This window comes from Pholis gunnellus, assembly GCF_910591455.1.
Source record: "Pholis gunnellus genome assembly, chromosome: 22".
Classification (NCBI taxonomy): Eukaryota; Metazoa; Chordata; class Actinopteri; order Perciformes; family Pholidae; genus Pholis; species Pholis gunnellus.
In genome coordinates, this window is record NC_136549.1 from 17,551,092 (window position 1) to 17,607,182 (window position 56,091).

At 40.6% G+C, this 56,091-nt stretch overlaps 8 protein-coding genes across 9 annotated transcripts in view; 5 read left to right on the plus strand and 3 right to left on the minus strand.

The window, feature by feature from the left end:
• ptprb (protein tyrosine phosphatase receptor type b) overlaps positions 1-543 on the plus strand; it is a 30,861-nt gene extending 30,318 nt beyond the window's left edge. Inside the window, exon 40 of the mRNA XM_079183627.1 lies at positions 1-543. This exon is cut by the window's left edge and continues 130 nt beyond it. The gene's annotated coding sequence lies outside the window, so the exon portion shown is untranslated.
• A 10,005-nt stretch (positions 544-10,548) lies between these two features.
• On the minus strand, positions 10,549-23,002 carry LOC306713811 (calcium-activated potassium channel subunit beta-4-like; the record flags this gene model as incomplete). The annotated part of the gene is made up of 4 exons (XM_079183643.1): positions 22,797-23,002; positions 19,169-19,339; positions 12,876-13,003; positions 10,549-10,885 (listed from the first exon to the last, which is right to left on the minus strand). The coding sequence occupies exons 1-4, from the start codon at positions 22,959-22,961 to the stop codon at positions 10,549-10,551; spliced, it is 801 nt and encodes a 266-aa protein (XP_079039769.1). The 5' UTR covers positions 22,962-23,002.
• Positions 23,003-28,990: 5,988 nt separating this feature from the next.
• LOC306713799 (CCR4-NOT transcription complex subunit 2-like) lies at positions 28,991-40,784 on the minus strand. 2 transcript variants are annotated; one of them, XM_079183631.1, is made up of 15 exons: positions 40,745-40,784; positions 38,841-38,972; positions 38,305-38,377; positions 38,028-38,175; positions 36,570-36,782; positions 36,381-36,460; positions 35,822-35,947; positions 35,433-35,563; positions 35,109-35,229; positions 34,855-35,011; positions 33,552-33,613; positions 33,414-33,463; positions 33,225-33,325; positions 32,827-32,971; positions 28,991-32,400 (listed from the first exon to the last, which is right to left on the minus strand). In XM_079183631.1, exons 2-15 carry the CDS (start codon positions 38,958-38,960, stop codon positions 32,314-32,316), a joined length of 1,614 nt encoding a protein of 537 aa, XP_079039757.1. In that variant the 5' UTR covers positions 38,961-38,972; positions 40,745-40,784; the 3' UTR covers positions 28,991-32,313. The 2 variants fall into 2 exon arrangements, with proteins under 2 accessions (XP_079039757.1, XP_079039756.1); XM_079183630.1 differs by having other exon boundaries at positions 35,109-35,295.
• A 4,279-nt stretch (positions 40,785-45,063) lies between these two features.
• Positions 45,064-45,719, plus strand: LOC306713805 (histone H2A-like; the record flags this gene model as incomplete). Its single annotated transcript, XM_079183637.1, has 1 exon — positions 45,064-45,719. The coding sequence occupies one exon, from the start codon at positions 45,064-45,066 to the stop codon at positions 45,448-45,450; it is 387 nt and encodes a 128-aa protein (XP_079039763.1). The 3' UTR covers positions 45,451-45,719.
• Positions 45,720-46,383: 664 nt separating this feature from the next.
• On the plus strand, positions 46,384-46,695 carry LOC306713810 (histone H4; the record flags this gene model as incomplete). Its single annotated transcript, XM_079183642.1, has 1 exon — positions 46,384-46,695. The coding sequence occupies one exon, from the start codon at positions 46,384-46,386 to the stop codon at positions 46,693-46,695; it is 312 nt and encodes a 103-aa protein (XP_079039768.1).
• A 651-nt stretch (positions 46,696-47,346) lies between these two features.
• Positions 47,347-47,973, minus strand: LOC306713801 (histone H3.2). The gene has a single exon (XM_079183633.1). It carries the CDS (start codon positions 47,954-47,956, stop codon positions 47,546-47,548), a length of 411 nt encoding a protein of 136 aa, XP_079039759.1. The 5' UTR covers positions 47,957-47,973; the 3' UTR covers positions 47,347-47,545.
• Positions 47,974-52,166: 4,193 nt separating this feature from the next.
• Positions 52,167-52,820, plus strand: LOC306713876 (histone H1-like; the record flags this gene model as incomplete). The annotated part of the gene is made up of 1 exon (XM_079183716.1): positions 52,167-52,820. One exon carries the CDS (start codon positions 52,167-52,169, stop codon positions 52,818-52,820), a length of 654 nt encoding a protein of 217 aa, XP_079039842.1.
• A 1,221-nt stretch (positions 52,821-54,041) lies between these two features.
• On the plus strand, positions 54,042-54,425 carry LOC306713807 (histone H2A-like; the record flags this gene model as incomplete). Its single annotated transcript, XM_079183639.1, has 1 exon — positions 54,042-54,425. One exon carries the CDS (start codon positions 54,042-54,044, stop codon positions 54,423-54,425), a length of 384 nt encoding a protein of 127 aa, XP_079039765.1.
• Positions 54,426-56,091: the final 1,666 nt, after the last annotated feature.

Genomic DNA, 56,091 nt, shown 5'->3' on the forward strand with positions numbered 1-56,091 from the left:
GCTCCATATCAGCTGTTTATTTAAAAGGGACACGTATTGCTGTATGTAAATAAAGATGTAATGCTTTTTTTATATATATGATTATAAACTGTTTATGCTGTAATATTGAGATTTTTCTATTTATCTCATTTATGAAATCAAACAATTGTAAAGTAGCTGCAAGAATGAATAAACGTTCAGACTTAAACATTTAACTGTTTATTCCTAAAAAGCCGTTCTTTTAATCAAAGAATATTTGATTAATTTGTGACTTGATCTCCAGGATGTTTAATGATTTCTGCTCATGAAATCAGTTTTTTGGATTTATTGATCGTTGTTTTTGAACCATACGAGGGGTAACTGTTGGTTTTACGTGATATTAGTGATTAAAGGATTCGATTACTCATTCCTGGTATAATACATAAAACCAGTCGTATTATTTTGTTCATGATTTAATCATCAGAAATATATTTGTACTCCATTGTATCACCAAAACATAAAAGAATGTAAATCATCTTTAAATCAGAGTTTACTGGATTATTGACGCTGATTAAAGGAAAAGCCCGACGATGTGTGTGTTCCTCATGTTGTGTCATTAAGTTGAATAATTGTACAAAACTTTAAACTACTTTCATGTTTGTAATTCATTCTAACCAGCTTTGTTTCAAAATGAGTCGCAGTAGAGCGAGTCCTGAAAAGTCCTGAAAAGTCCTAAAAAGTCTTAAAAAGTTAGTTAACGTCTGAACAGAAGAAGACTTTTGAAGAAAGTCTCTCGTGTGTGAAGCGTCTGATCTGCATCTTCTGGGCGCGCTGAGGCCGCAGCACAACTAACCCAGATACGAGCCTCTATCGGGGTCACGGGGGGTCGAGGAGTCCGAGCTGAGCATCAAACCTCCGGCTCGTCGTCCTCGTTCGTACCGGAGACGCAGTCAGAAATCAGCCAACGTCCCACGAGCTTCACCGGAGGAACAAACGAGTCCAACAGCAGAAGAAGAGTAAGTAAGAGTAAGTAAAACTCCAGTTACAAGCTGCACACTCGCTAAAAACAGAGTGATTATTATAAATAATAAATAAAATGAAATGAAATAAAATAAAATTAAATAAATAAAATTAATTAAAATTAATTAAAATAAATAAAATAAATAAATAAAATAAATAAAATAAATAAAATAAATAAAATAAAATAAAATAAAATAAAATAAAACATATGGGCGAGAAATGTACAATTACAGAGAACGCTTACTGCAAGAAAAGGTTTTAGATAGCGACCCTTTGAGGGGTCCTGATCCTGATCCACAGACAGTTTGATGAATGCGCTCCGTTAGATCGAGGTTCTGCTGCTGCTGGTGATGTTGATGTCATGGCGGTGATGTTGATGTCATGGTGGTGATGTTGATGTCATGGTGGTGATGTTGATGTCATGGCGGTGATGTTGATGTCATGGCGGTGATGTTGATGTCATGGCGGTGATATTGATGTCATGGCGGTGATGTTGATGTCATGGCGGTGATGTTGATGTCATGGCGGTGATGTTGATGTCATGGCGGTGATATTGATGTCATGGCGGTGATGTTGATGTCATGGCGGTGATGTTGATGTCATGGCGGTGATATTGATGTCATGGTGGTGATGTTGATGTCATGGCGGTGATGTTGATGTCATGGCGGTGATGTTGATGTCATGGCGGTGATGTTGATGTCATGGCGGTGATATTGATGTCATGGTGGTGATATTGATGTCATGGCGGTGATGTTGATGTCATGGCGGTGATATTGATGTTGATGTGTCAGAGAGAGAAGAGCTGAGGTGTTGAAACAGGTTTCTGCTCCAGTGACAGCAGAACAGCTGCTCTGCTGTTAAACTGAAGGAGAGAATAACGAGCTGGTGTTGGGAGGAAAATTAAAACAAATCCTGAAACTAAACCCTCATTTTAAGCCGTGACGTAGTGAAATATGTCAATATGTCATAAAAGTCATAAGTAAGATATAAAGTGTGAGGTATATATACTATACTATACTCTATAGTCTATATGGAGGGACTTGATTTTTTACTTATAGCAGTATAGAGTATTTTTACACTGTGTTCTAAACGTTTTTTAGGCAGTTATATTTTATTTTTATATTTCATATTTTATATTTTATAATTAAAATAACGTTTACTTTCTTATGACTGCAGTACCCCGTTTGACCACATTCTGACCCACGTTCACCACACATTACAATCCAGGGGGGCGCTGTTTCACCACTTTAGAGATAAACTGTGAGAAGTGCCTCAATAATAATAAATAAACAATAAACAAATATTTTTCTGTGACAAATACTTTATTTGTTTTAATAAAATTACAAAGAATGACATAAAGCCTAATAATATAATCGTTTTTTGAATATTAAAAAATATATATTGTTAACTTATATTGTTGTACTTTTACTAAAGCACTTTATTGCAGGATTTGAACTTGCATTTGAGTATTTTAACATTTAAAAAGATCTGAACACTAAGTAACTCCAATATCAGTTAAATGTACTGCAGTAAATACAATATCTCCCTCTGAGCTGTAGTGGAGTAGAACTATGAAGGAGCACAAATTGAATATACTTAAGTATAATTTCAAGGTACTTGTACTTTGCTTAAGTGTGTGTGTGTGTGTGTGTGTGTGTGTGTGTGGAGCGGTGGGATATTAACACTGCTGTCAAAGATCAGAGAGGGTCAATGTGAGTGTGAGTCATTCATTGATTATATTGAACGAGTGGCGTGACTCAGACCAGTGTGTGCGTGTGTGTGTGCGTGCGTGTGTGTGTGTGTGTGTGCGTGTGTGTCCTCTGGAGGCCATTCAACTCTCTCCATTTTGATTTGCGAATGAAAGAATGAAGACGAGAGCAGAGAAGTGGGAGGAGAGATGAAAGGAAGGACACGACCAAACGATCGTCATTGAAATATCCACGAAGCGTCTGTCTCTGTCTCTCTCTCTCTCTCTCTGTCTCTCTCTCTCTCTCTCTCTGTCTCTCTCTCTCTCTCTCTCTCTCTCTGTCTCTCTCTCTCTCTCTCTCTGTCTCTCTCTCTCTCTCTCTCTCTGTCTCTCTCTCTGTCTCTCTCTCTCTCTCTCTCTCTCTCTCTCTCTCTCTGTCTCTCTCTCTCTCTCTCTCTCTCTCTCTCTCTCTCTCTCTCTCTCTCTCCCCCCTTCAGTGTGACTGGGCAGTTTTTGGGACTCCTTATTTGATTGTGACGATAAAAAAATATATAAATAAAAATATGTATGATCATATTTTACCTTTTGTATTTTTTACAATATTCATTAAATATTTGTGTGTATATAGATACATGTATATATATAGAGGCATTAAAGAAATAAAGTATTGTTAAATAAAAAATAAAAATACACTGAAATATAATAAGGAAAAACCTTGAGTCAAGACTCGCATATAAAAATATGAAACAAACTAAATGTATATATAAATACATACCTGCTGAATGCGACTCCGTTTTGAAGATAAAATGTGTTTTTATTTAAAGATCTCTATCAGGCACTATAGTTATCATCTTTATCATTAAAACATGGACGAAGCGGCTACCTGGGTCACATGGTACACAGCTGAGGTTCAGAGGAGATGAAGGACGACACAGTGCACGGTACAAAGGTGTGATAGAAAAGAAAACAACAACAACAATGATATTAAAACAGTAAACCAAACAGATACATTTTCTTTACGTCATTAATCAGTTACTGAACTTTACAGCGTGGATTAACTCAGAAAATCAACTAAAGTCTCATTAAAATCTCATTAAATATCAAAACCACGTCTGTAGGAATATAATTAAACATCTTCTGTTTTTGTGGTGAAGCGACAAAATACAGTTTTTAGTTTAGTTGCTACTGCAGTTCACAGCTTAGCATATGGCTTCAGATATAAAATCTAACATCTCGGAGAGAGAGACGACAACAGCTCATAAAAACACACATAAATGCTACAGTGAAGCTACATTTTCTTTGGAGAGTACACGGATGATTCAGTGGAAATCCAGAAAACCCAGCAGAGACAGATCTGATGCATCAACGTTAAGCTTTCTATCACACAATTTTTGTTTTTGTTTTAATTTTTGTTTTGCTGATTTAAAAACAACCCAGTCGCCAGAGAGAATGTTGATGTTGTCTGTTTCTGTAAACCACAGAAAGTGTTGAATATCTGCGTTTCTGGATGAAAAATATGCTTCATGAATACGTTCCGTATCAGCCTCGTGTCACACGTGCAGAAACACACAATACCACGTGGTTAACGTTGTGAAACAATTAGTCAGGTCTCGTCAGCAGCACTTAGTGATTAAAATTGTAACGTAACATAGTAACGTAACAACGTAACGTAACAAAGCAACTTAACAGCCTAATGTAACAATGTAACATTAAAACGCAACTTAATGTAGCAAAAAACTTAACAACGTAAGATAACAACGTAAGGTAACAACACAACGTAACGTAACAACGTACCATGACGCAACGTAATGTAGCAACGTAACATGACACAACATAATGTAGCAATATAAGGTAACAACGTAACGTAACATGACGTAACATGATGTAACAATTTAACATGACATGATGTAACAACGTAACGTAACATGACGTAACAACGTAACATGACACAACGTAACATGACACAACGTAACATGACACAACGTAACATGACACAACGTAACGTAACAAAGCAACTTAACAGCCTAATGTAACAATGTAACATTAAAACGCAACTTAATGTACGTAACAACGTAAGATAACAACGTAAGGTAACAACGCAACGTAACAACGCAACGTAACAACGCAACATGATGTAACAACGTAACAATGTAACATGGCGTAACAACGTACCATGGCGCAACGTAATGTAGCAACGTAATGTAGCAACGTAAGGTAACAACGTAACATAACAACGTAACATAACAAAGTAAGGTAACAACGTAACATAACAACGTAACATAACAAAGTAATGTAACATGACGTAACAACGTAACATGACGTAACAACGTAACATGACGTAACAACGTAACATGACGTAACAATTTAACATGACGCAACAATTTAACATGACATAACAACGTAACAATGTAACGTAACAACGTAAGGTAACAACGTAACATAACAACGTAATGTAACATGATGTAACAACGTAACATGACGTAACAATTTAACATGACATGATGTAACAACGTAACATGACATGATGTAACAACGTAACATGACATGATGTAACAACGTAACAACGTAAGATGACGTAACAACGTAACATGACGTAAAAATTTAACATGATGTAACAATTTAACATGACATAACAACGTAACAGGACATAACAACGTAACAGGACGCAATAACGTAACAATGTAACGTAACAGCGTAAAGTAACAATGTAACATTAAAACGCATCTTAATGTAGCAAAAAATGTAACAACGTAAGGTAACAATATACGGTAACAATGTAACATAACAATGTAACATAACAACGTAACGTAACAACGTAACAGGACGCAACAACGTAACATGATGTAACAACGCAACGTAACAATGCAACGTAACAACGTAAGCCCTAAGCAGACTTTGTTATGTAAGATTATGTAGCAAGCGTAAACTTAACGTTTACTTTTCGTTCCACACAGGACATGAACTGTGGTCTTCTGGGTAAAAGTCAAAAACGTCTGGTCTGACGACTGGGCTGTTACATTTTGTTTCTGTTTTCATAGAGGAAGTTTCTATTCAACAGATTTGCCATTTCAACACAACAAAAACTGAACAAAAGAAAGAAAGATACAATTTAAGGGAGCAAAAAGCATTGAACAGTAAGAAGAAGGGAGGTAGAGAGGAACAACATGGAAAAGATAAGGTAAAGAAAAGGAGGTAAAAATGGAAGACGAGAGAGGAGACCAGGAAGAAAAAGTGAAAACCAGTGGATGCAGTAATAACTTTTGATTTGAAAACTAAAAACCTGCTTTTGTCTCTCTGCAGTCATGGAGTCATTCAACCCTTTTCAAATTGTAAAAGGATCGGTCGTACGATTTCCTGATGCCATTAAATGTCACATCATGTAACAAATCAAACTGAAGAGACAGATTTCAAGACATTTTCTTTGGAAACTGGTGTTTGTGGATCAGAAGGCTGTTTGTAGAACATCGCTGGATATTTGTTTTTATCCTAATGAGGGTATTGATACGTTTTTACATTATATATTAAATATATTATTATCCCGGGTACAAAACAGATTCTCAAGCTAATTTTTAGAAACTACTAACGCAGAAATGACAACATACTGTAATTTACAAAACCTCTAAGACGACGTGAGCCAAAATCTTTTTGTTGGTATATGTTTCTGGTGAGGATCGTTTCTTATGTGTGTGAACGTTTTTCACTTTATTGTCCGCCATTGTTGTTGTTGTTTGTGGAGCATGCTGCTCGTTAAACACAGCAACAATGAGCAATGTGCGGATTGAGGAGATGATGTCATCGTTTCCACATGGACACAAAGTAACCGTGAGTTACTGAACGATTTTAATCCCGATTAAAGACGGATGATAATATTTTTAATTAACAACATTTTTATAAAATCTACATCCATTTGCGATGCACTCTGACATTTTGCATGTTTATCACCGATTTTAAATGCTTTTGAGACAAATTTGTTCTTCTTTCTCACACAGAATGTTCCCTGATGGTCAACGTCTGAAATCTGCATTTAGGAGGCATTTTCTCAAAAGTCACAAGCGTGGGCGAGAGGCCAGAACGAAGAGGAAAATATCAGTTTTAAAAACAATCTCTGTAAGAATAATAAAACCCTGTTTATGCACATCACGCCTCAGGAGACACAAATCAACAATGTTTTACATTCACAGCTTGTTTTCAGTCAAACTCTGCAGAAGACGGGCTGAGAAACAAATCATGAAAATCTGCTTTCTGCTCGACAACACGAGTGTGAGAATGTGCTACAGCAACATTAGAGTTGATCACACAAACATGTGAACCTGAGGAGAGAACTAGGAGAACAGAAGACAACTTCAAGTTTCGTCTGTTTTTACTTTTTACTTTTTTTTTTTATTGGCAGCGGCGTCACTCGGCCTTGTGGCTGTTGCTAAGCAACCTGTAGGTAATTTTTAGACCGGGGGAACGGTGGTGGTGGGAATTTGGAGACTTGAAGATCAAAAACTCCCTCTGATGCAGGATGAATCATGTTTGGCGATAGCAGATCTATTGTTGTCTCTGCTGCGTGGCAGAAAAGTAATTTAGTCTCAGCCTTTGAAAAGTTATCGTACTCACAAACAACAACAACACGGAGACGACGGGTTATTGGATTCATGAAACATAACTGATGATCCGAGCTGCGTCAGGCTGCTGCCTGATACGATGTGGCTTTGAATGTCGCCACTAGTCGGGCTGCAAAAATGTAATCTGAACTTATTAAAGGGAATAAAGTTAAAATGCAGCGGTTATTAGCTCGGGCTGTGTTAACTCTTCACCGTGTCATCACAAGAAGACATGAATCAATTAATCTGCCAAATAAATCCATTTGTTTAAAGTGAATAAAGAATGAATATAAATAGATTATTTTAAACTCCTTAATTAGCATTAGCATGCTCAATCAAGCTACATCCCACATGCTAACAGTTAGCTAGCAACAAATAGTTCTAAACTGTGTACTTTGCTTTCGGCTACGATCTGCTGGTTTAACTGAAATATCATACAAATCTAAAATATATTCAGTCCAGTAATATAATCAAAACCTTTTGTTTGGCAGCAGCACATTTAGTGGGAGGATGCACTTTGCATGCAGAAGGTTGACATTTTACTTCAATGTAATGTGATGCTGCACATGTGATGGAAGAAGGCAGCTGAATGAGGCAAAATCAATTCAATGACCATATATTCAACCAAAACATGCCAGAAGAACGAGCACAAGTTCGTTATCAAATCCCCAAAACTCCAGAGCTCAACTTCTCGTTTAATTTACTGGTTTTACGTCCCTTTGCAACTCGAACCACTACGATCACATCTGCTCCAAACTCAACCTCCAGGCCGTGAAACAAACCTTCTAGAGCCTCTGAGGGACGAAACCAACAGGTCTCCAACACCTAACATTTAGACTCAGGTTTACCAGTTTAACCACCGACAACTAGTCTCAGGTTTACCAGTTTAACCACCGACAACTAGTCTCAGGTTTACCAGTTTAACCACCGACAACTAGACTCAGGTTTACCAGTTTAGCGCCCAACATTGAGACTCAGAGCTCCCAGTTTAGGCCTGTGGTTCGTTCCCAGTTCAAAGAGTTCCCCTATTATGCGGCTCAGAGTTCCAGAAGCAACAGGATCCACTAATGTCTCCTCTGATGAACCAATGATTTAATCTTGTTTACTGGCTCTTTTACATTTTTCAGAGAGAAATATTCGTGTTTTCTCTACTAGCTGGTTGTTTCTCTGCAGAGTCAGATTTTATATTAAAATGAAAAAATATATAATTTGACAACATAAATCAGTTGGAGCGGTCCAACAGTGTGAGACTAAACTACAAGTTTAAAGTAGTATTAGTGAGTATTTGTATTTATTCACTTGTCTTTTTTCTACCTGATATTTCTTCGAAGCTGTTGGATTCTTCTGTTTCTGTGTTTTTCATTCGTTTACTAAATTAATGTGTTTTGAGTATTTTTTCACCACATGATCATGAAAAGAATAAATGAAATAGCAAGTAAAAGATAAATGGGAGAGTAAAATAAATTAAATGCTTATTTATTTGTTGAACTAATTTGAGGTAAAGAAACAGTTTTTTTAAATTTCTGCATATTTAGTTTACATTTACATTTGTAGTTTCATCAGCCAACAGAGAAATAAGTAAATAAATAAAAAAACTTCAAGTTTGAACTCTATCCGTGTGAAAGAGAAACAAACTAATATAAAGTGTATTTCATAGTTCTAGTCAGCAGCTTTTCACAAAATACCATTTTTCCTTATTTTGATTTGCACGTCAGACCGTAGCTTTGATTACAGTCGAGCACCTTAAAGTAAAAAACAATAATAGAACATGACCGTAACAAAAGCAGGACTACAGAGATTACAGCTTAAAAATTGTAAAGATGAAATAGAAAAAGAAACGCTGGTCGAAGAAAATCAAGAAATCAGTTTTTTTTGGGGGGATGCTAAGAAATGAATCATTGTTCGACTTGATAAACTCACATAGTTTCTATCGTATCAAAGTGCTCGTTTATCATTAAATATATATGTAACCCCAAAAAACTTGTTTCTAGTTTACGGCGCGTTTATCGGATCAAAAGTAAATAAATAAATAAAAAAGATTAAAAAAACTATACGGAGCCGCGGGACAAATTTATGAGAAAAATACTTAAATATTCTCTGAGATTTTAAACTCACAAATTTGCGTGAAAATACGTAGAAATTCTGTGAAACTAAAGCAAAAAAATGTAGGAGAAAAAACTCGTGAAAATTGTAGTTTATTCATGCTGGTAAAATACCACAGAAAGAACGTGAAAGAAAACGAGTTTCCGTATCTTTCAAGACCTTCATCTTTTTACCGTAAAAACTCTGCTCAAGGAGCAATGAAATTTCATGGCGCTTGGTGGCTCACGTTGCCTCAGTGTTTAACGGAGGTTTGGTCCAACCTTACAAAGTAAAGTGATGTGGTTCTTTGAAAAAAGATATCACAATATTTTTCACAAGTTATTTCTCGTTAATGTACCGCTTAAATCTCAGAGAATATCCCAGTTTTCTTTCGATGAATATTTCCCCTGGATCTGTATTAACTATTTTTTTTTAACCTAAAATGTCCTCAACACGTACTATTCGCTTCTAAATTGCATTTTTATTTCATAGTTTTCACACACACACTTCCTGCAGATATTTCACAATAAAAGACTATTTTCAAAGGAAGATATTTTGCCCCTCGAGCTGCTGAAAAGGTTTTAATCTCTGTCCTACAAATGTGAGAAGATTAGTAAATCTGGGGATGTAAAAATAAAACTGACTTTAACTGTGATGGAAAAAAACCATCAAAGTAGAAACAGCTGGAGAAAAAACAAGCGACGGCTACATTAGTTTTAGAGTTTGTTCGACACGACTCTGTTGCTGTATTGATAGAATTAGTGCATGATTCCCCCCCACAAGTAAATAAAATAGATTTTAAATAAATGAATTACTTTGTCCATAAAGACCGATGGAAGAATGGAAGATTGCATTGAGTCTTAGAAGCTCGAGGTCGAGTCAGGACTTTGGCTCTCTATTTACATTTTTTACGGCTACTGGGACTCAAAAGGGAAGAAAACAAACAAACTACGTGAACGTAAGCGCTACAGTGAAATGTTTCGTAATTCATCGTAACCATCCAGTCGCAGCTCTGTCGTCGGATTCAACTCCAGTTCCAGAGTCCTGATCCGCTGATCCGGTTTGTCGAGTTAAAACCGGAAGCAAAGCTGTGGAAAATCTATAGGCAACAGGGTGGATTTCCCATGATCCTCTTCTCATACTCGCTGATTCCCAAAAATTGTTGCGTTTAGTCGCCCACCGGCTCGCTAGCACGAACTTCACAAACCCGTCTTAATGTTCCCGGTCGCGGCGTCGCACCGGCACTGCGAACAGCGGCAGGGTCCTCGTCGGCGACGACAACAACTCGGGGTCGGAGTTCGTCCTCGGGTTGAGGTCGTCGGCCTTGTTTACGCGGCGAACCGAGGGCCCGGCGGCGGCGGACAGGTCGTGGCACACCTCGTAGGAGCACTTCCTCTTCTGGAGGGCCTCGGCACGGACGGCCAGGGAGCGAGCGCACACCGTGAGGAGCACGATGAGCGTGCCGAGCAACAGCGACACCATCGGCCAGAGGACGCAGTGCAGCAGGACGCTGGTGTCGTGGGAACGCCGCCACAACACGTCATCCGGCCTGAAAGCACAAGGAAGAAGGAAACATGAACAACGCCATCTTGGTTTTTTTGCAACCAGTGAACAGGAAGTGACCATATATGGACTGAGGAGGAGTGACGTAGAGACGCCGTATACGTCTCTGGTAGAGACCTGTCAATCATTTTCTCATAGACTTCTATACAACCAGAGGAGTCGCCCCCTGGTGGACACTAGAGAGAATGCAGCTTTAACACGTGAAGCTTTGAAGAACTTTAACCGGAGGTTGCTGCTTGGTTTTAATCTGGACATAAAACTTCAGATTTGTAACTGTTCATTTGTAAAGTAAATTTGATGTGAGAGATAAAACTTGTAACTTATTTTTAACTAAATATGTCTGTTTGACTGTGTGTGTGGTAAATATAGAGCAATACAAAAATAAAAAAGGAAGGCCTTACGAAGCACAATAATACTACGTTTATATTTTCTGTAATCAAGCAATCGATCTGGTTTAAATGGTTTTAAACGCTGTTTCAAAAAGAAAATGTATTAGTTTTTTTTTTTTTATTTGATCTCTGTTAATTTACTGCCGATGAAACCCAACACTTCCTGTAGCTATTTCACATTATTTCACACACGTTTAATTTACGGATAAATACAAGAAATAAATCAAACTGACTCTCAAACAAACAAAGTAAGAGCAGCTGGAGAAAAGAAAAAGTCAAATTAAAAGTTTATAAACCAGGTCGTAGAACCTTCATGCCACCTCGGATATTACCTCATAAATCAAAAGTTCTGTTCCTCATCTTTAAAAAAAAACCTTTGAGTGCTCCAGTTCTTTTTTTCCTCTAAAACACAAAATAAAATCGTATCTTATCTCCCACTGCGCTCCTCATCTACGAAGCAGAGCCTCCTCATCGTGCAAAAGATAAAAATAACACAACCGAGGTCACAGGTAGAGCGTCGTCTCTGGAGGATAAGAGGATTAAGCCGACACGATGAAGGAGCTTTCTGTTTCTACGTCTATGATGTTCGGACGCAGCATAAAAAAGAGGCTGAGCTCGTTAAAAGATGTAACCTGAATATAAAAGACAAAGAAAAGGTGATTTAAACATCGGTCAGCCTGTTTTATTTGGTGCTTTCAGTGTTTGTGGAGCATCAGTATCCTCCAGGTTCAGTCTTAATTAAGAGAAGTTACAATCAGACGTGAAATTGTGCATTAATATCATTTAATTTCCATATTTGTTTTGGTGCAAGTTGCAGTCATGACATCATTTCTTTAAAGGAAACCCTTAAAGGAGGAGAAGAAGAACTCAGATCTTTTACTTGAAGAGGAATCCTTATTATTTCATTTCCTGGTTTATTTATTATTTCTATTTGAGTGACAACAATGTATTTGTGCTCTTTGATCTTTTTGTTTATGCATGAGCTGCAAGTCCTCACAATTTTGTGCAATGTTCCTTTTTTTGTGTGAAAAAACTGTAAAACAGCATTTTTTTAAAGACTCAATCATCAATGTGTTTCCTCCTTCAGCTAAAGATACTTAACAGACACTTTAATCTTCAAGATTAAAGAGTCACTAAACTTAAAGACGTTTGGCCTCCAGAACGTGAAACAAGTTTCGTTTAGAGTATCGATCAGAGTATCGATTAGAGTATCGATTAGAGTATCGATTAGAGTATCGATTAGAGTATCGATCAGAGTATCGATTAGAGTACTATAGTATCGATAGAATCCTAACGATACCCGTCCTTACGAGTGAAGACGTTCGTCCAATCAGATTCCTCTCGTGGTCAATCAGGCGTCCAACGAAAATCCATCCCAGTAGTTTGTAACCTTCTGCAGCAGCAACAGCTCTCGGGTGAAAATAAAGGTGATAATGGAGCTACAACGTGTTTAATCCCAGTGTGAGGTTTCACAGGCAGCACATCGACGCTTCAGTCCATGTTTCCAATATCTCACCTGTCTCACACCTTCTGAAGTAGACTGTGAGTGTGTGTGTGTGTGTGTGTGTGTGTGTGTGTGTGTCTCACCTCCTCTGCTGGTTGAAGAAGCAGGTGAAGGACTGGCTGCTGACCTCTTTGGTGAAGTAGTCCTCCCACCACAGGACGCTGTCTTTGTTCTTCTGGTTGTCTCGCTCACATGGAGGGACGTAGGAACACTGAGGGACAGAAGACGGATCAATAATTAGAATATTAAATTATTACTCTCGTTGTTAAGCGGCGACGTTTAAAAAAATGATGACGGGAGAAAAAGGAGAAATGACATTTATTCATCACGTATTTACTCTTTTTAAACATTTTATTTTTCTATTTTAGATGAATTTCTTTACTTTATTTCTTTACTCTTATTGCTATTGTGTTCTATGTTGCTCTGGTGTCAGTATTATTTATTTATTTTACTCTTAATAATTGTTATTCTGTTGTTCATATATGTTTATATTTGTATTATATTGTTTTTTTATTCTTCTGTTGTAATCTTTAATTAAATAATTAAATAATAATAAATCCTATAATAATAATAATAATAATAATAATAATAATTTCCTTCGGGATTAATGAAGTTCTATCTCATCTCATCTTCAAAATGTTTCAGATTAAAAGCAAAAAGCATCGAAACAAAAGTATATTAAACTAAAACATCGTCATAAGGAAGCCGAGAGAATATTAAAACATGTTTCTACTCACTTTAAACCTAAATATATATATAAATAAACACAAGACATTCTTTCAAGTAGAAGTCAAACTCTTAAATGTTAAAGAGTGACAGACGTCTCTTTAAAAGTCGTGATTACCGCCCAGCAGGGGGCGCTGCAGTCACAACGAGGAGACACGTTGATACTGATTGGCTCAGAGGGGGGGGGGGGGGGGGGGGGGGTCTCCATCACTCTCTTCTTCTTCAGTTTAGTTTCAAACATAACCTCACACACACACACACACACACACACCAGGAGGCTGATTGGTGTCTGGCTGGTTACTGTGGATCAACTTGTTGCTATGGTGACTGTGTGATTGGTGGGGGGGTTCAACCTAAACTTCATCTTCAGCTCAACACAACGAACAACTTCACATCAACAAGATGAAAGATGAGACGATAGAAATACACAAACCTCCATCAGAGAAGGATCCGACTACAGGAAGTGAAGCGTCTGACTTCCTGTTCGTATCTTAAATATTTAGAAACATAAATAAAGAGCTTTATGTCTTAAAAAGTCTCAGCAAGAGCTGGAAGTAGAGCGTTCTGTCGGGGACTATTTTCAGCGGTGGATGAATGTCTGTCGCCCCCTGTGGTCTGAAGTGGTAGTGTCTCTGAGCACCAGACTCTTTAGTCTCATGTTGCTGCAGCAGGTCTGACAGTCTGAACCCTCTCAGTCCTGGTTCTGGTTCTCCCGTGCCCCCCTTCCCTCCAGCGGGTCCAGCGATACGTCCCGGGTCTCCAGGGTCTCCTGGGTCTGTCCACGGTGGACCGGTCTCTGGAGACATCGTCTCTGTCTCCGTCTCAGCAGCCAATCAAAAACACCTGGCCCTGTGACATCATAAGTGGGTCGCTCCTGTCTGATGATTGCGTGTTGCTATGCCAACAGGCTGAGGGGTACAATTACGTGTGTGTGTATGTGTGTGTGTGTGTGTGTGTGTGTGTGTGTTTTGGTCCCTAATAAAAGGCCTAAATGAGATCAATCTGGAGTGTGTGTGTGTGTGAGGGTGAGTGTGAGTGTGTGTGTGTGTGAGTGTGTGTGTGTGTGTGTGTGTGTGTGAGTGTGTGTGTGTGTGTGTGTGTGTGTGGAGGGTTTTCTGAGACGACACGACGAACACATCGATCAGGATGATGTTCACAGAGACTCACTGATGTATTTCTTATTTTGGTTTCACATCCTTCTGTTGACATTAAATAAAGTCTGAATAAACTAGACATGTACGGAGGCCTGGAGTGGACAAAAAGAGAACGGGTTTGATTATTTCTTCGGCATTCATTGAGTCAGTGTGGCTCCACTCTGTATATAATCCATCGGGTTTAATCATGATGATATTTATCCGGCAGAGAGTTTGCCGCGCTTCTCCTCACAGCTGCGCATTACGTTTCTCAGAGATTCGTCCAGCGGTTTTCCAGAAAATCGGGAAAAACGGAGCAAAATTTCTCTATTGACTCGAGTGGGGTTTTGGCGTGAAGAGAGCAAAAAAACACTGAACTTTGGGCCCACATTGAGTAGCCGTACTTTAACGTAGAAAAATGATTCGAAGTTTAAAACATAGAACAAACGCTGGACTGTATTGAGCCAAATGGACATTTTGATAGCTAGCACAGTTTTCATGAAGTCACAGATTAAGTTTCAGGAACATCTTGGGTCCGTTTCAGATTTTATAATGGGTGTGTATTGCACGGCGCATTAAGAGCTAGAGTGATGACATCACTGTCAGAGTGGAGCGGAGCAGGAAAATATTCTGTGATTTCTCCAAACAAATTGCTCCCATTCCCACAATTCTTACTGTTTATTCACCATTTTGGGTCAAAACGTAGGAAATGTTGTGCTGGTCGCAGTCATGTGACTGTGGAATCCAACAGATTTACACATTTGGCTCAAAGAGCCGCAGAGCGACATGAACTCAACCAGCTGCTCCATCAGACTCCATGTTAAATATCACTCATTTCTCAAAGAAAGCAGACGGTACCAGGTTTGTTTATTGCTCTGGAGCTCACATTTATAACACCACAAACATAAAAAACACATCAGCGCGTTCGGCAGAGTCTTATCTTTCTCACGGTATCCATATTTTGGCACTCAGACTCCTGCTTCTTGTTAAAAGGAGGCAGGAGCTTTGTTCAAAATCACTGTTTACTGTAACGTTTCTTAATCAGTCTGCCTCGAACACCAGGTGTGTCCTCACCATGGCAACCAGTTACACACACACACACACACACACACACACACACACACACACACACACACACATGACCTGGAGATATTCAGTCAAAGGCATCGTTAGACCTCCTGTCTCTCTCTCTTCAGTTACTTCACATATTCAGATCATTGAAACAAATTAAACGATGACGTATTATTATAGAATAAAGTCATTAAAATGTGTGATACCGATGTTTTTGTACTTTTAATTAAGTGAGTAGTAACAGAGTATTAGTACACTGTGGTATTACTACTTAAAGACACAGTAACGTGTGCTTTAAAGAGTGACTTTAATGGGGAGACAGAGGCTCCTGGCTGGGCAGGGACACACCATCGGCCTCCCACGACGTCCTGGAGCTCCAGAAGATCTACCTCATTACAGTTAATTAGTTTAACACACACACACACACACACACACACACACACACACAGTGATGTCGTCATCCCTCACTGATTGCATTAAGCGTTTTTTTCTTCCACCTTTCAAGCTTTCATAAATGAATAATTCTCTCTCTGACCTTTTCAGCTCATTTGTTGTGTTTTGGTGGCTGAATCTCTGGACGTTCACGAGGAGAATATAGTTTTTTACTTCTTTTAAATGATTAGTTTGGGATCAGAGTTCATCGTTAATATCACATGAAGTGACGGTGTCAGAGAGCCGAGCTGGCGCTGCGCTGCGGTTACATTCATAACATCATTAAGTCATAAACGAGGACATTACTGGGCGAGTAATTGGCTGAGTGAAGCCACCCACCTGCCTCCGTCTCCTGACTTCCTTCCTCTCTCTGGTTCTCTGTTCTCTGGTCAGAACTCGGAGTTTACAGCTGATTCGTTCTTTAGATAAACCGAGAGGGAGATGGCAGATAATGGCTGATAATTCGACCGCTATATTAGGTTAAAACATGATTTATTTCATATAACTTCTAGTTGAGTTTAGAGCTGAAACAATCGATCGATCAGTCGCCTCAGATGAGATCAAACTTTATTGATCTCAGCGTCTACAGACACACAGACGTCACGTATTGGTCTTCTTCTGGTCTTTTTGTGTACATTTGCTGTAGTTTGCTGAGCTCTCACAATGGATTCTGGGAAACGTAGGAGGTCAGTAAAGGCTGTATGAATAATAAATACATGTGTACGTGAGATAATACAAAGAGAAGAACTTACTAACGTCTTATTCAGTTTAACATCAGCAGCAAAGATTTTACGCATAAAACAAACTAAAATAACTAAAAAGTGTGTGTGTGTGTGTGTGTAGTACTGTGTGTGTGTGTGTGTGTGTGGAGATGTCTTAGCATGGCTTTAGTTTGTTGTTAACACATTCAGCTCAAATGTTTCATGTGATGGACTGAAACACACACGAGCCTCAGCATCATTTGGTGCAGGAGAAGAAAAGCACTCTGGGAAAATATAGTGAGAGTCGACCTGTGTGTGTGTGTGTATGTGTGTGTGTGTGTGTGTGTGTGTGTGCCCACATGTATTTTACTTTACCAGCATACACACACACACACACACACACACACACGCACAGCATTCAATCCATTTCTAGTATAATGGAGTCTGCCAAGCCGAGCTGGACTACATTAGTATTGTGTGTGTGTGTGTGTGTGTGTGTTAGTGTGTGTGTTGTGTGTGTGTGTGTGTGTGTGTGTGTTAGTGTGTGTGTTGTGTGTGTGTGTGTGTGTGTGTGTGTTAGTGTGTGTGTGTGTGTGTGTGTGTGTGTGTGTTGTGTCTATATTTGATAGAAAGCCAGCGGAACATTATGAGCTCAGAGTAATAAAGAGCCGACAGAGAACACAACACAACCATTCATTTAATATGCAGACATACAAAAATAAACTTTTATCAAACTTCAGCCTCTGCATTCACTGTGTTTGTATTTAATATAAACATATGTTTATATATATATATGTATATATATATATAAACATATATATATATACATACAGTGTATGTATTAATTTGCTGAGTGCAAAGTTCTCTGTGTTTGCAGTGATTCATGTTTAAAGTCATTCTGAGAGACAAAAGACCAGAAACCGTTTGTCTTCACATCTCCTGAATCCAACAAACACACACACACACACTCACACACACACAGTACTACACACACACACTCACACACACACAGTACTACACACACACACACACACACACTGCAGCAGGTCAGCCGTGTGTAAAACGTGTCTTTTTGTTCGTACAAAAATGAAACGCACTCCTGACCCCAATAACGAAAGATGTTTGTATGTGTGTGTGTGTGTGTGTGTGTGTGTGTGTGTGAGTGAGTGTGTAGTAATGTGTGTGTGAGTGTGTGTTTGTTCGTCACGTTGGTCGGTTATTAAAACTCTTCATCGGTTATTAAAGTTATGATTTAGTAAAATCTCAGCTCGTTGTTTGACGCAGGAACAGAAAACGTTCATCGATGAACTCGAGACGTAGAGACTTCATCAACACACTGATGAGGAGCTAACAGGTTTAAATAGATTGGATCAAATAAAAGAAGCTTTTTAGTACAAAAATACTTTCTCCCTCTCTCTCTCTCTCTCTGTCTCTCTCTCTCTCTCTCTCTCTCTCTGTCTCTCTCTCTGTCTCTCTCTCTCTGTCTCTCTCTCTCTGTCTCTCTCTCTCTCTCTCTCTCTCTGTCTCTCTCTCTCTCTCTCTCTCTCTGTGTCTCTCTCGCTCATCTTTTTCGTTGCCGTTGTCATGGTGACAGAGCAGCATCAATGACACGCCCCCTCTCTCTCCTCTATATTTACTCTGTTGCCGTAGCGACGACCCAGACGTGCACTGAAGAAGAGGAGGATTCAGAGGAAGGAGACGGACAGCGACACCGTGTTTGTGTTGTTGTTGTTGTTGTCGTTTCTCTACATGGACGAGCTGTCTGTAAACTAGACGTTCTGTAAACTCTGTAGACAAGAAGCTCAATTAAAGTGCAGAAGAAACACTGAAATATGGCTGCATTGGCTACATGGTGTCGACCTGTCAATCACCGTGTAGCCCCGCCCCTAAAGCATCCCCTGCTTTATGGTCTGTGTGACTCTAAATGGACCATCATGTACTAAATGAACATCATGCTGTATTGAAGAAGACTTGAAACTAGAGATTGAGACCATAAACTCATGTTTACAATGTTTACTGAGGTAATAAATCAAGAGAGAAGTAGAGTCATTTTCTCATAGACTTCTATACAACCAGAGGAGTCGCCCCCTGGTGGACACTAGAGAGAATGCAGCTTTAACACGTGAAGCTTTGGCTTCACTTAAAGAACCGGAGGTTGACGTCTGATGGAAACGTCATTTTTAAGAGATAGAGATGAAAAGAAGTAGATGCATGAAATTGTATTAAAAGTTCCGATTTGCTTACTTCACCTGTCAGTTCAGCATTATTATAACAATGGAATAATAACAATAGAAAGAGCAGTTTTGTCGTTACCTTTGGGTTGAGGACCAGCTGTTGCTCATCAAAGTGCAGCAGAGCCACCGAGTTTGACTCCGAGTTGTTGACGAAGATCTGCAGACACGGATAAAGAGACGTTCCCTTACAGTCGGCGCCGCACGTGAACACACACTCGAACATCTCCTCCGGACGCAACACCGACACCACCTGCACCGAGAGAGGGCGGAGCGTTTAAATACACTTTCAATGCAACAACACTAATGACAGACAATACAACAGGATGCTGATTGCAGTTTATATGGAAAGGCTTTATTAGAAATAACTCCTTGAAATGTTCATCTCATTTTCAATAAGGGTCGTCTACGACAATTAAGCAACAGAAGCACAATTAGACAAAACACTTCACGAAAAACTAAAATAACAACAAGATAATTAAACGACACCAAATATGACTAAATAAAAATACATTAAATAAATATGAAACGATAAGTCAAAATCAGGAGGTCAAACTCAAACAGACTACTGAATTTATTCTTCATGGACCAGGTGCTGTTAGCTTTAGCTTCAGTCTTTTAGCACAGAATGCTATCATGTATGTCGCATATTCAATTTCTAAAGTGTTCTACTTTTAGAAATAGTTAGTTTAAAACATTAGGGTGAACGGAAGCAGAGTGTTGAACCAACTCATGCAGCTATCGCTAGCTATATTAGCATGTTAGCTAGTCAGCAAAAATGACAGTAGTTGTCTCGGGGAAAAAAAAGCGTCGCTGGATAGAAATCTTCGAGCTAAGATTACGTTACATTTGTGCGCGGAACACAGCTAAGTTAGCGCGCTAGCAAATCAAGCTAACGCCCACGTTAGTGACGTACATTGTGCGACGCGGGAAGAGTCGCGCCCACCCTCCGGTTCCCCCTTCAGGTAAACACTGTTAGCTCCGGCAGCACTGTTAAAACGGTTAGCGCTGTTAGCATCATTAGCAGTCTCCATGTTGAGAGCCGTGTGGAGGCAACAGATATTCTATATTGAGCACCTCTAAAAAAAGAAAAAGACTGAATTGTGATGTCTTGGTGGTGCAGTTTATTTATTATTATTGAACCTTCATTTAACCAGGAAAGTGATGAAGAACAAGTTCTAGTTTACGCTGAGAGTTTGCATGTTTCCCAGCGTGGGTTTTCTTGCTGCTTCTTCTGTTTCCTCCCACCAGCAAAGCACATATAATGCTGCACATTAGGCTTGAATATGTGAGTGATTTAGATTAAAATAAAGAGTGACGGCTGCGTTTCTTCTCCACTCAATGAAAGGACCGGAGCTGCAGGCAGGAGCATAAATATCAATCCATGAAAACACAATCAATCTCAGCAGATTGGATGAACATCTGACTGTTTTCATCACTCATGAGGTCAGAGACATGTAATAAAGTCTAAGTATGTTTGATTCATGTTGCATTAAGCTGAGGACAGAGACTCTCTCGCTGCTTTATAAGTTTGTTTGATTTAAAAGACAAAAAAAAAAAACCAGAACAAAAGGCTCCACTCTCTGTAATGCACGAGCACGATGTCAGGACGACGCAATAAGCTAACAGCGAGATCAATCAAGCCGCCGTGAATCCGTCATCCACGGTTCAGAGCCAGCAGAGGTTTATGATTCATGCCGGCTCTGAGACGCCGTGCAAACAGGTTTTAATCATCCACAGAGGAAAGTGACGCAGCACGAAGGAGCCGAAGGACGAATAAACCCACTTTGTATCGACAGTAAAGAAACAGATTTAAATACACGATGAATGAAATGAAAAGAAGCGGAGAGGATTTAACTAAAGGTCAGGTTTTCTTCTGCAACCAAGGGAAAAGGAGACGATGGTTATGACAGAATAACAGGTTTAATAACAATGACATCACATACATCTAATGTCCACAATGTCATTTTCAACGTCCCAGAACTATAAATAATGTTATTGATGAACTGGACACAGATTCATCAATAACTGTGATTCTGCTGACGTGTCAGAACCAGGTGAACGACACAAATGTCTGAAATCTGACTTCCTGTGTAGCTGCGTGTCTCTCAGCAGCACTCCTATTTTTTATTTTACTTATTTGAATTGTTAAAAAAAGAAGAAATCTTTGAGTATAAATGTAAAAACAGAAACGTGTTGTGCTGACGGACACGAACCAAACTCCACCGATCAGAGAACCTCAGCCTGCAGGTGGCGCTATAGATGAAGCTCAGTTAACCGGATCTACACCTCAAATAAACCACTTTGTCTTTATTGTAGATCTTATAAACACAATAAATGATTTCATACAAAAGTCTGTAAACGTGGTTTTGTTTGAACAACAGTCCAAAATATTCAGTTTGTTGTCGTTAGAATAAAGAAGTAAATAAGCTAAAGTTACTCGTGTCTGATAAACCGATACATCATTCAAACAGTTTGTCATTAATCATCTGTTGATAAATTAACTGTTTCAGCACGAATACTTCTAGTACTTCTAACAATGAGTATCCTAATAAACTACAGATCCTAATATCTGGTAGTCTTAGTACCTCTTCAAGGAAATCCAACACTACTACTACTACTACTACTAGTACTACTACTACTACTACTACTACTGCTACTACTACTACTACTACTACTACTATTACTACTACTACTACTACTACTACTACTACTACTACTACTACTACTACTGCTACTGCTACTACTACTACTACTAGTACTACTACTACTACTACTACTACTACTACTACTACTACTGCTACTACTACTACTACTAGTACTACTACTACTACTACTACTACTACTACTACTACTACTAGTACTACTACTACTACTACTACTACTACTGCTACTACTACTACTACTAGTACTACTACTACTACTACTACTACTACTACTACTGCTACTACTACTACTACTAGTACTACTACTACTACTACTACTACTACTATTACTACTACTACTACTACTACTATTACTACTACTACTACTACTACTACTACTACTACTACTACTACTACTAAGAAAATGAAAGTAATATGAAATGAAAACTTCTATTAGTACAACAATAAGAACAAATACTCCGCTGTAAAAAGTTACAGCGCTATTAATGTCAACAACACTGAAAGAAATACCAACACGAGTTGAGTATTAAGCTCCTGTTCTCACTGCATCAACTACTACTACTAGTACTACTACTAGTACTACTAGTACTACTACTTACATCTTAATATGGTATTAGTTTCGACATAATAAAATAATATTTCTGCAACACCTGATAGTACTAATAACAGCTTAATACTGATAATAACCTCCACAGTCACTTGTTGCTATCACTGCTATTAATTGGGACAGCAGTAATAATACCACCAACGATACTATAAAAAACAGTACTATCAATACCAAAATACATTAAAATCTTGACGAAATACTACTACAAATAAAAAATAAATACTTCTCTCCCATGAGCACAAAACACACAACTATTGATGTCAACAACTCTGCAGAGTAACACGAACACAAGTCGAGTATTGCGCTCCTGCTTTCACTAATACTGCCTCCACTAGCACTACAAGTACTACTACTAGTACTACTACTACTACAGAGTACAGGTCCGAGGCTCCAGCAGCGCGGCAGCGGCTGCTGCTCGGAGCTGTGGCCGGGCTCACCGTGCAGTTGGCCGGCTTGCTCTGCAGACTCTGCAGCGTCGGGCTGAGCCAGCAGAAGCCGAGGATGAAGAGGCTCAGGATCCCGCAGGCGATCAGGAACAAACCCAGCCGGATGCTCTTGTCCTCGGCCTCGGAGTACTCGTACGACACCCGGATCTTCGCCATGGCAGCTCCGCGGAGACCTCTCCGCCGGCATGGGAGAGGAGGAGGACCGGTGGAGGAGGAGGAGGAGGAAGAGGAGGGTGAAGGATGAAGGAGGAGGAGGCGACGCTGCTTGGCTGCTGCTGAGAAACTGTTGAGTTTGAAGACCGGCTGCTTTCTGTCTCTAAATCTGTTTCACCTTCCTCCAGCTTCATTTATCCTCCCTCCTCCTCTTCCTCCTCCTCCTCCTCTTCTCTCTCTATTCTACTGTCTCTATTTATCCTCTATTTTATTCCCAATTTATCTCTGTTCATTTTAATCCAATAAATACTGTAAAAACACATTTTACTTCAGCAAAAGTAGCAATACTTCATAAAGTTATATTTAAAAATCGAATAATGGGAAGTAACTAATATTCAAGTACTCTACTGAAGTACTATTTTGACGAATACTTTTACTTAATTTCAGTATTTCCATGTTATGTTACTTTATAGTTCAACACATTTATTTCATAATTGTAGTTATTAGTTACTTCAGATAAATAATATAAAATATAATCCACAAATAAATGATGAAGTATTATTATAGATTAAACTACCAGCAGTATATAAACCACATTTAACAGCTATAATAATAATACAATGATATAAATTACTTTGCATAACGAGCATTATTGAGCTTTTAATTTGGTACTTTGCCCCCCCCCCCCCCCCGGTCTGATGATGCAATCATCAGACTGGTGTTGTAGACTTGTTGTTCTCTCGGTGCTCCATGCTGGATGAGATAATCCTCTTAGAGAGCCGCTCTCTCATCCTCGGTTCCTCGGGGACAAACACATTATATATCGGTTATATATATATATATATATATGTTATATATATATATCAGGTTATTGGTTAAATGAATATTAGAGGAGATGACGTGAACTTTAACGGTTTATTCCAACAGGATACGACAAATATTGTGCCCGAATTTTGAGTTGATAACTGGAGGAACCTTTCAACACGGACACATTCATTCGTGAAGATGAGTCGGTGAAACAATCTATTTAGTGAACTGGAGCTTTCCATCAGGTCACATGATCTTCTGGAAATTGTAGAAGTTTAAATCTCCATCAGAGGATTTTTAGGCTTCTTGTCCGACTGTCGATGAGACGTAGTTGCGGTGACGTCATCCGTTGGTTTGTGGACTGATGTTTTGAAGCCTCGAGTTTGGCATCTTGGCCGTTAACATCCTGGTTTTTGACTGACGCCATCTTGTATTTTGGCCATGAATATCACCAACTTGTTTTTCTGCAACCAAACGAGGGTGAGAGGGTGAGAGGGTGGAGCTACAACGGATTGCTGAATGAGAGTTTTAGGATCAAAATGTTACAATTAACTTTCATGAACACACACTGTGAAAGGGTTAAAAACACAACAAGCTGTGGTGTCGACCTGTCAATCACTGTGTAGCCCCGCCCCTAAAGCATCCCCTGCTTTATGGTCTGTGTGACTCTAAATGGACCATCATTTACTAAATGAACATCATGCTGTATTGAAGAAGACTTGAAACTAGAGATTGAGACCATAAACTCATGTTTACAATGTTTACTGAGGTAATAAATCAAGAGAGAAGTAGAGTCATTTTCTCATAGACTTCTATACAACCAGAGGAGTCGCCCCCTGGTGGACACTAGAGAGAATGCAGCTTTAACACGTGAAGCTTTGGCTCTTTATTTACCGTCTTGATGATCTAATGAGCTGTTGTCTCATCATGTTTTAAAATCCTCCTCGGTGGCTGTATTCTCATCAACATGATCGATTTTCTTCACTTCATTACCTTCAGCTGTGAGGACACAGTTTCTCCACAGCGATCAATGGAGTTTCATTTCATCCCCTGTGTGTGTGTGTGAGTGTGTGTGTGTGTGTGTGTGTGTGTGTGTGTGTGTGTGTGTGTGTGTGTGTGTGTCTCTGATCGCTCTTAAAGATGCAACCAACCGTTCAAAATGGCTTCCAAGGACTAAATGATCAACAAGCTGATTGATAAGTATTGATTCCTCTCAACCGGCAGTGAAAGTGAAAAAAAGGCAATACAAGTACAAATATGAGGTATTTATACATTACTTGGGTACTTCCTACTTGTACATCAGAGGTACATATTGTACTTTTCACTCTACTACGTTTTAAGGGGAAACAATCCATTTTATAGCTTTTAATCACCAAATATATTTACAAAAACGACTGAATTAAAAGGCCCAGTTATCAGCGTTTTAACTCTTTCACTCTGATATAAAGTCGGTGAGTAAAAAGGTCAAATCCAGGTATTGAAAGACAGAATATGATCAGAGTAAAGATATCTGAATGATGTCCGTCAGGACGATAACGGGTCTCGGCCTGTTGCATAAACGTGAAGCTCTGAATAAAGCCTCAGCATTAAGCATCGTAATCAGGGAGGCATGTGGCCGGATTATTATAGATCAAAAGATTACAGATGAAAACGGACATCAGCGTCTAAACAGACTCACACACAGACAGAGAGAACACTGAGAACAGAAAGTACTAAACTCCTCACGTTAAAACTGATCAAATGTGGGAATAAATCAAACGGAGGAACGTCGTATCTCTGGTGACGACGTGTCGACAGTTGGTTTCTGTGGATTTGGGCTTTCAGGGAAATAAAACAAATAAAGCGGATAGAAGACGAGGCCACCATGTGACGGATCGGGCTGCACTGTGTTCGCTCCGGCTGTCAGCAGAGGACGGCCGACATACGTCACGAAGGAGACGCAAAGCTACACTTTATCACTTTGATCTGCAAACAGCTTCACTTTAGAACAAAACTGCTTTCTTATTGTGAAGTCCTGACATGTGCTCAGAGTTGATTTAAGTTATTTCTTGTTGTGTGATTTCTACCTTCAGCTGCAGAGAAACACAGAACCACTACAAAGAGACACAAAGAGACACAAAGAGACACAGAACGACTACAAAGAGACACAGAACGACAACAAAGAGACACAAAGAGACACGAAGAGACACAGAACGACTACAAAGAGACACGAAGAGACAGAAAGAGACACAAAGAGACACAGAACGACTACAAAGAGACACAAAGAGACACAAAGAGACACAAAGAGACACAGAACGACTACAAAGAGACACGAAGAGACAGAAAGAGACACAAAGAGACACAGAACGACTACAAAGAGACACGAAGAGACACAAAGAGACACTAAGAGACACAAAGAGACAGAACGATTACAAAACGCGTAAAAACAATCTCAAAAAGGCATAAAACTGTTTTAAGACTCATAAAAACTACAAAGAGGCTAAAAAAACTACACAAAGATGAAAAAAAACCCTACAAACACATAAAAGGAGCAGAAAAGACACAACGTGTCTCCGTCCTCTGGAGGTGAGGTCGTCTCACAGGAAGTTAGCTTTCAGACGTTTTAAACCTCAGAAGACGTTCGTCCCCTTCGTTCTCGTCTCGTGAGTCACATCGTGTTGATTACACGAGAAAAGACAAAGAAAGACAAGTTCCACTTTCACACCTTCGCCTCCTCGCTCTGTCTCTCACACCGTGTCACACGTTTCTGTTTTAGATAGTTCAGTCGGTTACATAACTGTTGGTTAACAAAATAAAAGAAGTAAAGAGAAACATCCAGGATAAAGCTGCGTTTACACAACATATGAATACAATGAATTCATTTAATCTGCCGCTCTTTTCTTGGTTTGCTCGATAAAATATAGTAAAACATAAAACAAAGGTCTAGACTGTAATGTAATGTAGGTAATGTAATCTAATCTAATGTAATGTATGTAATGTAATGTAATGAAGGTAATGTAATGTAATGTAATCTAATGTAATGTAGGTAATGTAATGTAATGAAGGTAATGTAATCTAATCTAATGTAATGTATGTAATGTAATGTAATGAAAGTAATGTAATGTAATGTAATGTAATGTATGTAATGTATGTAATGTAATGTAGGTAATGTAATGTAGGTAATGTAATGTAATGTAATGTAATGTAGGTAATGTAATGTAATGTAATCTAATGTAATGTATGTAATGTAATGTATGTAATGTAATGTAATGTAATGTAGGTAATGTATGTAATGTAATGTAATGTAATGTAATGTAGGTAATGTAATGTAATCTAATGTAATCTAATGTAATGTAGGTAATGTAATGTAATGTAATGTAATCTAATGTAATGTATGTAATGTAATGTAGGTAATGTAATGTAATCTAATGTAATCTAATGTAATGTATGTAATGTAATGTAGGTAATGTAATGTAATCTAATGTAATCTAATGTAATGTAGGTAATGTAATGTAATGTAATGTAATGTAATGTAATGTAGGTAATGTAATGTAGGTAATGTAATGTAATCTAATGTAATGTAATGTAATGTAATGTAATCTAATGTAATGTATGTAATGTAATGTAGGTAATGTAATGTAATGTAGGTAAAGCTGCGTTTTATGTGGTCGTTGAACACAACTGATTCAGAGACAGAAAATAACAGATTGTTCCTTTAAGTTCATCCATGTTTTCTTGTTTTATGACCCTAAACATTCAACAACTTAATTAATTAAGTTTATTAATCTGTCTTGTTAAATATGTTCTTCCTCTTGTCGCCACTCTTCCTCCTCTTCATCAATTTAACAGACGGCTTTATTCTCTACTGTGTCTCTACTGCAGCAATAAAACCTGCTTTTATCACCACATTAAGTCTTAATTACTCTCACATTGATGGTGTTCATAGACTGTGTGTGTGTGTGTGTGTGTGTGTGTGTGTGTTTACCTTCAGGCTTTAAACAGACTTCCTGCGGCAGGTTTCTTCCATTTCCTCCGGTTGTCACTCAGCTGTGGCTGTAATTAAATGTCAATTTATTCATGAGAAAAACAAAGAAAAACACAGAATGTTTGATGCAAAAACACTAAACTTACTTCAGTCTTTGCTTCGTATTTATTATCACTCAGCTTTATATGTTGGTCAAACTCACCAATAATAACTTTATTTGTTGGTGTTTCTTTGAGAGGTGGCGCCATCGTGTGGTCAAACTACTGAAGCACAGCTGACAAAATCATTCTCACCACTAAGTCCATTTAGTAGCTGCTCTGGAGCTTTCGATCCTCAGATGGTGGGCTTCTTCAACAGCTGCTAAATGACCTAAAGGTGAGATGAACTTTTAGATTTATCTCACAAACCTCCTCATGCTAATACACAGAACATCATTCACTTATTGAAGCTTATTTGAAGCTCTTGTTTTTATAAGTTATATATTTTACAAAAAAATATAAAAAATATATATTTTATTTTCAAGTCATTAATAATAAAAAAGCTTTTATTCTTATTAATGTTGAACAAAAAAGTAACACTTGATTTGAACTTTTATAAAAGATAATCGTTTAAAAACTACAAATATGAAATAAAATTAAACATTTTAACTCAAATGTAACTTTTCCCATTTAACTTAAAATAGATGAAAAACAACATATTAACAGTTTTAATGTCTTTTAAAAGTTAAAACTAATTTTGTTTGCCTGATGTTTTTTTGGCGTTTTAATCAGTTTTAATAAGTTATCTCAAAACTAACTGGACATTTAAAGCAGCTACAAGAACACGTTCATTATGTTGGTTTTCGCGCCCCCTGTGGACAGAAGTGGTATTGCTTCCATGAGCACAACCACCGTTTTACTATTTTTTTAGTTTGTAGAAAGCGAAGAAGTAAAGTGTCTATTAGCGGCCATGTGACATTAATAATATAACGATGGAGAAACAAAGTTGTATCCACCAACGTAAAGTTAAAATATTGATGTAAAACCACCTCAAAATGTATTTAATAAATAAAATAGACGTATTACTTACCAGTGCAGGATGAACTCCTATAACGTATTAACTAACTTCAACAGAACAAAGTTAAATGAGAGAAGTTGATGTTTTTAGGGTTTACCTGTAGTGAAGATATCAGGTAAAGTGAGAAGAAATCTGAAAAACAGAACTGTAAAAAACTAAAATACAATAAACACCCACGAGTCCTCCTTCAGTTTCATTACCAGAATATTTATTTTATTCTTTTTCCTATTAAAACACTAGCTGCCATATTTAATAAAACAGCCAAACGGCCAAGTGCCTCAAGTCCTCAATCCTCCAATCAAATCGTTTTCCCCCCAAAACAGGGCGTGGCCTGGGGCTCTGTGGGCGTGTCCTTGGCTTTTTGCTGCTGCAATGTGAACGAGCTGGGCCTTGGAGTCAAAAGGCGGGCGATGTCGCCGCGGTGACGTCATCGTTGGTGGTGATGTCATCGTCGAGCGTGGTCCCCTGTAAAAACCGTCTCCGTGGTGGAAGTCTAGTATTGCATCGTTTACCGGCGACCAGCTGAGGGGCGGCGTCCTTGTTCCAGACTATTTTTTTTGTTTATTTTTTACCCTTTTTTCTTAAAAACACTGCCTGGTGTGTATGTGTTTACATATATTATTAAAATATATATATATACATAAACACATAGCTGTACATTGGTGCCTCCTGGAGGAAAAAAATAACAAATAATCTGATATTTAGTGAAATAAATTGGGATTTTTTTTGGTGGAGTGGGAAAGACTTTCGGTTTCTGTCGACACGTATACAGATTTATTTTAAAAATATTTTCTTCTGCGTCCACACGCAAATAAAGCTTAAACGCTGCATTCATGTGGTGTCAGAATAATCTGAAAATTGTGTTCCCGACTCAGAAAACTCACACGAACAAGTGGGCAAAACATTTTTGTAAACAATTTGTTGAGTTGACGTCATATTTAGCCGAAATACGCAAGTAAATGCTGCTTTGATGGTAAGAAACCTTTTCATTAATTCACATGTTGCACGTTGTTTTTTTGCACACGTGTAATTTGTAATATGGTATTAAGTTTCTTACCTTTAGATTTTCAAATTTGTATGAATAAAGAAATAATTAGCTACGATTGTTTAACTATTAGAAAATATTTAAAAAATATCCGTATACGTGTAGACGATGCCTAAAAACAAACATTTTGGGAAACACACTCATTCGCTTCCTTGCAGAGAGTCAGATGTTCAGATTGACGCCACTCTCGTGTCTCTATGCTAAATATGAAGCTAACGCCAGCAGCTGGCTATCTTAGCTTAGCATAAAGACTGGAAACAGGGGGAAACAGCTAGCCTGGCTCTGTCCAAAGGGAACAGAATCCTCCTACCAGCTCATCTAAAAGCTGATTAACTGTTTATCTTATTTGTTCAATCTGTATAAAAACTGAAGTGTAAAAAGACATCTTGATGCTAAGCTAAGCTAATGTTTGCTAGCTGTAGCTTCGTATTTAGTGTACAGACATGAGAGGTAACAATCTGAACATCTGACTCTCCACAAGAAAATTTTATTTATTTCTGATTTTCATATTGATCCTGAGAGGCGGCACTCCTGCAGTCTGATTGGTTTGATCTGTTGCCGGGCAGAACTTAGACAATAAATGTAAATTAAAGTAGAATAACTTAAATATTAAAAAAGGTGAAAGAAAAAAAACAGGGAGCTTCACGGGAAGAGCAATAAATGTTAAAAATAAAGATGAAAAATAATAAAGTGAAAACTGTGAGAGAGATGAGTCAACGTGAAAGAGATGTGTTCACATTATTAATCCACCAAACGTCATCATTTATGGCTACAATGTTGCTGTTTGTTCCGTTTTATTTTGAAGAATAAGTCGTTAAATCTCATCTTCAAACAAGTGAAAGAATCTGCAGATGCAGTGAGAATATGTCTATTTGTCTGAAGTATCTAGTTTCTATCTACGGAGTCGTTTTCTTGTTTGGAAAGATTTTAGAAAATTATTTTAAAACAATTTACAGATTTCTGTTAAAACCAGATTCTCACTTAACCTGCAGATTGTTTTAAGAATGAGGTTTTAAGGTTTATATTAACAATCGATTCATCGTTTAAGTACTTTTTCAAGGATTTGCAGCTTTTCTGTTTTATTTCTCATTAAAGTTCATATTTTTGGGAAGATTTGTTGATGAAACTCGACAGTTGATGTCGTTGACTTTAGGGCTGCAACTACTGATTATTTTTGATTAAATTACCGGTATTTTTTTTAAATTAATCGATAATCGTTTAGTCAATAAAATGTAAACATTTTTTAGAAAACAAACAATTATTTATGACAAAGAAAAGAAGGAAATTCTCTGATTTGAGAAGCTGAAATCTGAGAATATTGAAATTATTTCTGCTTCAGAAACGAAGAATTAATTATCTTTCCTGTCAATCAAAAACTTTAACGGCCTTTTCAAAGTAATAAAAAAATAATCTACAGATTAATTGATAATAAAATAATAAATTGTCGCACAGTGAGATTTAATTACATGAACTAATCGATCAAATGGAACGTTCAAATAAAAAAAGGATTCAAATAAAATAAATATTTTGACATTTATTCAGGTCTGTAAAAACCTAAATAATACGCTTTTTGTGGATTAATCCGCCGCTAAAAATAGTCAAAGAAAAAGCTCTATTTCCTCTTTAGAGTATTTTCGTTTTAAACTGCAGTGACCAGCTGTTTCAGTTTTAAAACATCTGCACAAAAGAATATCACATCACGGCTGAACGGCTCCTTTGAGTGAATAAATAAGTGATTCAAACGCTCTGAGAGACTTTACTGTTTAAACATCTAAACGTGCTTCACGTGTCGCCACATAACATCAACAAACCCCCCAAAAAAGATATTTTTCTTCTTTTATTATGAAATAGTGCTACAATGTACATTGCATTTTCTCTCCTGGCGCTCCGCTGTCTGCTGATGTGTGTGTGTTGTTGTTGTTGTTGTTGTTGTTGTTGTAATGCTGCTGGAAGAAAACAAACCTGGTAAAAATAAAGATAAATATTTTCCTGCGAGCCGTGTGACAGAGTGAAATAATGATCCACCTGACAGGTGATTTGAATTCTGTTTAAAATCTGTTTGTTTTTCTTAAAAGCTTCTGTCGACAAAAACAAAATGAGTCTGAATGTTTGAGACTGAAGAGACATGAACCACCGCATCAGATGGACATTATTTACAGTGCTCGTGTTGCTGTGTGCTGAACTTTAAGTCTGAGCTCCACGTTAACAGATCAAACTCATGGAGGAGGGGTGGGAAATAAAATAAAATAATAATAAACTAAACAGAACGTGAGGTAAAGGACAAACAAATCAGAAAGAAGGTAAAATCATGAAGTCTATTCAGGTTTTTGGGGGAGAAGGAGACGGGACGTCTTCTGTCCGAGTCCTTATTGGCCAGATTAGCTTTTTGAGTGTGTGGGGAGGGGAAGGGGGAGGGGGGAGGGGAGTGATGATTGACAGGCCAGGAGGGCCAATGGCAGGCAGGCAGGAGGAGGTAGAGCCAATCAGAAGGCCTGCTGGGCAGGATTGTAGTTGAACGTGGAGGGAACGTGAGGTCGCTCTTCTAGTTTCTCGTACTCCAGATGAAACTCCTGGAAAACAAGAGTCACATTGACTGAATAAATATATTTATTTATATATATATATATATATATATAAAATCAAATAAAATCGAGGACGTTTATTTGATTTCCTTGTGAACATGACATCTGTTTAACAGAACTCCAAAATGTTTGTTAACTTAATAAAATAAATAAATGAACACATAATGCACCTTTAATTGGCTAAAATCTCCATCAGTCCATCAACAGAAACACTGTTATTCTGATCAGAGATATTTGGTTTAAAACTTCTCAGATGTGAGACTTCACATGAGAGTAAACTGGATTTCTTCAGGTTTGGACAGACGGATGAAACCGTTTTAAAGAGTTAAACTGTTGATGTGTTAATCACAGATTCATTTGTCGTGCTTGTACATCAGGAGTTTGAACGTCTGACGCGTGAACAAAGCGCTTTACCTTCGCCACCTTCCTCCAGTTGAGGCAGTCGAAGAAGTAGTAGGTCCCTCTCTCGTAGGCGTTGGTCTTCAGCGTGGGCTCCATACCCGGAGCTCTGGTGATCCAAACCCGCTCCTCTTTATGGTACCGCCAGTCCCTGTTGAACCTGCACACACACACACACACACACACACACACACACACACACACACACACACACACACACACACACACACACACACACACACACACACACACACACACACACACACCATATTTTAAATCTATGAATCCTTTAATTTAATTTGTGGAGCAGTTTGAGTTTATATGCAACAGAGGAGGAAGAAGAAGAAGAGTCTGAGTGTGTGTGTGTGTGTGTGTGTGTGTGTGTGTGTGTGTGTGTGTGTGTGTGTCCTCACAGCTCTACTGCAGCCAGCAGTTGTAGTAAGTCTCCTCCGTTCATGTAATAAAGATAAAACAGCAGATCTTCTCCATACCGAGACAACTTGATCGCCGCTAACTGGAGACGAGAGAAACACAACCTTCAGTTAATCATCTTCAGCTCAGACGTCTCTCGGCTTCAGAACTCGTCCGTGGTCAGAGCTCACCTTGTCCCTTATGTGGATGTTGGTTAAATACTCTGAGGGGACGTGGAAGTCTGCAGGAAGAGCACAGAAACATGTTTGTCTCCCACAAAACAACGCGTCGCTCCATCCACATCCACAATGAAGCAGAAATAAACTCACCGATGTCCTGCGGTCGACACGGAGCCGACGCCCACGGAGACGCAAACTTAGGGTAGAGGTTCCTGAGAGACAGAAAGCAGGGAGACGATTACCATAATGTCATCATCATCATCAGGGTGTCACTGTGTCTGTGTGTGTGTGTGTCTATGTGTGTGTCTTTATGCGTGTGTCTCTATGTCTGTGTGTGTGTGTCTCTATGTGTGTGTGTGTGTGTGTGTGTGTGTCTCCGTGTGTCTCTATGTGTGTGTGTGTCTCTCTATGTGTGTGTGTGTGTCTCTGTGTGTCTCTATGTGTGTGTGTGTCGCTATGTGTGTGTGTGTGTGTGTCTCTCTCTGTGTGTGTGTGTCTCTATGTGTGTGTGTGGGTGTGTCTCTATGTGTGTGTGTGTCTCTATGTGTGTGTGTGTGTCTCTATGTGTGTGTGTGTGTGTCTCTATGTGTGTGTGTCTCTCTCTGTGTGTGTGTGTCTCTATGTGTGTGTGTGTGTGTGTCTCTCTCTGTGTGTGTGTGTCTCTATGTGTGTGTGTGTGTGTGTGTGTGTGTCTCCGTGTGTCTCTATGTGTGTGTGTGTCTCTCTATGTGTGTGTGTGTGTCTCTGTGTGTCTCTATGTGTGTGTGTGTGTGTGTGTGTGTGTGTCTCCGTGTGTCTCTCTATGTCTGTGTGTGTGTCTCTGTGTGTCGCTATGTGTGTGTGTGTGTGTGTCTCTATGTGTGTGTGTGGGTGTGTCTCTATGTGTGTGTGTGTCTCTATGTGTGTGTGTGTGTGTCTCTATGTGTGTGTGTGTGTGTGTGTCTCTATGTGTGTGTGTCTCTCTCTGTGTGTGTGTGTCTCTATGTGTGTGTGTGTGTGTGTCTCTCTCTCTGTGTGTGTGTGTCTCTATGTCTCTCTCTCTATGTGTGTGTGTCTCTATGTGTGTGTGTGTGTGTGTCTATGTGTGTGTCTCTATGTGTGTGTGTGTGTGTGTCTCTCTCTCTGTGTGTGTGTGTCTCTATGTCTCTCTCTCTATGTGTGTGTCTCTATGTGTGTGTGTGTCTCTATGTGTGTGTGTGTGTGTGTGTGTCTCTATGTGTGTGTCTCTATGTGTGTGTGTGTGTGTCTCTCTCTGTGTGTGTGTGTCTCTATGTGTGTGTGTGTCTCTATGTCTCTCTCTCTATGTGTGTGTGTGTGTGTGTGTGTCTCTATGTGTGTGTGTGTGGGTGTGTCTCTATGTGTGTGTCTCTATGTGTGTGTGTCTCTATGTGTGTGTGTGTGTGTGTGTGTGTGTCTCTATGTGTGTGTGTGTGTGTGTGTGTGTGAGTCGTACTCCGGTGAGTTGAGGTTGAGGCCCAGCGTGGTGAGGTCAGAGCCCAGGGCCAGGTGAACCATCCCCGGGTCCGTCTCCGCCGCTCTGATGAACGTCAGCAGGCCGATCATCCCGAACTGGTCCGTTACCATGCCGATGGGGATGTTGGTCACTCGACCTGCAACGAGAGACGAAGAAGAAGAGCTTCAGACCTCCTCTTCCTCCTCCTCTTCCTCCTACATCTCTACCTGGAGGATCCTACCGAACATACTCACCGTCGGAGAGCACCTGGATCCCTTTCTTCTGCTGGTTGTTGTTGCTAGGGGCGGAGCTCTTGTCGCCGGGGAACTTTGGGCCGTCTGAGTTGGAGGCGGGCTTTCCCGACGAGTTCAGATTCTGATTGGACAAAAACGGAGGGAAAAAACAATCCGAAAAAATGGGACGAGTCAGGACGTGAGAGCGCTGCATAAGTGAGGAAAAAGGACACCGTGATGAAAAAAAAACAACAAACAGCAGGTCAGCATGTTATAAACCGTGACATCAGAGAACAATGAGCAGACAGAACAAAGGACGTCTAAACTTCACAGTAAAGGTCTAACCGTTTTGCTGTCTTCGTTGGTGCTCGTGGGGTCTTTTGATTGGTAGTTCGGACCCGGGAGAGCCGGGAAGTCCTCGTTGTGGATCGAGAAGTCCTGAGACTGCTCATTGGACGGTTTGGTTACCATGCCAACTGGGAAAACAAAATGGAGGCGGGGAGAGAGAGGAGTTAGCGACGCAAACAGCAAATAATTTAATTTTTATTATTTAAATTATTTATTTGGTCAAAAATAATAACATTAAAATAATAATCTTTCAATAGTAATCGAGTATTCTACGAGTTTATTCCTTTGATGTGTTTCATCAGAAATATTTTTGCTTAAAAAAAAAAAAAAAACGTCTCTTTAAATGTGTGTTCACACACACACACACACACTCTGGTCTCTCTTACCGTACGGGGCCCGACCGGCCAGCGGGTTGAGCAGCGGTGTGGGATTCGAACTTCCGTCCCTCCGACTCCTGTCCGCCAACGCCGGGAAGTCCGACAAGTCCAACCCCGTCACATTCTCACTGCCGTCTGGACCAACACAGGACAGTAAACCCACAACCTGTTTGAGCTCTAACAGCCTCTCCTCCTCCTCCTCCTCCTCCCCTCTCCCGCAATTTTAAGCTTTGTTTTGGCTGATTTTTCCTGACTGAAGCGTTTGTCACACATGATGTGTTTAAAGACCGTTGGAAACATGACAATCTGAAGATAATCACAGCTTCTGTCTGTGATGAACGGAGTAGTTTTGGCTACACTTAAACTTATCTATGAAATGTTTAGAAATCACGACAAATTGATAATAACTGAATGAAACACACCCAGAGATGGAGGCCAAACAAGCTAACAAGCACGTCAACTTTTAGCAACAGAACTAAACAATTGAACATTATTCACTGCAGCAATAACAACAGCTCATAAACCACCATCTGCAGGTTTACATGAAGGTTGAAGTGCGTTCTTGTACCTGTGCCGTTGAAGATGTTGTTGGATAAGGAGTTGTTCATGTTGTAGCCTGGATTCCTGTTCACACCAAACCCCGACATGCTGACACACAAACACACACGCTGATTATTAAAAGATCAAACATTAGACGATGAAGGACGGCGAAGGTGACGAGCGGCGGCAGCGTGAAGGCCGGCAGGTGTAACGTTACCTGTTGATGGTGAAAGGCTGCCGTGCTTGCTGCTGTTTGGGCATCCCGATGATGCTGGGTGACGACCGGTTGGGGCTCCCCATGCTGCTCCTCCCCCCTCCTCCCCCCCTCTCTACTCCCACCCCCCCCATCACTCCCCCCGTCTGCCCCGTCGGCCCCCCCACCTGCTGGCTGTGGTTCAGCACGGTCCGGGTGCTCATTGGTAGAATCCCCCTGAAGACACAAACAGACAACGTGACGGAGGTTCAAAGGCTGAAAAGAGAAACGAGCACTTCGGACACACAACCAGCTTAAATATGATGCAGAAACACATTTATGAGTCTATTCATGAGACTCTATGAAGAGGTTTATAACAATAACACGAATTCTTCCTAAACACAGTAATCTAACAGAACTAATGTAAGTTTATGAGAATAATTGGAGTGAAGAACTCAAATCTAGATGCTACATTTACAGACAACATTCTGAAAATGGTGTCAAGTATTTATATAAAGTGTGAATTACTTTAACAATAATAATAACAATCAAAATATTAATAGTGCTTTACAGATTTAAATAGAGAGCAAATAATAGTTTTTTCGCGTCGCGTGAATCGCGTTGCCGGCGACTATTTGTGTTCATTCGCGTTAAACGTGCCGGAGAGGGGGCGTGGCTTATCGCCCTGAAAGCCGTTCAACTGTCCGCCATCAACCGTAGAAAAAATAACCTCGATATCACGGGGAACCAAACGCCGTCATGTCTGGTTCATAACATAGTCCGGAGGAGCTCCGTGGATTTCATTGAGCTCACTGTGTCTAGCGAGCCACACGTCTGTTTACTACAGCTGTATGAACACACAATACACTGACTTGGCTGTGATTTAACGGCAATAAACTGACAAAAAGGGACTCAAATAACTACGTAATGATGCCGATTTGTAAAAAGTCTGAATTCATGTTTTGTTAGTTCTCTCCGCAAGACGACAAGCAAATCACTTTAAAATACTTCTCAATGGAGCTCGGATTGATCGGTGCTAGGCTATGCTAACATTATAGCAGCTCCATCAACACTCAACATAACGTCATCTAGACGTAAATACGGCAGCGTCTAGTCATTGTTTGCACCATATGGTTTACACACACATGTACACACATAGTCTGGTCTCTACTGATATGAGGGGTCGTAGAGCTCTGGGTGAACACAGACGGCTACAGTGTTTGTTTCCTGATTCAACAACAGCAGGACGTCAGTGATGACAGGAGAAACATCTCAACGCTGATAGGCTATCGCGCCACAGCGTCACGGCATTTTTTCGCAGAATTCGAAAAATTTCAACTCACGCGTTTGGGGCGTTTTGCCGTTTGACGCGAATTTGCGATGTCTCATTGTGTCTGTGCATAGACTTTGTATGTAATCTACTCAAATAATTTGCGCGGCGTTACAGTGTGTGTGTGTGTGTGTGCGTGTGTGCGTGTGTACCTGCTCGGTGAGGGAGGCGTGTGCATCGTTCCAGTGTTGGCTGTACTGGCATGACTGGGGAGCTGGTTGGTAGATTGGTTCAAACCACTTCTACTTAACTGAGGCGCTGCACTGCTGTTCATACCTCGCATAGGAAACCCCAATGCACCTAGAGAGAGAGGGGGGGGGGGGGGGGGGTCAGCCTCTGTTTTCTCCTGATGGAGATCCTCTGCCTCACAAAGTAAATTAAATAAAGTAATAAGGTACACATGTATGTGTGTGTGTGTGTTCTACTCACTCTGTGGGCCATATAAACTGGCTCCAAGCTGTGACAGTTGACCCGTCGAGGAAGCAGAGGAAGACGTCAGCATCTGAGGAGACAGGAAGCACAAACACGACGTCATCGCTGGTTTAGCGTGAATACAAAATACACAACTTAAAAAGACCCACATCTGCACCACAAGTATGAACATCTGGAGAAGCTCATCACTGACGGATATGAAGCTACTTTAAGAATGATTTTTAATAAAAATGATAACACTAAAATAACCAAAAACTTGTATTTATTACTTTGAGAAATATAACAGAGAGAGACAAAAAATAAATAATATGATACAAAATAAATGAACTAAAATTGCAGCAGAAAGGTTGAAACGATGATTTCTTAGTCTGTATTTTATTACTTTCTGAAGCTCTGATGTACAAACATGCACCTTTATTTAAATCATAGCATTACTGAGTACAGTGTGCAACAATAACCTCTCTTTGTTTATGTAATCCCAGAAGAGAGACAACGTGAAACATTAAACCCCAGAAGAAGAGTTGAGCACTCACATCTTTGTCAGGGCGGTGTGGAGGGAACATGGACTGTTGGGTGTAGTAGAGGCTGGAGTCGTCCGCGTAGTCGCTCTCTACGCCTCCCTCCATAAACTTCTTCCGGTTAGCACCAAACATACCGCGTGTCACCTGAGAAACAAGACAGGAAACGGTCACGCCGAGTAATCGGCTACTTGCCGTCACACCTGCAGCGTGTCACTAGAGCTGTGGTTCATAACGACGTGGTGAGATGTATTCAAGACGTATCAGCATCAGCAGCTGAACTCCAAGTAATCCAACGAATGTCTTTTCAACATAAACTTGTTATGTAAACCTGAAACATGCAACACAAGCAGGTATTCACTCATGCTATCTCACACAAGCTAAACTTTGCAACCCTCTAAAAACAATCACATACAATCTGTGAATATTTACACATTTGTTTTGTTGCTTTAGTTTCATGTGTCCTTTGTTTGGTGCACGTGTATTAATAACGAGGTGCGCATGAGCCTCCATCAGCTGTGGTTACTACAACCTTTTTAGCATAAAAATAGTGTAATTATGTTGTAAATATACTTAATATGTTTGGAATAACAGACCACAGGTTAACCTGTAACACGTGACTCGTATGAACAAATAAACAACCTTTGTCGTCAATAATAAAACATTTTGGAGGGTTTTGGTTCGTTGTGATAAACAAAACAACGACTGAGTGTCAAACTTTTGGTCTTTATGGGAACTTGTGATGAGCTCTTTCCTGTAGATTTGAACAATAAAAAGTGAAACCAAAAGTCTAAAAAGTAAATAATAAATAAAACCACCAGAGAAGATGTTATTGTTAACGACCCACTGCTTTGATTATGCATGTATTCATAAATGATCTTTATAATAATATAATTAACATTATAATGTGTGAAAGACATTATAAACATAATATCACACCATGTTTAAACCTTGGATACTGCACATGAGGTGGTGTGCAGATATAAACACACATTACACATTTACTTTTGTTTACTACAGTAGATTAGTGATAGCTTTAGCCCACGGTGTAGCATCGACACCCGGTGAAACAACGACTCCTACACGCTTGTACTATTATATTTAAAATGTGCGCATTAGTGGAAACAGTGTGGTTCAGGTTAGAAGTTCCCTTAAACATTGTGCTACCGAAAGAGCAAAGTATAAGCTCCACTGTTCTTGTTTGAAAGCAAACGTTAAATGTGCAGAAGTGTCGCAAAAAGCTAATGCTAAACATGAAGCTAACGCTAGCTCCGATAATCTATTTGACTAATTCCACCAATTAATTAACAAAACCTACTCGTTTGCTTCACGGCACAAATAAACCGGTGTATTTGATACATGTACATTATATGTATATGTACATTGGTTTTTGTACGTGATAGCTATAAGCTAGCATTACCTTGTTAGCTGTAAAGATGTGTCAGGAGCTACGTGCTAGCCGAGTAGTAGCACGTAAGCTACACAGCTAACTCTATAGGAATACATGGGAGACGCTAGAGTGAGAGCTAACGCTTGCTACCAAGCTAGCTGGTCGGCTAACCCAGCACCGCAAGAACAACCGCTACTGGAGACAGTTTTAAGCCGTTTTAACACTATCTGATGAACCGAGAACGGGGGGTTAGATGCAGTTAAGCAGACGAGCCGCCGGTAGAGAGGAGACCGGTACGAAGGTGTGATTTGTTCGGGTTTTGGGCCTAAGAAGCCTCCGTCGATTAGTTCCCCCCAAACAACAACAAAAAGCAGCGGAAGCAGACCGCCGGGTTTAAGATCGTGTTCTCCGCTTCACCTCCGCGGTCTGACTCCGTGATGACTCCCACACGAGTGGAGTTGTATTCAGAGTAGGTTCATGCGGTTGTTTGCGGAGAAAATAAATAAAAGGAATAAAACAAGGAGCTTACCGCATCAATCTTTCTTCCCCGCTACAATCCAAGATGGCCGTCATCTCTTCGCCAATCAGCAAGGATGCTGGGATGTCTGTCGCCTCTGACCTCTGAGGCTCCATCACTCTACTCTACTCTACTCTAATGTCTGATCTCTGAGGCTCCATCACTTTACTCTACTCTACTGTCTGATCTCTGAAGCTCCATCACTCTACTCTACTGTCTGATCTCTGAGGCTCCATCACTCTACTCTACTCTACTCTACTGTCTAACCTCTGAGGCTCCATCACTCTACTCTATTCTACTCTGTCTAACCTCTGAGGCCCCATCACTCTACTCTATTCTACTCTACTGTCTGATCTCTGAGGCTCCATCACTCTACTCTACTCTACTGTCTGATCTCTGAAGCTCCATCACTTTACTCTACTCTACTGTCTAACCTCTGAGACTCCATCACTCTACTCTACTCTACTGTCTAACCTCTGAGACTCCATCACTCTACTCTACTCTACTCTACTGTCTAACCTCTGAGGCTCCATCACTCTACTCTACTGTCTAACCTCTGAGGCTCCATCACTCTACTCTACTCTACTCTACTCTGTCTAACCTCTGAGGCTCCATCACTCTACTCTATTCTACTCTACTGTCTAACCTCTGAGGCTCCATCACTCTACTCTACTCTACTCTGTCTAACCTCTGAGGCTCCATCACTCTACTCTACTCTACTCTGTCTAACCTCTGAGGCTCCATCACTCTACTCTATTCTACTCTACTGTCTAACCTCTGAGACTCCATCACTCTACTCTACTCTACTCTACTGTCTAACCTCTGAGGCTCCATCACTCTACTCTACTCTACTGTCTAACCTCTGAGGCTCCATCACTCTACTCTACTCTGTCTAACCTCTGAGGCTCCATCGCTCTACTCTACTCGACTCTACTGTCTAACCTCTGAGGCTCCATCACTCTACTCTACTCTACTGTCTAACCTCTGAGACTCCATCACTCTACTCTACTCTACTCTACTGTCTGATCTCTGAAGCTCCATCACTCTACTCTACTGTCTGATCTCTGAGGCTCCATCACTCTACTCTACTCTACTCTACTGTCTAACCTCTGAGGCTCCATCACTCTACTCTATTCTACTCTGTCTAACCTCTGAGGCCCCATCACTCTACTCTATTCTACTCTACTGTCTGATCTCTGAGGCTCCATCACTCTACTCTACTCTACTGTCTGATCTCTGAAGCTCCATCACTTTACTCTACTCTACTGTCTAACCTCTGAGACTCCATCACTCTACTCTACTCTACTGTCTAACCTCTGAGACTCCATCACTCTACTCTACTCTACTCTACTGTCTAACCTCTGAGGCTCCATCACTCTACTCTACTGTCTAACCTCTGAGGCTCCATCACTCTACTCTACTCTACTCTACTCTGTCTAACCTCTGAGGCTCCATCACTCTACTCTATTCTACTCTACTGTCTAACCTCTGAGGCTCCATCACTCTACTCTACTCTACTCTGTCTAACCTCTGAGGCTCCATCACTCTACTCTACTCTACTCTGTCTAACCTCTGAGGCTCCATCACTCTACTCTATTCTACTCTACTGTCTAACCTCTGAGACTCCATCACTCTACTCTACTCGACTCTACTGTCTAACCTCTGAGGCTCCATCACTCTACTCTACTCTACTGTCTAACCTCTGAGGCTCCATCACTCTACTCTACTCTACTCTACTGTCTGATCTCCGAGGCTCCATCACTTTACTCTACTCCACTGTCTAACCTCTGAGGCGCCATCACTCTACTCTACTCTACTGTCTAACCTCTGAGGCTCCATCACTTTACTCTACTCTACTGTCTAACCTTTGAGGCGCCATCACTCTACTCTACTCTACTGTCTAACCTCTGAGGCTCCATCACTTTACTCTACTCTACTGTCTAACCTTTGAGGCTCCATCCATCACTCTATTCTACTCTACTCTGTCTAACCTCTGAGGCTCCATCACTCTACTCTACTCTACTGTCTAACCTCTGAGGCTCCATCACTCTACTCTACTCTGTCTAACCTCTGAGGCTCCATCACTTTACTCTACTCTACTCTACTGTCTAACCTTTGAGGCTCCATCCATCACTCTATTCTACTCTACTGTCTAACCTCTGAGGCTCCATCACTCTACTCTGATCTCCTCTGTACTCTACTCTACTCTACGGCCTGACTTCTGAACCTCAATCACTTCACTCTATTCTACTCTAAACTGTATTGTACTCTACTTTATACTCTACTGTCTAACCTCTAAGGCCTCCATTACTGTACTCTATTGTACTCTACATTGTATTGTACCATACTTTACTCTACTCTTCTGTCTGGCCTCACTCTATAAAAATAAAATAAAATAAAATAAAATAAAATGAAATGAAATAAAGTTTTGTAACTTATTTTTGTAATTAATTTAGACAGTTTTCATTATTAAATGGTCTTTTTCAGTTGATCAGTTAAAAAAAATACTTGATACATTGTTACAAGGTATTTTGTTATTTGGTGCAGTAAAATGCAACTGTTAATATGTGGAAAGTGATTAAAAGCTGTTTACTCTCTTTAATGTAAAAACAGGTTTCTAATAAAAGAACTGAAAGTGTCTCAGCATTTAAGAGATATATAACACAATTTAAGACATTAAACATTTAAGAGATATATAACACAATTTAAGACATTAAACATTTAAGAGATATATAACACAATTCAAAGAATCTAAAGCGAACCAAATAACACAAGTTAATATATATATATATATATATATATATATATATATATATATATATTTATATTAGTGCTGGGCAAGCTAACGCGTCATTATCGCATTAATTAATTAACGCCGACAATTTTTGTATTGCGTGTTAATGCAGTTTTTTTTATTATTATTAAGTGGACATTTTTAACAAAAGAACCGGGCAGCGAGCGGTGAACAGCTGTTTGTGTGGCGTCTCTTCCTGTTTCCTTCACCTACATTCCCCTGGGTCCTAAGTCCCTCCATGTACAGCTTCTTATCACCCTCTATGTACCAACGTACATTTATAACAAACACCACACATATTACGGTAATCAGCGTTGCATAGTGTCTGACCAACATACCAAAAAAAGAAATGATTCATTTAAATTATTTTTTGTATAATAATCACATCATTTAGTTATCACTACTGAGAATTTAACAAACATAAAAACATGACGTAGATAGTTTTGCAGTTTTCAAGATGTACATTTAAATTCATCTCTGACACACATGAAGATATATTATCAGAATCATTATAACTGTGTTATAACTGCTGCTGTGTGAAGAGAATCCTGCTGTTAACAATAACCTGATGAGTTTAAAGCATTTAAAACAAATGTTGTTGACCGTTAGTTCATAGAGCAGCACTTTAAAATAAAAGTGCGCAATACACTACTTTTGAATTCATTGTTCTTTGCGCATAATAACGCGATTAACCGCGATTAAAAATGTTAATCGTTGCCCAGCACTAAAATATATATATACACACATACATACACACAAGGGTAATATTTTGACAGTGTGTAGGAACATTTCACCTTCTTATGATGTCCTGAAAAGAATCAATAGAAATGTGAGAAACAGAGGATAAAATGCAGTTTTACAAAAGGTAATTGTTTTAGCCTTTATAGATGCTTAACAACGAGAAGAAAAGAAAATGAACTGTTTTGTGTCAGACTTTAGAAATAAAGTCAATGTCCAGAGTCGGGACACATTCTATTCGCTGAAAATCATTGAAGACATATTTTTGGGGTTATGATTTAAAAAGAGGTGAGTTGGTTGAATCTTTTGTCTTTTTAGAAACCTGAATCCTCATCATCACTTTATTTATTTTTTACAAGAAATAGAAGTCATAAAAATAAAAATAAACACCAGAAACAATTGATGTAAAAACAATTATTTAAAAGTCTTTGGCTATAACATTACCCCAAATTAAAAGCCAGATAGAAAATAAAAAAATTATAAAAATAAGATTTTATTTTCCTTTTAAAAGACTATTAATAATTAATACTACTAATAATAAAAAACAAAAAAAGAATAATGATTTACTTTAACATTTTCAGCTTGCTGTGACGTCTTACTTTATAAACACCATCAACTGCAACCGGAAGCACGTCTGATCTCCAATGTATCTTACATAACCGTTTCTGATTGGACGATCACACTGACGCTCCATCTCACCAATCAATGAGCAGACAAGAGCCGCTACTGTCTATAAATACACGGATTTGTCTCATAGCGGTATTCTACGTCAATCACAACGAAGAAAGCCAAATCAATTATGTCTGGAAGAGGAAAGACTGGAGCCGGAAAGGTTAGAGCGAAGGCCAAGACCAGGTCTTCTCGTGCCGGACTTCAGTTCCCCGTCGGCCGTGTCCACAGACACTTGAGGAAGGGCAACTACGCCCACCGTGTCGGTGCCGGAGCTCCGGTGTACCTGGCGGCGGTGCTGGAGTACCTGACCGCTGAGATCCTTGAGCTGGCTGGGAACGCTGCCCGCGACAACAAGAAGACCAGAATCATCCCCCGTCACCTGCAGCTGGCCGTCCGCAACGACGAGGAGCTCAACAAACTGCTGGGCGGAGTGACCATCGCTCAGGGCGGCGTGCTGCCCAACATCCAGGCGGTGCTGTTGCCCAAGAAGACCGAGAAGACCGCCAAGAAGTAGATCCTTCTAGTCGCCCTCTGAAAACCCAACGGCTCTTTTAAGAGCCACCCACTCCTCTGAAAGAGATCCATCCTCATGAGATATGAATACAAAACTTATGTTATAAAGTTCAGTTACACGAGTATATATTTCACCCAGTTCAGCTAAATACAATAAATCAATGTGACAAATGACCACACATTTTATATAATAATTAAACTATAACTCATCACTTTATTTGGTAAATTTTATTTGAACATGACTGAATGCGTCACAGAAAATAACTTGTTTATACATATTTAAACACCAACTGATTCTTCTGCTCCGTATCTTTGTCATTTTGTGTTACTGTATCCCTAAAACAATTTATAATAAATATTAAATAGACAGGCGCCTCAAATAGTTATTATATATGACTTAAAGGTATTTTGTGTGGTCTTGATATACAAGTGTTTGTATAAAATATAAAATGCATTGTCTTTTGAGTATTAATTGTTAATTATTTGCAATATATTCAGGATCAAAAGTACGTTTGCACAATAAACAATGCAATAGTGTAATTAAAAATGTAGAATAGAATATGATCAACAATATGACTTATGTATTGTATTATTATTACTAAAGATACAGCAGTATCATGTTAAAATAAAACAGCTAATAGTTTATGGTGTATTTTAAGTAAATGATTAAAATGCAAAGTACCAGCTGTGATATTAAGTATTTGACAATTTGACTATGTAAGGAAATGAGAGGCAAGTACAACAAACGGTGTTTATTTTGAAAGGTCTTTCTGTAACCGGAAATGCAGTGGCTTACACACGCTGGCTTGATAAAGTGATCGTGACAAATGGCGGGCGATGTCTTTTCGTCTTCAAATACGTCCGCAAAACGCCTTTAAATACCAACGCTCTCAATTCAGTAGTTCATCTTCAATTCTACCTAGAACCTGACAAGATGAGTGGTCGCGGAAAAGGAGGAAAAGGGCTCGGCAAAGGAGGCGCCAAGCGTCACCGTAAAGTGCTCCGTGATAACATCCAGGGTATCACTAAGCCCGCCATCCGCCGTCTGGCTCGCCGCGGCGGAGTGAAGCGTATCTCCGGTCTGATCTACGAGGAAACCCGTGGTGTGCTGAAGGTTTTCCTGGAGAACGTGATCCGTGACGCCGTCACCTACACCGAGCACGCCAAGAGGAAGACTGTCACCGCCATGGATGTGGTGTACGCTCTGAAGAGACAGGGCCGCACCCTGTACGGCTTCGGAGGCTAGAGACCAACGACTCCTATTTAACATAACACAACGGCTCTTTTAAGAGCCACCCAACTCACTCAAAGAGCTTATTACCTGAGTTAATGACTTCTATGTTAGAAGTGTATACATTTTCCTCTATTACACTTACATGCTGAGATAAGCAATATGTATGTAGTTCAGGGATCATGAGCGGACCTAAATGTGACCTAATCTTGCCTGAAAATCAGTAATAATTATCTTTAATGCAATACATCGCAATTACGTCCGAGTGGTTAATATTGCACAATTTAATCATCTACTCCTGTTATTGTCATTACCGTTGGAACAAAAACATGAGTTGTGCATCATGTGGAATGGAACACCGAACACAGAACAATGGAACACAGAACAAAAAATGTATTAAATAGTGTAATATAAAATTAGATCACATGTAATAAAATAACCTAATACATTGTGTGTGAATATGAAGTATTGTTGATATGAACAGAACGTTTAGAACAGGAAGTACATTCAAATACTAATATTAAAAAAATAGTTTCCTTTTGCAACATCAGTTTGTGGTTCATTGTAAAACATTAAAGTACAGAAACATAATTGATCACATAAAGCAAGTTTATTTATCTCAACGTATAGAATACATACAGAACTAAATCTACTGCAGCTAAGGGCTCATGAAACAGTGTAAATAATAATAATAATGCTGAACTATAGCTCACATAAAACGCAAAAGGAGTAAATATTGCAACCGAATGTGTTTTTCCATGTAGAGTATAATCTGTGCAACACGTGTGTCTCAGGACCACAGCTCTCAGAGGCGGGTAGGTGGCTCTTAAAAGAGCCGTTGGTGGGTGACTAGAGTCGGGTGAGTTTAAGCCCTCTCTCCGCGGATGCGGCGGGCCAGCTGGATGTCTTTGGGCATGATGGTAACCCTCTTGGCGTGGATGGCGCACAGGTTGGTGTCCTCGAACAGACCGACCAGGTAAGCCTCGCTGGACTCCTGCAGAGCCATGACGGCGGAGCTCTGGAAGCGCAGGTCGGTCTTGAAGTCCTGAGCGATCTCCCTCACCAGGCGCTGGAAGGGCAGCTTGCGGATCAGCAGCTCGGTGGACTTCTGGTAGCGACGGATCTCCCTCAGAGCCACGGTACCGGGCCTGTAACGATGGGGCTTCTTCACTCCGCCGGTGGCCGGGGCGCTCTTACGGGCAGCTTTGGTCGCCAGCTGCTTCCTGGGAGCTTTTCCTCCGGTGGACTTACGGGCGGTCTGCTTGGTTCTGGCCATCTTTAGTCTTCTTCTCTTTACTCAAGAAAAGTAGTTGTGTTCTCTAAGCGACAGCGTCTCCTTTATATAGACGGAGCCGGTGCGCCGGAAACGCTGATTGGTCCAATAATATGCGCGTGACACAGCAGCTCAGCTATTGGATAAAAGATGTTTGAAAAACATGTTCAGCCTCTTTGATATTTTCATTTTATTAGTTTTATCAAAAGTATCAATTACAAAGAAACAATAGTGGAAATAAGCTAAAATCATAACACTCTTACTAATGCCCATTTATGACTTCTTATACACGTTTAATCATGTTTTTATTATCATGTCATCTATTTTAGTTGAATTGTTTTACTAAACTCTTACTGCTGTTATATTCTATTGTTTGTTTGTTCTTATGCTTCTGTTGTAATCTTTCATTAATCTCACACAGGAGTGATCAAAGGGAACAGAGGTCATCCAGAGGTCAGAGGGGCCTCATCACAGACTCAAGATCTGCACCTGCAGCGTAACGCAATAAACTACAAAGAATCACATTTGAATCTATTTGGGTTGGAGGGTGGTGGTGGTGAGGGGGGGGTCATAACATATAAAGGTACCTGAGCTGCGTCTCTCTGACATCACGGCAGCAGGACTTGGTGCAGCAGACTCGGTGCAGCAGACTCGGTGCAGCAGGACTCGGTGCAGCAGACTCGGTGCAGCAGACTCGGTGCAGCAGGACTCGGTGCAGCAGACTCGGTGCAGCAGGACTCGGTGCAGCAGACTCGGTGCAGCAGGACTCGGTGCAGCAGGACTCGGTGCAGCAGACTCGGTGCAGCAGGACTCGGTGCAGCAGACTCGGTGCAGCAGGACTCGGTGCAGCAGGACTCGGTGCAGCAGACTCGGTGCAGCAGGACTCGGTGCAGCAGGACTCGGTGCAGCAGACTCGGTGCAGCAGGACTCGGTGCAGCAGACTCGGTGCAGCAGGACTCGGTGCAGCAGGACTCGGTGCAGCAGGACTCGGTGCAGCAGACTCGGTGCAGCAGACTCGGTGCAGCAGGACTCGGTGCAGCAGACTCGGTGCAGCAGACTCGGTGCAGCAGGACTCGGTGCAGCAGACTCGGTGCAGCAGGACTCGGTGCAGCAGACTCGGTGCAGCAGGACTCGGTGCAGCAGGACTCGGTGCAGCAGACTCGGTGCAGCAGGACTCGGTGCAGCAGACTCGGTGCAGCAGGACTCGGTGCAGCAGACTCGGTGCAGCAGGACTCGGTGCAGCAGGACTCGGTGCAGCAGACTCGGTGCAGCAGGACTCGGTGCAGCAGGACTCGGTGCAGCAGACTCGGTGCAGCAGGACTCGGTGCAGCAGACTCGGTGCAGCAGGACTCGGTGCAGCAGGACTCGGTGCAGCAGGACTCGGTGCAGCAGACTCGGTGCAGCAGACTCGGTGCAGCAGGACTCGGTGCAGCAGACTCGGTGCAGCAGACTCGGTGCAGCAGGACTCGGTGCAGCAGACTCGGTGCAGCAGGACTCGGTGCAGCAGACTCGGTGCAGCAGGACTCGGTGCAGCAGGACTCGGTGCAGCAGACTCGGTGCAGCAGGACTCGGTGCAGCAGACTCGGTGCAGCAGGACTCGGTGCAGCAGGACTCGGTGCAGCAGACTCGGTGCAGCAGGACTCGGTGCAGCAGACTCGGTGCAGCAGACTCGGTGCAGCAGGACTCGGTGCAGCAGACTCGGTGCAGCAGACTCGGTGCAGCAGGACTCGGTGCAGCAGACTCGGTGCAGCAGGACTCGGTGCAGCAGACTCGGTGCAGCAGGACTCGGTGCAGCAGGACTCGGTGCAGCAGACTCGGTGCAGCAGGACTCGGTGCAGCAGACTCGGTGCAGCAGGACTCGGTGCAGCAGGACTCGGTGCAGCAGACTCGGTGCAGCAGGACTCGGTGCAGCAGGACTCGGTGCAGCAGACTCGGTGCAGCAGGACTCGGTGCAGCAGACTCGGTGCAGCAGGACTCGGTGCAGCAGACTCGGTGCAGCAGACTCGGTGCAGCAGACTCGGTGCAGCAGGACTCGGTGCAGCAGACTCGGTGCAGCAGGACTCGGTGCAGCAGACTCGGTGCAGCAGGACTCGGTGCAGCAGGACTCGGTGCAGCAGACTCGGTGCAGCAGGACTCGGTGCAGCAGACTCGGTGCAGCAGGACTCGGTGCAGCAGGACTCGGTGCAGCAGACTCGGTGCAGCAGGACTCGGTGCAGCAGGACTCGGTGCAGCAGACTCGGTGCAGCAGGACTCGGTGCAGCAGACTCGGTGCAGCAGGACTCGGTGCAGCAGGACTCGGTGCAGCAGGACTCGGTGCAGCAGACTCGGTGCAGCAGACTCGGTGCAGCAGGCCGTCGATCTGTTCCTCCAACACGAGGAGGCTGATGAGATCTGGAGGATGAGACGACTGATCACTGACTGATTATTGACTCGTTTATAATCAGCATTTCATGATGTAAAGTGTTGTGCTCTGAGTGGTAAATGTTGAATTCATATTGATAATTATGATTTCTTATGATATAGCAGTGAGGACAGAGTTTAATGGCTGCACTGATTAAATATGGTTCTATTATAAGTTCACAGCTTCAGGATGTTCAGGCCATTTTCAAATTCAATCAAATATATTGAAGTCGTTTTGGCTTTAATGTGTTTATGTAAAGCAGGACATGATAATGTGTGATAGCGCTCTGAAACACTCATGAAAGATGAATCCTACATGTATTAATGAGACACGAGCTCTCTACACATTCTGAATAGATCTGTAGTTTAATGTGCTGTAAACACTGTGAGGGATTCCTGGTTTATATGAACAGTGTGTACGGCTGAAGAGCCGCTGAAAGGGCCACAAAATGACCCCGATCTGTGACGGTGCACATTTAAATAGAAATAAATGCTAATGATGAAACATAATACGTTGATATTGTTTGAAATGGAGTTCAACATGTCGCGTGTTTTGCATTATGTTGTTTGTAATAAACAATCCAACAAAACTTCCTTTTCATTCCCTCTGAACATCACAGAGTTCATTCACTGCAGCACATCGGTTTTAAAATAATGTGACTTTTGCAACACAGGATCGCATTAAAAACATTTAAATTAGAATAAAAAGTCAAACAAAAGAATAAAGTAACAACATTGTAACTACAAGGGGAGAAACAGTTCCACTGAGAATCATTAGAACAATAGAAACGCTGCCAGCTGGTGTCTGGTGTCGTGTCATCTTCTATGCGGTTGGTGAGGTTGTATTAACTGGTGATTAACGGTGATTATTCTAACATCGTTTGGACGTAGATTGGGAGCGACGAGCTGTTTATTTCATGTTTACATCTTTGACACTAAATGAGGTCAGAGAACCTGCTTTAATGCTTTAATGCTTTAAAATAATCCATTTTATCAGCCTAGAATAACATAATGTTGTGTTAAAGAGTCTTTATGGGACTTTAAATGCTGTTATAAATAAATGATCTCTTAGAATGAATGGCTGAACCCTGTGGGAGCTCATCTCTCACCTGAGGAAGCTCAGCTGTGGAACTAAGAGCGTTTGTGTCTTTACACCGTTATCTATCCATCTATAGAACACAGCTCACATTGTTCTACAGATGTAACTATGGTTGATTATCATGAATTAGAAATAGCACTATAATGAATGAAGAGCACACTGTGTCAGGAAGTGGAGAACTCAGCCCGCGGCCTATTCCAACAGGAGTGTGTTTGCAGACACCAGATTAACCTCCGTTTAATAAGAACATATGAACACGAGTAACGTGCTTTTACATTGGATCTCTGAACAAACATCTCTTCTCACTGTCAAACTCTGTTTGTTGGACTTTTGATGCATTTTAAAGCATTTAGGAGAGAAATCACAAGGAAAAGAGCCTCAGCAGCGTTTCACACAGCAGACGATGGGAGACGTTTAAACACTTTAAAATCTAAATGAAGAAAAGTATTGAAGTTGATTTGACTTACATATGAAGGTAAACTCCTTCGCTGTTAGTTCGATTACATTTCATACTTTAGTTCTCCCTCCACATATGTTTTTTTATACATTTAATGGCGAAGAGAAAACACAAGTGACACAGTTTTCCTGCTGCACTGGTGAGAGGCAGGCTGGGTTGAGTCTCTACGGTTCTCATGGTGTGTTTAAGTTCCTCTCGTGGCTCGGAGTTTTCATCCAGTCACAACAGACAAGCAGAGAAGATTTATAGACAGTACAATGGCAGAATTCGCTCCAGCAGCTGCAACGGCTTCCCCGGTGAAAGCCCCGAGGAAGAAGGCCTCCAAGCCCAGCAAGAAGTCCGGACCCGGCGCCGGGGAGCTCATCCTGAAAGCGGTGACCGCCTCCAAGGGCCGTAATGGTATCTCCTACGTGGCCGTGAAGAAGTACATGGCCGCTGAGGGCTACGACGTGAAGCAGAACAGCGCCCACATCAAGCGCGCCGTCAAGAAGCTGTTGGCGGGAGGATCCCTCGTCCAGCTCAAGGGAAACGGTGCCACCGGCTCCTTCAAGGCGGCCAAACCCGCTGAGAAGCCCAAGAAGTCGGCGGCAGCGGTGAAGAAGTCCCCCGTCAAACCCAAGAAGCCCGCAGCGGCGAAGAAGCCCGCCGCCACCAAGAAGTCCGCTGTCGTCGCTAGGAAGCCAAAAGCAGCCAAGACGACCCTCAAGAAGGCCAAGAAACCCGCTGTGGCCAAGAAAACATCCGTGAAGAAGCTCACAAAGAGCCCGAAGAAGAAGATGGTCAAGAAGGCAGCTTCACCCAAGAAAACATCCGTGAAGAAGGCCGTCAAAGCCAAACCAGCGAAGAAGGCAGCAGCGGCTAAAAGACCAGCGAAGAGGGCAGCAGCAGCCAAGAAACCAGCGAAGAAGTAAACTTCCACAAGTTTCACAGCAACCAAAAAGGCTCTTTTAAGAGCCACCCACATACACCAAAAGAGCACAAGTCCGGAATATTATTATTATTATTGTTAGAAATATGTTTATTTATTGTCATGTAAGTAGTTACAATGGCTGAACATAACATCCTTCATTTATGCTGAGGACTGAATACGTTTAAACACAATCACTCTAACACACTGAGCTGCAGAATAAAACAAGAAACATTATCTACATCTAATGCAAATATCAATAAAGCAAATGATGTATAATGAGAAGCAAACTGCCCGAAAACATTGTTGCTTCAGTTTAAAACATATTACATTTAATACACACATCGCTGATAATAAGCTTCATTTAAATATAGATTAGAAGCCTGAAATCAAACTAAAGACGGTTTAAGAAGCACACATGAAATATATAAAACCTTACACAGTGTAGAGTCACCGTATTATTTCACTAAGTACACATAAAGTGACGTACTTAAGTACACATATGAGGTACTTTACTTGATTATTTTCTTCTCAGACAATGTTATACTACATTTTATTACATTTAACTCCAAATATTGTGACTTTACTACGTTTGTTTCACAGCTTTACTCACTTTAACAATTATAATTCTTGAGAACTTATGACGACATTTCTCACTATTAACATTAAATGACTCAATGGAGAATAAGAATAATGATAATATAATGATATCATCTCTTTAGTAATCATAGAAACATACTTTGACTCTGGATGAGGTGAGACATGTCTCTTTAACAGCTGATGTTAAATATAATCTCACTTTATGTATTTACATTATGTAATATAAGAAGCACGTAATAAATACTTTTTAAGCTCTAAATCTTTATTCAAATTTATGTTCAAATCTCCTTAAAATATAATGATGTGCTGATTATTGTGATTTCATTACTTCACTGTATTTTCTTTTTATGTCATCATGTAAATTGGACTACATGTTATTCTTTATACATGTTCGAGTTGTGTTATTTTGCTAATGTGTGCATTTTTACCCGAGATGTCTTATTTTGTAATTCGCACTTCGGGCGGGAGTCTTGTGCTTTGCTGGGTGACGCAGTCGTCTCTGACTGGATGATCGTACTCATGTACCGCACCAATGAGCGAGCAGACGTGCCTTTATAGTCTGAGCTTCTGCAGCGGAGGAATATTCTTCTTCTCTTAGCCGAAGCAGTCTTAACCTATCTACAACATGTCTGGAAGAGGAAAGGGAGCCGGAAAGGTCAGAGCGAAGGCCAAGACCAGGTCTTCTCGTGCCGGACTTCAGTTCCCCGTCGGCCGTGTCCACAGACACTTGAGGAAGGGCAACTACGCCCACCGTGTCGGTGCCGGAGCTCCGGTGTACCTGGCGGCGGTGCTGGAGTACCTGACCGCTGAGATCCTTGAGCTGGCTGGGAACGCTGCCCGCGACAACAAGAAGACCAGAATCATCCCCCGTCACCTGCAGCTGGCCGTCCGCAACGACGAGGAGCTCAACAAACTGCTGGGCGGAGTGACCATCGCTCAGGGCGGCGTGCTGCCCAACATCCAGGCGGTGCTGTTGCCCAAGAAGACCGAGAAGACCGCCAAGAAGTAGATCCTTCTAGTCGCCCCCTGAAAACCCAACGGCTCTTTTAAGAGCCACCCACTCCTCTGAAAGAGATCCATCCTATTATAGTGAAGCGCGCGCGCGCACACAACTTAATATACAGATGTAGTTATTACGTGTTTTGTAGTAGCAGACCATATGGTAGCAGAATGATTAATCGAATGCTTCTAGAGGTAAATCTTCATGAATCATTCCACACTTTATTTTCAATACTCTTACTAGACTATTGTATTATGTTGTACTGACCTTCTCTGGTATTTTATAAGCCTGAACTCAAACTAAATGTTTAGTCCAAAAAGCATAAATAACACTAGTCGCCATATTATTAACAAAGTGATGTACTTTAAGTACTTCTCTTGTTAACAGCAGGATTCTCTTCACACAGCAGCAGTTCCATCTCTTCACTCTCTGTGCTCAGTGTGTGACGTCATGTCAAACGTTCACTGCTGTGAACATGAACAACACGTTTCATCACAATGTGTGTGTTCATGTGACTGCAGCTCTACTCTTCATCACTATGATGCTGTAACTCAGAGGCGATGAAGGTTACCCAGCGGTCACAGAATAAAGACACTTCACGCAGAGTTTAGGTGTATTTTCCCTTTAACTCACGAGATGCAGGCAGCATGTTTATACTTAATGTGAATATAATTCATACTTTGTTGGCATCTTATTCTGAAAACCGGATGTTCGTCTGAAGAAACCGGATGTTGTCTCACGTTAATCTTCCCGCTAACTTTCTTAGCTCATTCTTGAAGCTCATACGTGACGTCATTCGTTGATCTAAAGGTGCATTCACACCAAACGTGACGTGAACGCGCCATGAGAACGTTCCTCAGACCGACATCTTCCACAACACGAACCTGCAGTTTGTCTCCACTTCTCTGTAGCATCTGTTAGCTTGTGTTGCTTTAGTTTCTCTAAACTTCTCCCACTCGCTGCATCAACGTAGTCTGAAGACTTCCTCCACCGCTGCCAGTGAGCAACGCACTTTCAAAATAAAAAAAATGTGTTTAATCGTCGGCGTTAATTAATTAATGCTTGTAACGCGTTGTTAGCTTGCCCAGCACTAATATATATACATATATATCAGTGGCGGGCTGTGCATTTTATACCTGGGCCTTCACTGCTGAAATACCACCTTACAACCACATGATGGCGCCACAGCTAGGGTTATTATTCGTTTCTAGGGCTGTAACTATATAACGTTACGTATTAAACCATTTGGTACGGGGCTTACAAACCGAACAATACGTTTGAATAATACTAGTGCATTTGGAAAATGCAGAAGCTTAAATTGTAGGAAATATGTTTTCTGCGCTCACTAGGAGACAACGGTCTGTGTGAACTAGTGGTGCAATGTAACAAAGTACTGTTCTCACATGCAAATATGACTCTTACTTATAACTTAAAAAACTTCTCTCTCCACTACATCAGAGGTTAATATTGTACTTTTTACTGCACTACATTTAATTTGATCACTTTCATATTCTTTAACAGTTTGATTTCTAGTATCTACAAAAAACTAGATTTGTGCTGCATTATGCAAACAGCTTAACAAATTATTGTACTTTATTACTATAATGAACTGTAGTAATGTTTAATGAGATCACATGTAATGCAGCAGAATACATAAATGTACGTGTATAAATAT

Bases quoted from the DNA above. Each gene is read 5' to 3' on its own strand.
- LOC306713801 (XM_079183633.1), bottom strand. From the start codon at position 47,956: ATGGCCAGAACCAAGCAGACCGCCCGTAAGTCCACCGGAGGAAAAGCT.
- LOC306713799 (XM_079183630.1), bottom strand. From the start codon at position 38,960: ATGTTTGGTGCTAACCGGAAGAAGTTTATGGAGGGAGGCGTAGAGAGC. The intron at 33,464-33,551 runs GTGAGTTTATTT...CTCTTCCTGCAG, and splicing joins GTGTCGACCGCAGGACATCG to ACTTCCACGTCCCCTCAGAG. The intron at 32,401-32,826 runs GTAAAGCGCTTT...CTTGTTTTCCAG, and splicing joins ACTGGAGGAAGGTGGCGAAG to GAGTTTCATCTGGAGTACGA.